At 47.0% G+C, this 55,341-nt stretch overlaps 1 protein-coding gene across 1 annotated transcript; it reads left to right on the top strand.

Moving 5' to 3' along the window:
• Positions 1-7,185: 7,185 nt before the first annotated feature.
• Positions 7,186-42,931, top strand: ALKBH7 (alkB homolog 7). Its single transcript, XM_082256889.1, has 5 exons — positions 7,186-7,557; positions 30,223-30,396; positions 31,016-31,140; positions 37,891-38,042; positions 42,666-42,931. The coding sequence occupies exons 1-4, from the start codon at positions 7,255-7,257 to the stop codon at positions 38,012-38,014; spliced, it is 726 nt and encodes a 241-aa protein (XP_082113015.1). The 5' UTR covers positions 7,186-7,254; the 3' UTR covers positions 38,015-38,042; positions 42,666-42,931.
• The last annotated feature ends 12,410 nt before the right edge of the window (positions 42,932-55,341 follow it).

Genomic DNA, 55,341 nt, shown 5'->3' with positions numbered 1-55,341 from the left:
GGGTGCGTTTGGAGGACAGGAGACACAGATTCGGCGGATGTGCCCAGCTGGGGTACAAAGATCCGTCACATTGGTGGCAGTGGTGGGATGTCTCCTGAAGTCCAGGACATCCAAACCACCACCAGGATTCAAGATCTGGGCAGCTGCCGAGGAGTGATACGGGGACCAGCCAGCATGAGAGCGGAGTTCGGGAGGAGGCTGCAAGGCATGCGGAAGCAACATCGGGGACCAGCGACAGAGCACACTAGGCTCGGCTGGGAGGATGTGATCCGCCGGCAACTCTGGCATGAGGCGCTAAGCCACGAGCGGCACCATCAGGGGAAGATCCTTCCCTCCTCCACAGAGATGTACCGGAAGCAGTACCGTGCGCGAGAGGTGTTCCTGAGGGAACGACCGCGAGATGAAGGGAAGACGGAGCTCGGAAGATTGGTCCAGGGGGAAATGAGGCTGGACGCCAGCTACAGAGCCCTCCGGTGGTTCGCGGCTCAACTGTGGCCAGGTACAGCAGATGGCAGCCCAACAGAAGGCGTTGGCTATGGCGGCGTGGGGCTGCTCCATCAAAAAATGTACGGAGACCCAGACTTTGGGAGCGATGAGGAGTGGCGGCTGGAACACATTCTGGATTTCCGAGATGAGGTGCTGGACCTCCCCGACGAGGCGTGTGACCTGGAGGAATTGGAGTTCCTGGTTGAGCAGGAATGGGAGCTCGAGATTGCCTACAAGCGGCTGTTTGACGGTGATCAGCAGCCTGGCATGGCTCCCGTTGCCTGGGACTGTCCGAGAGAAATAGCAGACAGTCACGAAGATGAGAAGCAAATGGGGCCAGGGGTGACCCTGCGTTTTCCCGTACTAACTGCAATGGAAGAAGCAGCGATGATACAGAGGGCACTGCGAGCGCTAGAATGCCGGAACGCACCGGAGGTCCACCAGGCAGCGAGACAAGCTAATAGCATGAAGGTCTCAGAAGGGGGAGTTGAGACAGGCGCTGGAAGGCTGGGAAATGGTGATCAGCAGCAAGTCCAGAGTATCTCATCTGGTGCCCCAGCAGAAGCATTGGCTACAGGGCAGAGTGCCCCTGGCATCTGCCCAGCATCAGAAAAAGAGTTGGATCCGGAGAGTCTGAGAGAGGATCTGCGTGAGCTGTTTTCCCAACAGCAGATACCCCCACCGGGAGTAGAGGAAGCAATTCTCCCTCCCCAACAATTGGACACTACCCCAGTGTTTATCGCCCCAGCAGAAGTGCTGGCTACAGGGCAGAGTGCTCCTGGCATCTGCCCAGCATCAGAAAAAGAGTTGGATCCGGAGAGTCTGAGAGAGGATCTGCGTGAGCTGTTTTCCCAACAGCAGATATCCCCACCGGGAGTAGAGGAAGCAATTCTCCCTCCCCAGCAATTGGACACTACCCCAATGTTCATCCCCCCAGCAGAAGCGCTGGCTACAGGACAGAGCGCTGATGGTCTCTGCCCAGCATCAGAACCAGAGATGAAGAATCCGGAAGACAGTCCCTGCAAGATACCTTCTCAGCGGCTCGTAACTACACCAGGAGAAAAGCAAGTACCTTTTTCTCCCCAAATGCATAGCCCTACCAGCCTACATTCCCTACCAGCGGAAGCACTGGCATCAGGGCAGAGAATTATTCAGCTCCCCCCAATATCTGCAACCCTGCCCTGGATCAGAGGAGTGCAGACAGCTGTTCCCACTCTGCAGCGGCTGTTTTTATTCATGGGAGACCCTATGTGCGGTGTTGCTCCCCAGCGCCAGAGTCGTTCTTTTACTTTTCCTGGTTGCCTGGGGTGGAAGTTTGTGACTAACGCAGGTCCAGACCAGTTGAGGGTCAGGAACCTCGTTAGCCTGTTTTTAAAAGGGGAGAAATGTGACAGAACCCACTGTCACTGTGTGTTTTGGAGGGGACTGTGCGCAAGCCTCCTACCGACAGACTATGGGCCAGAAGCTACTGGAGTTTGGCGCTGCAGCCTTTTGACTTTACCATCCACTACTGCCCTGGGAAGCAACGCCGACGAATTATCCAGGCAAACAGATATTGACTCTTTTTGGGATTTGTTACCCGACTAATTCAGGCACAGACCAGTTGGAGGTCTAGTACCTGGATTAGTCTACCTTTGGGGGGGGAAGAGATGTGACGGTACTAGCCGTCACTATGGGTGACGGATCACCCTGTCCCTGGATTGTAAACCCCTTTGTGTCATTTTCTTATGAGTTTGGGACATTGCATTTTATTTTCCCTTTATTCATCCTCTGAACAACTGACTCATGGCATTGAGTTAATGTAATGTAATGTTACAACCCATCCCCCCCCCCCTCCTGTTTCTGTGTCTAAGTGTGTGGATTCATGGCAGACAATGGTCTGAGTTGGAGACATCTCTCCGCAGGGGGTGTGTATTAAGACTGCATGTTTCAAATGTACAAATGTTCAGTTCTCATTGGTTGGTTCCCTTCCCCCCCTTCTGTGGAAAGGCTAAGGGGAGTTTCCCTAACTGTATGTAAAACTGTTGTCTTGGAATGTAATAAACAGTTTAAGCTCTGCATGTTTAACCCTCAACACCTGTGTGGATTGTCTCGTGATTGAGGGGTTAAGGGCTGGATATGGCTTCTCCGCAGGCTGTGGGTGCGTTTGGAGGACAGGAGACACAGATTCGGCGGATGTGCCCAGCTGGGGTACAAAGATCCGTCACAACGCTTATTGCGATTTTTTTACCAAACATATGTAGCAGAAAACAAATTGGCCTAAAATGTTAAAAAATTTTGATTTTTACATTTTTTTTGGGGAATTTCATATAAAAAAATTTGAAAAATATTGTTATTTTTTTCAAAATTGACGCTATTTTTTTTTGTTTATAGCGCAAAAAATAAAAATCGCACAGGTGATCAAATACCACCAAAAGAAAGCTCTGTTTGTGGGAAAAAAAGGACGTCAATTTTATTTGTGTACAGTGTTGCACGACCGCGCAATTGTGAGTTAAAGTCACGCAATGCTGAATCGCAAAATAGGCCCTGGTCTTTGAGCAGCCAAATCCTCCGGGGCTTAAGTGGTTAAATGTGTTTCTAACTGTATGGGGCGGGGCTTATGGAATGACCATAGAGACCTGTGATCCTACATAGAAGGATCACAGGAGCTCTGTGATCATTCCAGAGAGAAGAATGGTCAGCTGTGTTTACAACAGTTGGCCGTTTTTCTCTCTCAGTGGGGAGCGATCGCGGGTGGCAGGCAGCAATCGGAGCTGCCTGCCCCGTGCATCAGAGTCCCCGCTGCCGAGTGGGGGCGGGAGCGCTCGTCCCCTAGCTGCAGGCGCGTGCCCGACGTAGGTCTACGTCGGTTCGTGCAGGAGGGCCAGCCTGCCGCAGTAAATCGGTGGCGGGCGGTCCGGAAGTAGTTAAGAAAATGCAAAGTGTTCTCTGAATGCACCTATGCCGAGCAAGCAACTCCCCCTGTGGCTAGCATGCTGGGCATGGGATCCAGAAGGCACTGGTTGCACAGGAACGCAAATCTCATCAGATCCCCTGCTGATCACGACGGAGTCATCCCCGTGTGGGAGGGGCCTAAGAACAAAACCTTTATTTTTTCGTTTTGGATAAAGAGGGATTTGAACCCCTGTCCGTTTTTTAATTCCTGTCTGTGCCCCCATTAGGGAAATTCACCCTCTCTATTTGTCCTGCTTATCCTTATCAATGAAAATAAAAGAAAATCCTACATTTTGGGTTGACGTCAGAACACTAATAGTGGGGAAAAGTCTTCCAATGGGGAAACTAATTCTGGTGACCGGGAGGACCCTAATGGATTCCCTTAAACATTCTACATCCAGAGGGTTACCCTTTTACATCTGAATCCACAGAGTTCCCCTTTACATCAGAGTACACAGAGTTTCCCCTTTTACATCTGAATCCACAGAGTTCCCCTTTGACAGCTGAATCCACAGAGTTCCCTTACGCTGTAAGGGGGGGACTCTGCAGACTCTGATGTAAGGGAGAACTCTGGGGACTCTGACTTAAGGGATGCTCTGGGAACCCTGAATTAAGGGGGAACACTAAAAACCCTGATGTATGGAGAGGACTCTGATGTAAGGGGGAACTCTGCAGCCTCTGGTGTAAAGGGGAACTCTGAGAGCCCTGATTTGCCTTAGTGTACTCACTCAGAGGCAGAAGAGAGAAGAGGGGAGGGGGGAGACTTCAGTCACAGAAAGGGATGGATGGTGAGCTCACTCATCCCTTGGCAGTAAGCACTTCTCATCCAGATGTATCTGCTTCTGCCGGGCTTGAAATTTCCCACCCCCATTTCCCTTTTCTTAATGCAGAGTGCCGGAGATTGGACTGTGGGCAGACTGTCTGTGTGTGTTGGGGGGGGGGGGGGGACTGTTAGTGCTGGCTTTGGGCAATGTTAAACAGAGTGTAGTCCATAGTCTGAATAATGTGTCCAGGTTTCTGGTGATCTGACACCAGGGCGCATTATTTAAAACCCAAACTGTCCGGGTGAATCCCGGACAGGTGACAACCCTAAGTGGAAGTGCTAACCACTTAGCCACTGTGACACTAGTTGGGAAAAGGTTAACATCGATGGGCAATCAAGGGGTTAACTGTGTGGCCAACAATGTGTGTAATATGTGCTGCTTTTACTTATTAACCTGGCTGCTTTTTCTCCCTGCTTTTCGGGGAGAAGCAACAGACAGATCGCTGTTCCCTGTGCACAGGGCTCTGTGTGTTTGTAAACACAGAACACTGTGCGTGATTAGACAGAGCCGTGACTGTGTGACTGTGCCTGTACCTGCCGCCCCCCTCACTGTATATTTACTGTAAACGGTCACCAAGTGGTCAAATTGCAGGGATTTCCTCTCACTTCCTGTTTTAGATGGGACAGGAAGTGAGGGGAAATCTCCGCAATGGGATTGCAAAAAAGGCAGAGGTTATAACCCTCCCTTACTCTATCCAAAGTGACAAAAAAAAAAAAAAATGCCTTAAATTTTACTTTAGAGCCCTCAGCCGCATGTGTATGGCGGTAGTGTGGCAAACCACGACACGCATTGTACACATTATGGATTAGACTCTACTAGGCCCCAAGTTTCCCTAGTGAAAGCACAGTATTAAAAACCAGAGAGACTTCCTAACCGCTCATCTATTAACCACTTCATCTTCATTGCTGCGCTCTGGCAAAAAGACAGCTACAGTGCATCATTTTTATTCTGGGAGGAAGTCCATGGATCTCCTCCCAGAACCATGCACCCCCCCCCCCCCCCCACGCGCACCCTGCCCATCATTCGGACACAACTGATCACAGATCGTGGCAAAGGGACAAACACAGCGGCTCTTTACCATGTGATCAGTGTCCAATCACATGTTAACACACTTGCCGTTTATCGGCAAGGAAATTGGAGCAGGAAACCTGCAAGTGTGAAAGGGGACATGTACACAGTTAATCAGTGCCACTCCATCAGTGCCAATCAGTGCTGCCATCAGTGTCGCCTACCATTGCCCATTAGTGCCTCCTCATCAATGCCACCTATAAGTGCTTCCTATTAGTGCCTCCTCATCAGTGCAGCTTATCAGTGTCCATCTTTGTCGCCTATTAGGGTCCATCAGTGCCGCCTATCATTGCCCATCAGTGCTGCCTATTAGTGCTGATCAGTGCTGCCTATTAGTGCCATGCCGCCTATCATTGCCCATGAGTGTCTCCTCATCAGTGCCACCTATCAGTGCTACCTTTTAGTGATCAGTGCTGCCTATCAGTCCCCATAAGTGCCGTGCCGCCTATCAGTGCCATACTGCCTCTCAGTGCCTCATCATCAGTGCCTCATCATCAGTGCAACCTATCAGTGCCCATCAGTGCCACCTATTAGGGCCTATCAATGCTGCCTATCATTGCTCATCAGTGCCACCTATCAGTGCTAATCAGTGCTGCCTATCAGTGCCTCCTCATCAGTGCAGCCTATCAGTGCCTGTCAACAGAAAATATCAGTGCCACCTCATCAGTAAAGGAGAAAAATTATTTATTTGTAACATTTTATAACAAATTGTCATTCAAAGTCTGACAACGCTGAAAGGTGAAAATTGGCCTTTGCAGGAAGGGAATGAAAGTATTGAAGAGGTTAAACAAAAGAAACAGTTTTCACATTCTATACTCCGTAAACAGGGCGCCCCCTGTCCTTTGGACACAACTGATCACAGTGTCCAATCACAGGTTAACACACTTGCCGGTTGTAGGCAAGGAAAGTAGAGCAGGAAACCTGCAAGTGTGACAGGGGACATGGACATTGAAAAAATAGTGCCCTGATAATCAGTGCAGCCTCATCAGTGCCAATCAGTGCTGCCTAACTGTGCCCATCGGTGTCGCCTATCATTGCCCATCAGTGCCACCTATCAGTGCTGCCTATTAGTGTTGATCAGTGCTGCCTATCAGTGCTGTGCTGCCTATCATTGCCTCCTCATCAGTGCAGCTTATTAGTGCCCCCTATTAGCGCTGATCACTGCTGCCTATCAGTGCCCTGCTGCCGGCCATCAGTGCCACCTATCGCTGCCGCCTATTAGTGCTGATCAGTGCTACCTATCAGTGCCCATAAATGCCTGTGCCGCCTATCAGTGCCGTGCTGCCTATCAGTGCTTCCTCATCAGTGATTCTCTTAGGTCAGGCGAGTTTGCTGGCCAATCAAGCACAGTGATCCCATGATTATTAAACCAGGTATTGGTACTTTTGGCAGTGTGGGCGGTGCCAAGTCCTGCTGGAAAATGAAATCTATAGAATATTATAGTAACTGTAAGGTATAGAAGTGTCAGTATACAGGGACCGGTGTCCAGGGGGGACCTCTATAGAATATTATAGTAACTGTAAGGTATAGAAGTGTCAGTATACAGGGACCGGTGTCCAGGGGGATCTCTATAGAATATTATAGTAACTGTAAGGAATAGAAGTGTCAGTATACAGGGACCGGTGTCCAGGGGGACCTCTATAGAATATTATAGTAACTGTAAGGAATAGAAGTGTCAGTATACAGGGACCGGTGTCCAGGGGGATCTCTATAGAATATTATAGTAACTGTAAGGAATAGAAGTGTCAGTATACAGGGACAGCTGTATCCATGGAGGATCTCTAACGAGGCTGAAACTGGACGAATAAGAAACCAACTTCAGCCTCGTGGATCTCTGTAGATTTTTATAGTACAGCTTCCGCCCTGTGCACTGTGCAGTGAAGGTGACACACATCTCCCAGTTGTCATATTCTCCTCCCACAATGCACGGCGCGGAGACAAGATGGCGGCGCCCAGTGGAGCTCTCGGTTGCCTTGGTAACATGCGGTTTTGGCTCCGCTGTATGTCCAGGCCGCGGGGCCCCGGCTCTCCCCTCGCTCTGCTGATTGCTTCGAGCCGCTTCTGCCATGTGGGGGCGTTACCGGAAAGTCACGTGCTGCCCTCCTGCCAGGCCGCCCTGTCCCGGGTGAGCTCCGGCCTCCGCCTGCAGACTGACTTCATCACCGGGGAGGAGGAGGAGGAGCTGTGCCGGGAGCTGGAGCCAACCCTGAGGAAGAAGAGATACGAGAGCGGCCACTGGGACGATGTGAGGACCTGGGGGGCGGGGTGTGAGAGCACTGACTACTACAGAAAGGGGAGGGGCACCGACTACTACTACAGAAAGGGGAGGGGCACCGACTACTACTACTACAGAAAGGGGAGGAGCACTGACTACTACTACAGAAAGGGAAGGAGCACTGACTACTACTACAGAAAGGGGAGGAGCACTGACTACTATTACTACAGAAAGGGGAGGGGCACCGACTACTACTACAGAAAGGGGAGGAGCACTGACTACTACTACAGAAAGGGGAGGAGCACTGACTACTACTACTACAGAAAGGGGAGGAGCACTGACTACTACTACTACAGAAAGGGGAGGGGCACCGACTACTACTACAGAAAGGGGAGGAGCACTGACTACTACTACTACAGAAAGGGGAGGGGCACCGACTACTACTACAGAAAGGGGAGGAGCACTGACTACTACTACTACAGAAAGGGGAGGAGCACTGACTACTACTACTACAGAAAGGGGAGGAGCACTGACTACTACTACTACAGAAAGGGGAGGGGCACCGACTACTACTACAGAAAGGGGAGGAGCACTGACTACTACTACAGAGAGGGGAGTGGCTCAACTAATACCACAGAGAGGGGAGGGACAATGACTACCACTACAGAGAGGGGAGGAGCACGACTAATACTACACTAATACTACAGAGAGGGGAGGAGTACGACTAATACTACACTAATACTACAGAGAGGGGAGGAGCACGGCTAATACTACACTAATACTACAGAGAGGGGGGAGCACGGCTAATACTACACTAATACTACAGAGAGGGGGGGGCACGGCTAATACTACAGAGAGGGGGGGAGCACGACTAATACTACACTAATACTACAGAGAGGGGAGGAGTACGACTAATACTACACTAATACTACAGAGAGGGGAGGAGTACGACTAATACTACACTAATACTACAGAGAGGGGAGGAGTACGACTAATACTACACTAATACTACAGAGAGGGGGGAGCACGGCTAATACTACACTAATACTACAGAGAGGGGGGGAGCACGGCTAATACTACACTATAACTACAGAGAGGGGAGGAGCACGGCTAATACTACACTAATACTACAGAGAGGGGGGGGAGCACGACTAATACTACACTATTACTACAGAGAGGGGAGGAGCACGGCTAATACTACACTAATACTACAGAGAGGGGGGGAGCACGACTAATACTACACTAATACTACAGAGAGGGGGGGAGCATGGCTAATACTACACTAATACTACAGAGAGGGGAGGAGCACGGCTAATACTACACTAATACTACAGAGAGGGGGGGGAGCACGACTAATACTACACTATTACTACAGAGAGGGGAGGAGCACGGCTAATACTACACTAATACTACAGAGAGGGGGGGGAGCACGACTAATACTACACTAATACTACAGAGAGGGGGGGGAGCATGGCTAATACTACACTAATACTACAGAGAGGGGAGGAGCACGGCTAATACTACACTAATACTACAGAGAGGGGAGGAGCACGGCTAATACTACACTAATACTACAGAGAGGGGGGAGCACGGCTAATACTAAACTAATACTACAGAGAGGGGAGGAGCACGGCTAATACTACACTAATACTACAGAGAGGGGAGGAGCACGGCTAATACTACACTAATACTACAGAGAGGGGAGGAGCACGGCTAATACTACACTAATACTACAGAGAGGGGGGAGCACGGCTAATACTACACTAATACTACAGAGAGGGGGGGAGCATGGCTAATACTACACTAATACTACAGAGAGGGGGGGAGCACGACTAATACTACAGAGAGGGGGGGGAGCATGACTAATACTACACTAATACTACAGAGAGGGGAGGAGCACGGCTAATACTACACTAATACTACAGAGAGGGGAGGAGCACGGCTAATACTACACTAATACTACAGAGAGGGGAGGAGCACGGCTAATACTACACTAATACTACAGAGAGGGGGGAGCACGGCTAATACTACACTAATACTACAGAGAGGGGGGGAGCATGGCTAATACTACACTAATACTACAGAGAGGGGGGAGCACGACTAATACTACAGAGAGGGGGGGGAGCACGACTAATACTACACTAATACTACAGAGAGGGGAGGAGCACGGCTAATACTACACTAATACTACAGAGAGGGGAGGAGCACGACTAATACTACAGAGAGGGGGGGGAGCACGACTAATACTACACTAATACTACAGAGAGGGGGGGAGCACGACTAATACTACACTAATACTACAGAGAGGGGAGGAGCACAGCTAATACTACACTATTACTACAGAGAGGGGAGGAGCACGACTAATACTACACTAATACTACAGAGAGGGGAGGAGCACGACTAATACTACACTAATACTACAGAGAGGGGAGGAGCATGGCTAATACTACACTAATACTACAGAGAGGGGGGAGCACGGCTAATACTACACTAATACTACAGAGAGGGGGGGAGCACGACTAATACTACACTAATACTACAGAGAGGGGGGAGCACGGCTAATACTACAGAGAGGGGAGGAGCACGGCTAATACTACACTAATACTACAGAGAGGGGAGGAGCACGGCTAATACTACACTAATACTACAGAGAGGGGGGAGCATGGCTAATACTACACTAATACTACAGAGAGGGGAGGAGCACGGCTAATACTACACTAATACTACAGAGAGGGGAGGAGCACGGCTAATACTACACTAATACTACAGAGAGGGGAGGAGCACGACTAATACTACACTAATACTACAGAGAGGGGAGGAGCACGGCTAATACTACACTAATACTACAGAGAGGGGAGGAGCACGACTAATACTACACTAATACTACAGAGAGGGGAGGAGCACGGCTAATACTACACTAATACTACAGAGAGGGGGGAGCACGGCTAATACTACACTAATACTACAGAGAGGGGGGGAGCATGGCTAATACTACACTAATACTACAGAGAGGGGGGGAGCACGACTAATACTACAGAGAGGGGGGGGAGCACGACTAATACTACACTAATACTACAGAGAGGGGAGGAGCACGGCTAATACTACACTAATACTACAGAGAGGGGAGGAGCACGACTAATACTACAGAGAGGGGGGGGAGCACGACTAATACTACACTAATACTACAGAGAGGGGGGGAGCACGACTAATACTACACTAATACTACAGAGAGGGGAGGAGCACAGCTAATACTACACTATTACTACAGAGAGGGGAGGAGCACGACTAATACTACACTAATACTACAGAGAGGGGAGGAGCACGAGCATGGCTAATTACTACACTAATACTACAGAGAGGGGGGGAGCGACGGCTAATACTACACTAATACTACAGAGAGGGGGGGGAGCACGACTAATACTACACTAATACTACAGAGAGGGGGGAGCACGGCTAATACTACAGAGAGGGGAGGGAGCACGGCTAATACTACACTAATACTACAGAGAGGGGAGGAGCACGGCTAATACTACACTAATACTACAGAGAGGGGGGAGCATGGCTAATACTACACTAATACTACAGAGAGGGAGGAGCATGGCTAATACTACACTAATACTACAGAGAGGGGAGGAGCACGGCTAATACTACACTAATACTACAGAGAGGGGAGGAGCACGGAACTAATACTACACTAATACTACAGAGAGGGGAGGAGCACGGCTAATACTACACTAATACTACAGAGAGGGGAGGAGCACGGACTAATACTACACTAATACTACAGAGAGGGGAGGAGCACGGCTAATACTACACTAATACTACAGAGAGGGGAGGAGCACGGCTAATACTACACTAATACTACAGAGAGGGGAGGAGCACGGCTATACATACACTATACTACAGAGAGGGGAGGGAGCACGACTAATACTACACTAATACTACAGAGAGGGGAGGAGCACGGCTAATACTACACTAATACTACAGAGAGGGGAGGAGCAAGGCCATTACGACCTAATACTACAGAGAGGGGAGGAGTACGGACTAATACTACACTAATACTACAGAGAGGGGAGGAGTACGACTAATACTACACTAATACTACAGAGAGGGGGGAGCACGGCTAATACTACACTAATACTACAGAGAGGGGGGGAGCACGGCTAATACTACACTATTACTACAGAGAGGGGGGGGAGCACGACTAATACTACACTATTACTACAGAGAGGGGAGGAGCACGGCTAATACTACACTAATACTACAGAGAGGGGGGGGAGCAGGGGAGTACGACTAATACTACACTAATACTACAGAGAGGGGGGAGCATGGCTAATACTACACTAATACTACAGAGAGGGGAGGAGCACGGCTAATACTACACTAATACTACAGAGAGGGGGGGAGCACGACTAATACTACACTATTACTACAGAGAGGGGAGGAGCACGGCTAATACTACACTAATACTACAGAGAGGGGGGGGAGCACGACTAATACTACACTAATACTACAGAGAGGGGGGGAGCATGGCTAATACTACACTAATACTACAGAGAGGAGAGGAGCACGGCTAATACTACACTAATACTACAGAGAGGGGAGGAGCACGGCTAATACTACACTAATACTACAGAGAGGGGGAGCACGGCTAATACTACACTAATACTACAGAGAGGGGAGGAGCACGACTAATACTACACTAATACTACAGAGAGGGGAGGAGCACGGCTAATACTACACTAATACTACAGAGAGGGGAGGAGCACGGCTAATACTACACTAATACTACAGAGAGGGGGGAGCACGGCTAATACTACACTAATACTACAGAGAGGGGGGAGCATGGCTAATACTACACTAATACTACAGAGAGGGGAGGGAGCACGACTAATACTACAGAGAGGGGGGGAGCATGACTAATACTACACTAATACTACAGAGAGGGGAGGAGCACGGCTAATACTACACTAATACTACAGAGAGGGGAGGAGCACGGCTAATACTACACTAATACTACAGAGAGGGGAGGAGCACGGCTAATACTACACTAATACTACAGAGAGGGGGGAGCACGGCTAATACTACACTAATACTACAGAGAGGGGGGAGCATGGCTAATACTACACTAATACTACAGAGAGGGGGGGAGCACGACTAATACTACAGAGAGGGGGGGGAGCACGACTAATACTACACTAATACTACAGAGAGGGGAGGAGCACGGCTAATACTACACTAATACTACAGAGAGGGGAGGAGCACGACTAATACTACAGAGAGGGGGGGGAGCACGACTAATACTACACTAATACTACAGAGAGGGGGGGAGCACGACTAATACTACACTAATACTACAGAGAGGGGAGGAGCACAGCTAATACTACACTATTACTACAGAGAGGGGAGGAGCACGACTAATACTACACTAATACTACAGAGAGGGGAGGAGCACGACTAATACTACACTAATACTACAGAGAGGGGAGGAGCATGGCTAATACTACACTAATACTACAGAGAGGGGGGAGCACGGCTAATACTACACTAATACTACAGAGAGGGGGGGAGCACGACTAATACTACACTAATACTACAGAGAGGGGGGAGCACGGCTAATACTACAGAGAGGGGAGGAGCACGGCTAATACTACACTAATACTACAGAGAGGGGAGGAGCACGGCTAATACTACACTAATACTACAGAGAGGGGGGAGCATGGCTAATACTACACTAATACTACAGAGAGGGGAGGAGCACGGCTAATACTACACTAATACTACAGAGAGGGGAGGAGCACGGCTAATACTACACTAATACTACAGAGAGGGGGAGCACGGCTAATACTACACTAATACTACAGAGAGGGGAGGAGCACGGCTAATACTACACTAATACTACAGAGAGGGGAGGAGCACGGCTAATACTACACTAATACTACAGAGAGGGGAGGAGCACGGCTAATACTACACTAATACTACAGAGAGGGGAGGAGCACGGCTAATACTACACTAATACTACAGAGAGGGGGGGAGCACGGCTAATACTACACTAATACTACAGAGAGGGGAGGAGCACGGCTAATACTACACTATTACTACAGAGAGGGGAGGAGGACGGTTAATACTACACTAATACTACAGAGAGGGGGGGAGCACGGCTAATACTACAGAGAGGGGAGGAGCACGGCTAATACTACACTAATGCTACAGAGAGGGGGGGGGAGCACGGCTAATACTACACTAATACAACAGAGAGGGGAGGAGCACGGCTAATACTACACTATTACTACAGAGAGGGGAGGAGCACGGCTAATACTACACTAATACTACAGAGAGGGGGGGAGCACGGCTAATACTACACTAATAATACAGAGAGGGGGGGGGGGAGCACGACTAATACTACACTAATACTACAGAGAGGGGAGGAGCACGGCTAATACTACACTAATACTACAGAGAGGGGAGGAGCACGGCTACTACTACACTAATACTACAGAGAGGGGAGGAGCACGGCTAATACTACACTAATACTACAGAGAGGGGAGGAGCACGGCTAATACTACACTAATACTACAGAGAGGGGAGGAGCACGGCTAATACTACACTAATACTACAGAGAGGGGGGAGCACGGCTAATACTACACTAATACTACAGAGAGGGGAGGAGCACGGCTAATACTACACTAATACTACAGAGAGGGGAGGAGCACGGCTAATACTACAGAGAGGGGAGGAGCACGGCTAATACTACACTAATACTACAGAGAGGGGGGAGCACGGCTAATACTACACTAATACTACAGAGAGGGGGGGAGCATGGCTAATACTACACTAATACTACAGAGAGGGGGGGAGCACGACTAATACTACAGAGAGGGGGGGGAGCATGACTAATACTACACTAATACTACAGAGAGGGGAGGAGCACGGCTAATACTACACTAATACTACAGAGAGGGGAGGAGCACGGCTAATACTACACTAATACTACAGAGAGGGGAGGAGCACGGCTAATACTACACTAATACTACAGAGAGGGGGGAGCACGGCTAATACTACACTAATACTACAGAGAGGGGGGGAGCATGGCTAATACTACACTAATACTACAGAGAGGGGGGGAGCACGACTAATACTACAGAGAGGGGGGGGAGCACGACTAATACTACACTAATACTACAGAGAGGGGAGGAGCACGACTAATACTACAGAGAGGGGGGGGAGCACGACTAATACTACACTAATACTACAGAGAGGGGGGAGCACGACTAATACTACACTAATACTACAGAGAGGGGAGGAGCACAGCTAATACTACACTATTACTACAGAGAGGGGAGGAGCACGACTAATACTACACTAATACTACAGAGAGGGGAGGAGCACGACTAATACTACACTAATACTACAGAGAGGGGAGGAGCATGGCTAATACTACACTAATACTACAGAGAGGGGGGAGCACGGCTAATACTACACTAATACTACAGAGAGGGGGGGGAGCACGACTAATACTACACTAATACTACAGAGAGGGGGGAGCACGGCTAATACTACAGAGAGGGGAGGAGCACGGCTAATACTACACTAATACTACAGAGAGGGGAGGAGCACGGCTAATACTACACTAATACTACAGAGAGGGGGGAGCATGGCTAATACTACACTAATACTACAGAGAGGGGAGGAGCACGGCTAATACTACACTAATACTACAGAGAGGGGAGGAGCACGGCTAATACTACACTAATACTACAGAGAGGGGAGGAGCACGACTAATACTACACTAATACTACAGAGAGGGGAGGAGCACGGCTAATACTACACTAATACTACAGAGAGGGGAGGAGCACGACTAATACTACACTAATACTACAGAGAGGGGAGGAGCACGGCTAATACTACACTAATACTACAGAGAGGGGGGAGCACGGCTAATACTACACTAATACTACAGAGAGGGGGGGGGCACGGCTAATACTACAGAGAGGGGGGGAGCACGACTAATACTACACTAATACTACAGAGAGGGGAGGAGTACGACTAATACTACACTAATACTACAGAGAGGGGAGGAGTACGACTAATACTACACTAATACTACAGAGAGGGGAGGAGTACGACTAATACTACACTAATACTACAGAGAGGGGAGGAGTACGACTAATACTACACTAATACTACAGAGAGGGGGGAGCACGGCTAATACTACACTAATACTACAGAGAGGGGGGGAGCACGGCTAATACTACACTATTACTACAGAGAGGGGGGGGAGCACGACTAATACTACACTATTACTACAGAGAGGGGAGGAGCACGGCTAATACTACACTAATACTACAGAGAGGGGGGGGAGCACGACTAATACTACACTAATACTACAGAGAGGGGGGGAGCATGGCTAATACTACACTAATACTACAGAGAGGGGAGGAGCACGGCTAATACTACACTAATACTACAGAGAGGGGGGGGAGCACGACTAATACTACACTATTACTACAGAGAGGGGAGGAGCACGGCTAATACTACACTAATACTACAGAGAGGGGGGGGAGCACGACTAATACTACACTAATACTACAGAGAGGGGGGAGCATGGCTAATACTACACTAATACTACAGAGAGGGGAGGAGCACGGCTAATACTACACTAATACTACAGAGAGGGGAGGAGCACGGCTAATACTACACTAATACTACAGAGAGGGGGGAGCACGGCTAATACTAAACTAATACTACAGAGAGGGGAGGAGCACGGCTAATACTACACTAATACTACAGAGAGGGGAGGAGCACGGCTAATACTACACTAATACTACAGAGAGGGGAGGAGCACGGCTAATACTACACTAATACTACAGAGAGGGGGGAGCACGGCTAATACTACACTAATACTACAGAGAGGGGGGGAGCATGGCTAATACTACACTAATACTACAGAGAGGGGGGGAGCACGACTAATACTACAGAGAGGGGGGGAGCATGACTAATACTACACTAATACTACAGAGAGGGGAGGAGCACGGCTAATACTACACTAATACTACAGAGAGGGGAGGAGCACGGCTAATACTACACTAATACTACAGAGAGGGGAGGAGCACGGCTAATACTACACTAATACTACAGAGAGGGGGGAGCACGGCTAATACTACACTAATACTACAGAGAGGGGGGGAGCATGGCTAATACTACACTAATACTACAGAGAGGGGGGGAGCACGACTAATACTACAGAGAGGGGGGGGAGCACGACTAATACTACACTAATACTACAGAGAGGGGAGGAGCACGGCTAATACTACACTAATACTACAGAGAGGGGAGGAGCACGACTAATACTACAGAGAGGGGGGGGAGCACGACTAATACTACACTAATACTACAGAGAGGGGGGGAGCACGACTAATACTACACTAATACTACAGAGAGGGGAGGAGCACAGCTAATACTACACTATTACTACAGAGAGGGGAGGAGCACGACTAATACTACACTAATACTACAGAGAGGGGAGGAGCACGACTAATACTACACTAATACTACAGAGAGGGGAGGAGCATGGCTAATACTACACTAATACTACAGAGAGGGGGGAGCACGGCTAATACTACACTAATACTACAGAGAGGGGGGGAGCACGACTAATACTACACTAATACTACAGAGAGGGGGGAGCACGGCTAATACTACAGAGAGGGGAGGAGCACGGCTAATACTACACTAATACTACAGAGAGGGGAGGAGCACGGCTAATACTACACTAATACTACAGAGAGGGGGGAGCATGGCTAATACTACACTAATACTACAGAGAGGGGAGGAGCACGGCTAATACTACACTAATACTACAGAGAGGGGAGGAGCACGGCTAATACTACACTAATACTACAGAGAGGGGGAGCACGGCTAATACTACACTAATACTACAGAGAGGGGAGGAGCACGGCTAATACTACACTAATACTACAGAGAGGGGAGGAGCACGGCTAATACTACACTAATACTACAGAGAGGGGAGGAGCACGGCTAATACTACACTAATACTACAGAGAGGGGAGGAGCACGGCTAATACTACACTAATACTACAGAGAGGGGGGGAGCACGGCTAATACTACACTAATACTACAGAGAGGGGAGGAGCACGGCTAATACTACACTATTACTACAGAGAGGGGAGGAGGACGGTTAATACTACACTAATACTACAGAGAGGGGGGGAGCACGGCTAATACTACAGAGAGGGGAGGAGCACGGCTAATACTACACTAATGCTACAGAGAGGGGGGGGAGCACGGCTAATACTACACTAATACAACAGAGAGGGGAGGAGCACGGCTAATACTACACTATTACTACAGAGAGGGGAGGAGCACGGCTAATACTACACTAATACTACAGAGAGGGGGGGAGCACGGCTAATACTACACTAATAATACAGAGAGGGGGGGGGGAGCACGACTAATACTACACTAATACTACAGAGAGGGGAGGAGCACGGCTAATACTACACTAATACTACAGAGAGGGGAGGAGCACGGCTAATACTACACTAATACTACAGAGAGGGGAGGAGCACGGCTAATACTACACTAATACTACAGAGAGGGGAGGAGCACGGCTAATACTACACTAATACTACAGAGAGGGGAGGAGCACGGCTAATACTACACTAATACTACAGAGAGGGGGGAGCACGGCTAATACTACACTAATACTACAGAGAGGGGAGGAGCACGGCTAATACTACACTAATACTACAGAGAGGGGAGGAGCACGGCTAATACTACAGAGAGGGGAGGAGCACGGCTAATACTACACTAATACTACAGAGAGGGGGGAGCACGGCTAATACTACACTAATACTACAGAGAGGGGAGGAGCACGGCTAATACTACACTAATACTACAGAGAGGGGAGGAGCACGGCTAATACTACACTAATACTACAGAGAGGGGAGGAGCACGGCTAATACACTAATACTACAGAGAGGGGAGGAGCACGGCTAATACTACACTAATACTACAGAGAGGGGGGAGCACGGCTAATACTACACTAATACTACAGAGAGGGGAGGAGCACGGCTAATACTACACTATTACTACAGAGAGGGGAGGAGCACGGTTAATACTACACTAATACTACAGAGAGGGGGGAGCACGGCTAATACTACAGAGAGGGGAGGAGCACGGCTAATACTACACTAATACTACAGAGAGGGGGGGAGCACGGCTAATACTACACTAATACTACATAGAGGGGAGGAGCACGGCTAATACTACACTAATACTACAGAGAGGGGAGGAGCACAGCTAATACTACACTAATACTACAGAGAGGGGGGAGCACGGCTAATACTACACTAATACTACAGAGTGGGGGGGAGCACGGCTAATACTACACTAATACTACAGAGAGGGGAGGAGCACGGCTAATACTACACTAATACTACAGAGAGGGGAGGAGCACGGCTAATACTACACTAATACTACAGAGAGGGGAGGAGCACGACTAATACTACACTATTACTACAGAGAGGGGAGGAGCACGGCTAATACTACACTATTACTACAGAGAGGGGAGGAGCACGGCTAATACTACACTAATACTACAGAGAGGGGAGGAGCATGACTAATACTACACTATTACTACAGAGAGGGGAGGAGCAAGGCTAATACTACACTATTACTACAGAGAGGGGAGGAGCACGGCTAATACTACACTAATACTACAGAGAGGGGAGGATTACGGCTAATACTACACAAATACTACAGAGAGGGGGGGAGCACGGCTAATACTACAGAGAGGGGAGGAGCACGACTAATACTACACTAATACTACAGAGAGGGGAGGAGCACGGCTAATACTACACTATTACTACAGAGAGGGGAGGAGCACGGCTAATACTACACTAATACTACAGAGAGGGGAGGAGCATGACTAATACTACACTATTACTACAGAGAGGGGAGGACCACGGCTAATACTACACTATTACTACAGAGAGGGGAGGAGCACTGCTAATACTACACTAATACTACAGAGAGGGGAGGAGTACGGCTAATACTGCACTAATACTACAGAGAGGGGAGGAGCACGGCTAATACCTCAGAAAGGGGAGGAGCACGGCTAATACACTATTACTACAGAAAGGGGAGGAGCACGGCCAATACTACAGAGAGGGGAGGAGCACGGCTAATACTACACTATTACTACAGAGAGGGGAGGAGCACGGCTAATACTACAGAGATGGGAGGAGAATGGCTAATACTACAGAGAGGGGAGGAGTACGGCTAATACTGCACTAATACTACAGAGAGGGGAGGAGCATGGCTAATACTACACTAATACTACAGAGAGGGGAGGAGCATGGCTAATTCTACAGAGAGGGGAGGGGCACGACTAATACTACAGAGAGGGGAGGAGCATGGCTAATACTACAGAGAGGGGAGGGGCACGACTAATACTACAGAGAGGGGAGGAGCATGGCTAATACTACAGAGAGGGGAGGAGCATGGCTAATACTACAGAGAGGGGAGGAGCATGGCTAATACTACACTAATGCTACAGAGAGGGGAGGAGCACGGCTAATACTACAGAGAGGGGAGGAGCATGGCTAATACTACACTAATACTACAGAGAGGGGAGGAGCATGACTAATACTACACTAAAACTACAGAGAGGGGAGGAGCATGGCTAATACTACACTATTACTTGAGAAAGGGGAGGAGCATGGCTAATACTACACTATTACTTGAGAAAGGGGAGGAGCACGGCTAATACTACAGAGAGGGGAGGGGCACAACCAATACTACAGAGAGGGGAGGAGCACGGCTAATACTACAGAGAGGGGAGGAGCACGGCTAATACTACACTAATACTTCAGAGAGGGGAGGAGCACGGCTAATACTACACTAATACTACAGATAGGGAAGGAGCACGGCTAATACTACACTAATACTACAGAGAGGGGAGGAGCACGACTAATACTACACTAATACTACAGAGAGGGGGGAGCACGGCTAATACTACACTAATACTACAGAGAGGGGAGGAGCATGACTAATACTACACTATAACTACAGAGAGGGGAGGAGCATGGCTAATACTACACTATTACTTCAGAGAGGGGAGGAGCACGGCTAATACTACAGAGAGGGGAGGGGCACAACCAATACTACAGAGAGGGGAGGAGCACGGCTAATACTACAGAGAGGGGAGGAGCACGGCTAATACACTAATACTACAGAGAGGGGAGGAGCACGGCTAATACTACACTAATACTACAGAGAGGGGAGGAGCACGACTAATACTACACTAATACTACAGAGAGGGGGGAGCACGGCTAATACTACACTAATACTACAGAGAGGGGAGGAGCATGACTAATACTACACTATAACTACAGAGAGGGGAGGAGCATGGCTAATACTACACTATTACTTCAGAGAGGGGAGGAGCACGGCTAATACTACAGAGAGGGGAGGGGCACAACCAATACTACAGAGAGGGGAGGAGCACGGCTAATACTACAGAGAGGGGAGGGGCACAACCAATACTACAGAGAGGGGAGGAGCACGGCTAATACTACAGAGAGGGGAGGAGCACGGCTAATACTACACTAATACTACAGAGAGGGGAGGAGCACGGCTAATACTACAGAGAGGGGAGGGGCACAACCAATACTACAGAGAGGGGAGGAGCACGGCTAATACTACAGAGAGGGGAGGAGCACGGCTAATACTACACTAATACTACAGAGAGGGGAGGGGCACAACCAATACTACAGAGAGGGGAGGAGCACGGCTAATACTACAGAGAGGGGAGGAGCACGGCTAATACTACACTAATACTACAGAGAGGGGAGGAGCACGGCTAATACTACACTAATACTACAGATAGGGGAGGAGCACGGCTAATACTACACTAATACTACAGAGAGGGGAGGAGCACGACTAATACTACACTAATACTACAGAGAGGGGGGGAGCTCGGCTAATACTACACTATTACTGCAGAGAGGGGGGAGCATGGCTAATACTACACTAATACTACAGAGAGGGGAGGAGCACGGCTAATACTACAGAGAGGGGAGGAGTGTACTGCAGATAGGGGAGGGGCACCGCCACCTACTACTACCAAAGAGAGGGGAGGGACACAGACTACTACTACTACTGCAGAGAGGGGAAGGGCAAAGACTTCTATACAGAGGGGCACTAACTACTACTATAAAGAGGGGAGTGTCATTGACTACTACTACAGAAAGGGGAAGAGTAATGACTACTACTACTATTGTGAGGGGCACTGATTACTACTACAGGGAGGGGAGGGGCACTGACTACTATTACAATTGAGAGGGGAGGGGTACTGTCTACTACTACAGAAAGGGGAAGAGTAACGACTGCTATTGAGAGCAGAGGGGCATTGACTACTATTACTATTTAGAGGGGAGGGGAACTGACTACTACTACTACTAGAGAGGGGCACTGTCTACTATTACTACAGAGAGGGGAAGAGCACTGTCCACTATTACAGAGTGGGGAGGGGCACTGACTACTACTACAAAAAGGGGAAGAGTAATGACTACTTCTAATATTGAGAGGGGAGGGGCACCAACTACTACTACTACTGAAGAGGGGAGGGGCATTGACTTTTACTCCACAGTTTTTTTTGGGATAGAGTGTTGATGTGTTTGAAACAAAAGAAAACATTGCATTTTTGATTGGAGAGATCTACACCCCTGATCTGTCATGGTGGCATGTGTTACCAGGACAGAAAATGGAGGGAAATCCAACATGTTCCCCTTGTCACTGGAAGAGAAATAGATGGCACATCTTGTGAGGGGACATCTGACAATGGTGGTAATCCCTCACTCCTTGGGATGATTTCCAGTCTCTCTCTGACTTGTTTGTAGCGCAGGAAATGAAGAGTGAATTCTCCCTATTTACAACACAGCAATAAAAACACGGCAGGGGCTCTAACCGTACTTTATCCAAATAAAAAAATACATTTTTCTGGAGCTCTTAGAGACAGTATAATAATTTGTGAAGCAAGAAGCCCCTAATTACATAACAGATATCATTTTATAGTCTTCATTTCATCAAACTATCTTAGTAAAGACACAGTAAAGGGTGGTTGTGATCAATAGATTTCTATGTAATCTACACTCACCGGCCACTTTATTAGGTGCACCTTGCTAGTAACGGGTTGGACTCCTTTTTGCCTTTAGAACTGCCTTCATTCTTCCTGGCATAGATTCAACAAGGTGTTGAGGTCATCAGAGATTTTGGTCCATAGTGACATGATGGCATCACGCAGTTGCTGCAGATTTGTCGGCTGCACATCCATGATGCGAATCTCCTGTTTCACCACATTACAAAGGTTCTCTATTGGATGAGATGTGGTGACTGTGGAGGCCATTGGAGTACAGTGACCTCATTGTAATGGTGAAGAAAGCAGTGGTGAGATGATTGGAGCTTTGTGACATGGTGCATTATCCTGCTGGAAGGAGCCATTAGAAGATGGGGACACTGTAGTCATAAAGGGATGGACATGGTCAGCAACAATACTCAGCTAGGCCATGGGGTTTAAACAATGCTCATTTGGTACTAAGGGGCCCAAAGTGTGCCAAGAAAATGTATCTTTTGTTCATTGACTGACACAGCTCTCCATTATTCAGAACCACAGGGTTATATTGCCCCCTACAGGAGTAGGACTCAAGGCAGGAAAAGATTTGGCTACACCTATGGGCGTAGTCCTAGGTGGTATACTTCCCACTCTATACTATAGGCCTTCAGTTTTTTTCTGCTTAAAGCGGAGTTCCGGCCTCGGGGGTCAATGTTAGCTAAAAATACCCCTGGGACAGTCAGGGCTAGTACATTCCACAATGGATAGCCTCTGAACTGTCCCAGGTCGCACTTACCTGTAAGAAGAAATACTTACCTTGAAAAGTTCTTCTCCAGCGCTGCCATCTCAGGTGTGGGCAGCTGAAGCCGCAGCGTCCCTCTTCATGTCCTCTTCCGTGACTTTGGAGTCCCACAATGCACTGCACCGGCCCTGCTCATCACTCCCGGTGTAGGCGTGTCATCCCTGCACAGCTTCTGGGCATGCCCAGAAGCTCTTTGGCAGGGAATGCCGCGTGCTTGCACCGGAGGTGACGAGCGGGGCCGGTGCAGGCGCATTGACTCCTGGGAGCGATGGCGTTCGGCTCCCAGGAGTCGTCGCAAACCCGAAGTGACTGCGCGGGCCACGGCCGCAGAGGGAGGAAGTGGAAGGAAGGTGAGTATATTTTCTTCTATAATAAGGTAAGTGACCAGAAAAAAAATTGCCAGTATCTATTTCTTTTGCAGGTTGCACTCAGCAAGCGGATGGCCCAAAATCGATTTTGAGGCCGGAAATCTCATTTAATCAGGAGTAAGGACCTAGTTCCCTGCCGGGATCTCTGGTCCTGGCAATTTTTTCCTTTTTAAATGGCTTTTTTCTCCTGAATTTTTTCTTGTGAGATAAACAATCAACTACCGGACTGGGCTATGGGCTGGATAACTAGATCCAGTGGTCCCCTCAGTCTGGTCAGTCAGTTAAATGCCTAGCGAGGTTGCATACAACCAGGTCTTGGCCGGAGTCACAGTGCTCCTCCTGGCCGACAGCCCCCCCATGTCGAGTTTCTGTGTTAAATGGTGTCTGCCTGGTATGGTGAGTAGCTGTCCCCCCCCCCTCTCCCCCTGGATGGGTTTGAGGGGGACACGCCTCCCTTGGACTCACCTCCCTCAGACCTCTGGGGCTCCCCTCGGGCCCCCCCCCTTGGTTGTTTTGTGGTCCCCTTGGGTCATCTTTGTACCTCCCCATCTGGGGTAGCGTGGCGGGTTGGGATAGTGACCGGGGATGGTGTGCTGCACTGTACCGTGTGGGGCTTCAGGGCTGAAGGGGGGGGGGTGGTCCCTCCTCTCCATGCTGGATAGTATCGGGGCTCCAGGGATCCAGCCTCCGGTGGTCCTGGAGTCCTTTTTTGGCCCTGGTGGAGGAGGCCTATGGGCAGATCGCAGCACTCCCCCCTCCTCTACCTTATTTACAAAGGACGGGAAGCTGGACAATGGGTGGAACTTTTCAAGTTAAGAAGCGAGTGATCGATTACTAGACAGCAGGGTGGTCCCAGCAATCAATAACCTGCCTTTTACATGAAAAGTCCCGCCCTTTGTCCAGACCTGTCATGCTTCCTGTCTTTTGTAAATAAGGTATGGGAGGGGAAGTCCTGCGATCTTATGGGGGGGATCTGTGATGGGGGGATCTGTGATGGAGAGGAGTCTGTGATGGAGAGGAGTCTGTGATGGGGGGGGGGATCTGTGATGGAGAGGAGTCTGTGATGGGGGGAGTCTGTGATACGGGGTTTGTGGTTTATAACATAATGGAATGTCATATAATTTTGCATATAGACAATGTGCTGTTGCATGTAAATCTGACTTCCTGATACATTTAATTTCAGTTTTCTTTATCATAATATAAAATAATGGATGTGGGGGGCCTTTTGGTATGATTTTTATTTTTTAGGGGGGGCAGCATTTCATTCTTGGACCCAGGCAGCACAATGGGGTGGGGGGACCTCTTCGCTGGTTTCCGGGCCTGTGGACCTCCTTGATAAACGACAAACGGGTTCACAAAGTGATACAGTCCGGTTACAAGATAGAGTTTCATTCCCACCCTCCAGAAAGGTTCTTCCCTTCCAATGTGCTTCTGTCCCCGGACCGACTGCATGATGATCTCTTTTGGGCGGTGCAAGACCTGTTGCTTCAGGGTGTGATTGTCCCAGTTGCGGTATCGGAACGGTATGAGGGTTTTTATTCAAACCTGTTCACGGACCAAAAGAAAGAGGGTACAGTTCCTCCGATTCTGGACCTCAAGGCCTTGAACTGCTTTGTGCAGGTACAGAACTTTAGAATGTCCATTCGCACGGCGTTGGCATCACTTCATCAGGGGGACTTTCTTGCTTCTATCAACATCAAGGATGCTTACCTGCACATTCCAAAATAGCCTCACACCAGCGCTTCCTCCGTTTTTGCTGTGAGAGAGGAGCATTATCGGTTTGTGGCGTTACTCTTTGGTCTCGCCTCCACTCCTTGGGTCTTCACAAAGAGTTGGCCCCCCACCCCTTCAACATTTGCAGCAATGCTGGCAGCACTCATACGTCTATTTCCCTAAGACAACCTCTGGATATGAAGCTGAGAACGTGCACTCAACTTCTTTGGTTGACCATGGCGAGGTCTGTTCTCAGTTGAACCTGTCCTGTTAAACCGCTCTATAGTCTTGGTCACCGTGCAGCTCAGTTTCAGGGTCTTGGCAAACTTCTTATAGCCTAGGCCGTCTTTATGTAGAGCAACAATTCTTTTTTTCAGATCCTCAAAGAGTTCTTTGCCATGAGGTGCCATTTTGAACTTGAGAGAGTGAGAGCTATAACACCAAATTTAACACACCTGTTGTCCATTCACACCTCAGACCTTGTAACACTAACAAATTACATGACACCGGGGAGGGAAAATAACTAATTGGGCCCAATTTGGACATTTTCACTTAGGGGTGTACTCACTTTTGTTGCCAGTGGTTTAGACATTAATGGCTGTCTGTTATGTTATTTTGAGGGGACAGAAAATTTACATTGTTATACAAGCTGTACACTCACTACTTTACATTGTAGCAAAGTGTAATTTCTTCAGTGTTGTCACATGCAAAGATATTATAAAATATTTACAAAAATGTGAGGGGTGTACTCACTTTTGTGAGATACTGTACCTTTGAGGCGATTCCGTTTGCACAGTTCGATACGAGGTCCCTTCAAAAGGAGATCCTGATGAAATGGGGCAAGTGTCTGAGGTCTCTGGACAATCAGATTCAGCTGAGCTGGTAAACCAGGGGATCCCTCGTCTTTTGACTTTGCTCTCTGGCAGGGCAAATCCTTTCTCCCCTAGTATTGGAAAGTGGTCACCACCGATGCCAGTCTGTCCGGGTGGGGAGGTGTCCTGGGCATGAGTTCCGCTCAGGGTTGTTGGACACTGGAAGAGTCCAGACTACCGATCAATGTTTTGGAACTTTGGGTGATCAGGCTGTGCCTGGATCACTGGACCGATCTAATCCGGGGTCTCCCGGTACGGATCAGTCAGACAATGCTATGGCGGTGGCCTATGTCAATCACCAGGTTAGAACAAATAATGTGTTGCCAGCCCTGGTGGTAGCCGGCATCCTCCGGTGGGCAGAATGCTTTGTTCGGGCCCTTTCAGCCGTACACAATCCAGGAGTGGAAAACTGGCAGGTGGACTATTTCAGTTGGCAGGCATTGGACCAAGGGGAGTGGTACCTTCACCCGGATGTGTTTCATCAGATATGTCTCCGGTGGGGCATCCCCGAGGTGAATCTGTTGGTGTCCCGGCTCAACAGAAACGTACCGAGGTTTGTGGCAAGCTCACGGGATCCTCTTGCAGACGCCACAGATGCTCTGGTGGCTCCATGGGGCCAGTATCGTCTGATCTGTGCCTTTTCTCCATTTAAGCTTCTGCTGTGTTTTTTGCGCAGGATCTAGGCTGAAGGATTTCCGGTCATTTTGGTGGCCCTGCACTGGCCTCGCCTCCGGACCTGGTGCAACTGGTCGCCGACGTCCCTTGGAGACTGCCTCATAGGGAGGATCTATTGTCCCAAGGACCAATCTTCCATTCTGCTTTACAATTGCTGGCTTTGAAGTCCTGGCTGTTTAAAGCGAGGTGCTTAAGGATAGAGGTTTGCCTGGGTTGGTTATTCCGACACTGCTGAAGGCTAGGAGGTCTACATCTAGGAAGATCTACCATCATACGTAGAATCCGTACATTTCATGGTGTGAGTCGATTGGTGTTCACCATCGTTCTTTTATGGTGGCTTGGATTTTGACCTTCCTTCAAGGAGGTGTTGAGCAGAAATTGGCCTTGAGTACCACCAAGGGCCAGATGTCGGCCTTGGCGGTCTTCTTCACCAGTACCCTGGTAGTACTTTTATTCAAGGGGTTCACCATCTGACTCCACCAGTGCAGTCTCCTCCACCTCCGTGCTTGGTGCTTTCGGTTCTCCAGAAGCCTCCCTTTGAAAATTTTTAGGAGATTCCCCTACTTGGGCTGACCCAGAAGGTGGCCTTTTCACCTCTGCTCGCAGGGTTGTCGGAGCTGGCAATGTTATCTTGTCGTGCCCCCTACTTGGTGGTCCACAAAGATAAGGTGGTTTTTCGCCAATGTCCATCGTTCCTGCCTAAGGTAGTCTCTGATTTCCAATTGAATGAAGACATTATGTTGCCTTCCCTGAGTCCCAAGCCCAAACATCCTAAGGAATTTGCTTTGCATGCCTTGCATGTGGTTCGGGCGATTCGGTGTATTTGGCAGCCACGCAATCTTTTCGGAGGTCAGACTCCCTGTTTGTGATCACGGACGGGCCAAGAAACAGGCTTTCCACCTTTTCTGCTACCATTTCCAGATGGATCAGACAGACAGTGACTCAGGCCTATTCTATCAAGGGTCAGGTTCCTTCTTTTCATGTAACTGTGCACTCTACTCAGGCGCTTAGTGCTTCTTGGGCCTTCCATCATCAGGCATGAGTGGCGCAGGTTTTCAAGGTGGCCACTTGGTCGTCGATGCACACTTTTACTAAATTATACAAAGCGGGTTCTTCTTTTGGTCATAAAGATTTGCAGGCTGCTGTTTAGAGGGTCGTTTTCTTCTTTGGGAGTGTATTGTTCATGTTGGGTTCCAGTTGTTATCTGTTGATCTCCTGTTTACCACCTGGTTGGCTTTTTGTGTTTAGCCTTGGGATTTTTTGTTGTCCCACCCCTCATGTTTGGCACTGCTTGGTGAGGTCCCTGTGGTTCTGAAAAATGGAGAGCTGTGTCCATCATTGAAGGAAAGAGAAAATAGGATTTTTGTACTTACCGTAAAATACATTTCTCTGATACGTTTCATTGATGAACATAGCACCCACCCCTCTATGGAGTTTTAATACTTCCAATACTGCTTGTTACTAAACTGAAGGTCTATAGCAGAGAGGGGAGCGTATACCACCTAGGACTGCCCATAGGCAAAGCCAAGTCTTTTTTTCTGCCTAGTGTCCTACTCCTGAGTGGGGGGGGGGCAATATATCCCTGTGGTTCTGAATAATGGAGGGCTGTGTCCATCAATGAGCTCAGAGCAATGGATTTTAATGGTAAGTACAAAAATCCTATTATTCCCCACACCATTACACCACCACCACCAGCCAGAACTGTTGATACAAGGCAGGATGGATCCATGCTTTCATTTTGTTTACGCCAAACCATCTGAAAGTCGCAGCTGAATTTGAAACTCATCAGATCAGGCACCATTTTTCCAATCTTCTGTTGCCCAATTTTGGTGAGCCTATGCGAATTGTAGCCTCAGTTTCCTGTTCTTAGCTGACAGGACTGGCACCCGGTGGGGTCTTCTGCTGCTTCAAGGTTCGATGCATTGTGTGTACAGAGATGGTATTCTGCATACCTCAGTTGTAACGAGTGGTTATTTGAGTTACTGTTTGCTTTCTATCATCTCGAACCAGTTTTCCCATTCTCCTCTGACATCAACAAGGCATTTCCGTCCACACAACTGCTGCTCACTAGATATTTTCTCTTTTTCGGACCATTCTATGTAAACCCTAGAGATGGTGGTGTGTGAAAATCCCAGTAGATCAGCAGTTTTTGAAATACTCAGACCAGCCGTTCTGGCATCAATAACCATGCTGCGTTCCAAGGAACCTAAATTCCCTTTCCCCCTTATTCTGATGGTTAGTTTGAACTTCAGCAAGTTGTTTTCACTACTAAATACATTGAGTTGCTACCATGTGATTGGCTGATTAGCAATTTGTGTTACCAAGCAATTGAACAGGTTTACCTAATAAAGTGGCCAGTGAGTGTATAGCTCCAGCCTCTCTTTGTAGAGATTTTTCTGGACTTCCTAAGACCCCAAACCAGCTATTCCCAACTTTGGTGCCTCCTAGAGCTGGAGCTGATTGACCTCCTACATGGCGATGCCTGGACCGTTCCAGGGTCAGTACCATTTGCAACCTGATGATCTTTTTTAGCTCACTGAATGGGTGGCATTCTGAGCACCACTGGGGGCATTCTTCCTACTGACCTCCTGTGTAAAGGGGTAATATACCTGCTATCCCCTGATGAATTGATCTTAACAAGGGTTTCCTCCTACCTGAAATGTATTTCAGGAGTTCCCTTGGAGTGGAAGGTTGGGAAAGGCTGCTGCAAAGGGGGCTAAGCTGTATATAAGCCATCATTAGGGATCAGTGTACACTAGAGAGTATGCTCCATCCTGGCAAGACAGGGTGGAGCATACATTCTAACTCCATTCAGCACAAAGCTTACACTGAGTTATGTTGACAGCCAGACCATGTTCAGATTTTCCTCCATTATGGGCATTGCCAAATGTGCATCAGTGAAAGCTAATAAGGAGTGCTTATCATAAGTTTGATGTGTCCTGGAGTGCCCATATACAGTACTGTATAGAGACTTTTATTTGTACTATAGGAGGTCATCATTGGCAGCCCAACTTAACAGTCAAAGGTTGACTTGTACATTCTGTTTGTGACACCACGACAGAGTTGTCATACTGTACACGAACATGTAGTAGTGCTTTACTTTATTTTTTTGTTTCTTCCTCTCTGCAGGCAATTCATGGGTTCCGGGAGATAGAGCGCCTGCACTGGTCCTCGGGCTGCTCAGCAGTGCTGCAGAGGGTAAGAGAGAAAGCTTTCCCCCCTGGAGAGGCACAACTGTCCCTCGTCCATGTTCTGGACCTCCAGAAAGAGGGCTACATCAAACCTCATGTGGACAGTGTCAAGGTAACGATGACTGACGACTTGCAAGATTTCAGGCCTTGCTTATGCTTAAAGTAGAAGTTCACCTAACCTTACATGTTACATGTTACGCCCTTATCTAAGGTGTAACATGTTACTGATGCAGCAACCCCTGCACCCCTGTCGTGACAGTGGGCTGGGAATCTTCTCCCCGCACCCGCTATCAAAATTTAAAAAAAATGCGGACAGGGCTCCATCCACCTGGCCGCGTCATTCATTCACAGAGTCCTGTGAAGGGGGGCTCCAGGTAGCTTATTGAGTCATTCTGTCATTCAGTGACTGCCTGCCCGTATGAACTATGGGCAGGCAGCTACACTAACAGTCTGCAGGAGCCTGAGATTGCACCCGTGATCTGCTGATCCTTGGTGCAATGCTTTACAGGCTCATAATAAAAAAAATAATAAATTCACATTTTTTTTTTACTTGCAAAAAGATGTGAATTTATTACTTTTTCTTACAAAGATGAACTTATCCTTTAGAACCTTTGTAATATACATTTGTTCAGTCCAGACTAGCCAGTGAATTTTATTTTGTGAGCTGTTTAGAATTATAGACTGTGTCATAAATTCTTCTAGCGGTGATAATTACCTTTCTTTCTCCTTAGTTTTGTGGCAGTACCATCGCTGGGATATGCTTACTCTCCAGCAGTATCATGAGACTGGTGTGTGTCAATAATCCAGAGGAACGGGTGGACCTGTTGCTGCCCAGGCGCTGCTTGTATATAATTAGGTGAGTTGAGAATTGGGTTTGCCTGACTAGCTATATACTGTATACAGTATATACAGTGGGGAAAATAATTATTTGATCCTCTGCAGATTTTTTAAGTTTTCCCACTAACAAAGAAATGAAGGGTCTATATTTTTTATCATAGGTGTATTTTAAATGATAGAGACAGAATATCAACCAAAAATCCAGAAAAAAACACATGATACAAATGTTATAAACTGAGTTTCAGTTCAGTAAGTAAAATAAGTATTTGATCCCCTACCAACAAACAATAATTCTGTCTCCTACAGACTGGCTACAGTTGTGGTACACAGATTAGTCCTGTAGGTACTCCTAATGACAACTCGTTATGTGTATAAAAGACACCTGTCCACAGAAACTCTTTCTTGCATTCAAATCTTACCATCATGGGCAAGACTAAAGACTATATATATATATATATATATATATATATATATATATATATATATATATATATATTCACCTGCCACATAATTATGTACACCTGTTCAATTGCTTGGTAACACAAATTGCTAATCAGCCAATCACATGGCAGCAACTCCATGCATGCCATTACATTTAGGCATCTAGACGCGGTGAAGTCGACTTGCTTAACCACTTAAGCCCCGGAAGATTTTACCCCCTTCCTGACCAGGGTTTTTTTTTTGCGATTTTTTTTTTTTTACTGCGTGACTTTAACGGACAATTGCGCGTTCGTGCGACGCTGTACCTAAACGAATTTGACATCCTTTTTTTCCCACAAACAGAGCTTTCTTTTGGTGGTATTTGATCACCTGTGCGATTTTTTGATCATGTGCTATAAACAATTTTGCAAAAATAACAATATTTTTCACATTTTTTTATATGAAATTCCCAAAAAAAATGTAAAAATCAAAAATTTTTAAAATTTTCGGCCAATTTGTTTTATGCTACATATGTTCGGTAAAAAAAATCACAAAAAGCGTATTTTGATTGGTTTGCGCAAAAGTTATCGCGTTTACTATACTAACAAAGGGAAAGATTTTTGTCATTTTTGGTGTTTTTTTTTTTAACGAGTAATGGCGGCGATCTGCGATTTTTTTTTTGCGGGACTGCGACATTGCGGCGGACAGATCGGACCCTTGACTGACATTTTTGACACTTTTGGGGTTACCAGTGACATTACTGCAGTAATCAGTGCTATACATATGCACTGTTACTGTAAAAATGACACTGGCAGGGAAGGGGTTAACTGTATTGGAGAGGGAGGGGTTAAGTGTGTCCTAGGGGCGTGATTCTAACTGTGATGGGACATGGCTACTAGTGTAAAAACAGAGATCAACGGTCCTACATAGTAGTACCATCTGATCTCCAGTTTTACACAGGGGAGAATGACAGGCGGCTTGTTTACATTAGCCGCCGGCCTTTCTCCCGCTCTACCGACGATCGCCGAGTGACCGGCGGACATCGGGTCCGCCGCTCACACGCACTGACTGCTTAGTGAACGAGCCGGGGCAGGCACGCGCTCGCCCGCTATTGGCTCACAAGCCGGTCACAGGCTAGTGACGTATATATACGTCACTTTGCCTGGCCGGGGCTGACCGCCGCAGTATATGTACTTGCGGCGGTCGGCAAGCGGTTAAGTTCAAACCAAACTCCCTCAGAATGGGGAAGAAAGAGGATTTAAGTGACTTTAAATGTGGCATGTTTGTTGGTGCCAGACGGGCTAGTCTAATGCCCCATACACACTATAAGATTTTCTGAAGGCTTTTTCCTTTAGATTTACCAAAACCATATAATATGAGGTCAAACCTAAACACTTTCAATTTGTATGCAATCCGGCAGGCCCTTGCACTACATAGAAAAGGTAAGTCTGCAGACAAAAGTCTGCAGATAATCTACACGTGTGTATGGGGCATTAGTATTAAAAAAAAAATGCTGATCTACAGCGATTTTCACGCACAACCATCTTTAGGGTTTACAGAGAATGGTCCAAAAAAAGAGAAAATCTCCAGTGAGCGGCAGTTGTGTGGATGAAAATGCCTTGTTAATGTAAGAGGAGAATGGGCAAACTGGTTGAAGATGATAGAAAGGCAATAGTAATTCAAATAACCACTCGTTACAACCAATGTATGCAGAATACCATCTCTGAACACACAACACTTCGAACTTTGAAGCAGATGGGTTACAGCAGCAAAAGACCACACTGGGTGTCACTCCTGTCAGCTAAGAACAGGAAACCGAGGCTATAATTCACAAAGGCTCACCAAAATGGACAATAGAAGATTGGAAAAAAAGTTACCTGGTCCTATGAGTCCCGAATGAGTCCCCATTCAGATGGTAGGGTCAGAACTTGGTGTAAACAACTTGAAAGTATGGATCCATTCTGCCTTGTATCAACGGTTCAGGCTGGTGGTGTAATGGTGTCGGGGATATTTTCTTGGCACACTTTGGGCCCCTTAGTACCATCTGAGTATCATTTAAACACCATGACCTACCTGAGTATTGTTGCTGACCATGTCCATCCCTTTATGACTACAGTGTACCCATCTTCTGATGGCTCCTTCCAGCAGGATAATGCACCATGTCACAAAGCTCCAATCATCTCACCACTGGTTTCTTCAACATGAGAATGAGGTCACTGTACTCCAATGGCCTCCATAGGCACCAGATCTCAATCCAATAGAGCACCTTTTGGGATGTGGTGGAATGGGAGATTCCCATCATGGATGTGCAGCTGACAAATCAACAGCAACTGTGTATTGCTACCATGTCACTATGGACCCAAATCTCTGAGAAAAGTTTCCAACACTTTGTTGAATCTATGCCACTAAGAATGAAGGCAAAAGGGGTTCCAACCCGGTATTAGCAAGGTGTACCTAATAAAGTGGCCAGTGAGTATGTGTACAGTGCCTTGAAAAAGTATTCATACCCCTTGACATTTTCCACATTTGTCATGTTACAACCAAAACGCAAATGTATTTTATTAGGATTTCATGTGATAGACCAACACAAAGTGGCACATAATTGTGAAGTTGAAGGAAAATGATAAATAGTTTTCAACATTTTTTACCAATAAATATGTGAAAAGTGTGTCGTAGATTTGTATTCAGCCCTCCTGAATCAATACTTTGTAGAACCGCCTTTCACTGCAATTACAGCTGCAAGTCTTTTTGGAGATGTCTCTACCAGCTTTGCACATCTAGAAAGTGACATTTCTGCCCAATCTTCTTTGAAAAATAGCTTTAAGGAGTTGTAAAGTCTCATGGTTTTTCACCCTAATGCATTCTATGCATAAAGGTAAAAAAACCTTTTCTGCTTCAGCTGCCCCCCAGACCCCCCTTTTTCTTACCTGAACCCGATCGTTCCAGCGACAAGCATGAGCCCAGCGGCTCCAGCCACTGTCTCGGGCCCTCTGGCTCCTACTGCTGTCAACCAAATCCAGTGACTCAGGAGTTGGGGATGGGGCTGAGTCCCATTGTCTTTGTCAATGGACGCAGCAGCAGGATTAGTGCACGGTTGCCCCCATGGAAAGCAGCTCTCCGTGGGGGCACCCAATGAAAAGGAGGAGCCAGGAGCAACACCAGGGCACCCCAGAATAGGAGGATCAGGGCTGCTCTGTGCAAAACCCTTGCACAGAGCAGGTAAGTATAACAGGTTGTTTATTTAAAAAAAAAAAAACCTTTACAATTACTTTAACCACTTGCCTACTGGGCACTTTCACCCCCTCCCTGCCCAGGCCAATTTTCAGCTTTCAGCGCTGTCACGCTTTGAATGACAATTGCGCGGTTATGCTACACTGTACCCATATGAAATTTTTAGCATTTTTTTCACATAAATAGAGCTTTCTTTTGGTGGTATTTAATCACCTCTGGGTTTTTTATTTCTTACAAAAAAAAAAAGAAAAAAGACAGAAAATTTTGAAAAAAAAAAAAGTTTTTCTTATTTTCTGTGAGTAAATTTTGAAAATAAATACATTTTTCCCCTTCACTGATGTGCGCTGATGAGGCGGCAGTGATGGGCACTGATGAGGTGGCACTTATGGGCACTGATGAGGTGGCACTTATGGGCACTGATGAGGTGGCACTGATGGGCACTGAGAGGTGGCACTGCTGGGAACTGAGAGGCGGCACTGATGGGCACTGAGAGGCGGCACTGATGGGTGACACTGGGTGGCACTGATGGATACTGACGGGTGGCACTGATCAGCACTGATGGGCAGCACCATCAGTGTCCATAGTGCTGCTAGTCAGTGTCCATCAGTGCCTAGATGAGCAGGCACTGATGGGCACTGACTGGCAGCACTATGGGCACTGACTGTGGGCACTGATGGCGGGCACTCTGGGCAGTTGTGGCATTTTTTTCCCCTCTTCTGTAATCAGGGCACTGGTGATCAGTTCCCTAATTACATTCCTTTGTGTCCCCTTACCGGTGATCGGCTCTCCTCTTCCTCACACTGCAGTCTTCATGTGAGGAAGGAGAGCTGGCGATGAGAGATGATCTCATATGTTTACATATGAGATCATCTCTCATTGCACGGTCCGATCACGTGGTAAATGGCCGCTGTGATTGGCCATTTACCACGATCTGTGATTGGCTGTGTCCAAGGGACACGGCCCACACAGATTTTCCCCGATGCGCGCTCGCGGGAGCGTGCGGGGAGCCTGTTACTGGGAGGCCGTTTAAAGACGGCCTACCGGAAATTCGAGTCCGCGCTGTAGCCGTACTTCGGCTATAGCGCGGACCGGAAGTGGTTAAGCTTGGATGTCAGATTGGATGGGGAGTGTCAGTGAACAGCAATTTTCATGTCTTGCCACAGGTTCCCAATTGGATTTAGGTTTGGACTGGACTGGGCCATTCTAACACATGAATATGCTTTTATCTTAACCATTCCATTGTAGCTCTGGCTGTATGTTTAGGGTCGTTGTCCTGCTGGAAGGGGAACCTCCACCCCAGTCTCAAGTGTTTTGCAGACTCTAACAGGTTTTCTTCTAGGATTGCCCTGCATTTGGCTCCATCCATCTTCCCATCAAATCTGACCAGCTTCCCTGTCACTGCTGAAGAAAAGCATCCCCACAACATGATGCGGCCACCACCATGTTTCACAGTGGGGATGGTGCATTCAGGGTGATGTGCAGTGTTAGTTTTCTGCTACACATAGGTTTTTGCTTTTAGGCCAAAAAGTAAAATTTTGGTTTCATCTGACCAGAGCACCCTTCTTCCACATGTTTGCTGTGTCCCCCACATGGCTTCTTGGCAGCCCGAGCGGAAGTGGGAGCGGGTACTTGTCAAATCTAGGTACCCGCTCCCCCCAAAAAAATGACATGCCAAATGTGGAATCTCAGGGGGTCAGAAGGCCTTAAAGTGGAAGTTCCACTTTTGGGTGGAACTCCGCTTTAAAGTGTAATCTGCATACTGCTTTCATTATGTGTTTGAGATTAAGTGTTCAACTAATGGCTTGACCCACTAATCTTATCTTGTGTTTAGAATTTGTTGTGCAATTTAGAGTCTTTATAACCAGACAGTTTATGGCGAGAAGAGACTAAAGGGATCAAAAGGCCCAAAAGTAAGAGGATTATTCCTCCATTTCACAGTTTAGTCTCTTCACCAGCATCATCTGTATGGATATACTGTCTTCTTGGGTCCCAAGCCCCCCTTCCCCATAGAAGCCATGATTTCCATGCTCATTGATCCGTGAGGAAGAAAAATGCACACTATAAGTCGAAACGCGTTGGGTCCTCCACCGTGGAGATATGAGTATTGGTCAAATTGTGTTTCTGAACTGCTTGGTATTTTATTAAGTGTATGGCTGTCCAATATTGAGCTTGTATATTTTTGTAATAAACTTTGATATCTTTTTTACAAATCGTTTCTACTATACCTCATTAATTGCCCTTCAAAATCCCATTTAGAGGGAACTGCTTTGCTTCTTCATGTTTTCCATACGGTACACTGATGAGGACTGAAAAGCCTCAATACATGGAATAAATGACCCTGTGATATTAAATTGTATTTGGTCTATAAACCAGCGGTTCTGGAAGTGCATGTGGCTGATGGAGCTATTTGCATGGCTCTGCTTACTGTCCTAAAATGAGACATTTTTTGGGGGGGATATGTAATGGATATGTGACATATGGGATATGTAATGGAATGAGACAATGTGAATACCTTTTGTTCTAAGGCTTTACTGGGCTACATACTGATTCGATTTAAGGGCTTTTTTGATTCCTTCTCGCCTTGTACTGTATGGCTATACTGTTTTGTGACTTAGATAAATACTTCTCCAAGCTAAACACTACAGTATGTTCTAAAATGAGAGGAGGTTCCTCGGCTGCCGCACCACTTGTGCAGCCATGTTGTAGACAAGTAAAAGCAGCCTTGGCTCAGTCCATCGAAGCCTCGCCTCCAACGCATTGTGCCCTGCCCCAGGACTTAATCGTGGAGGTCATGACCTGGACATGACCGCCATGATTAGGCCTCAGGGGCAGGACGAAACACGTTGGTGGCGTGGCTGCGATGGATTGAGCAAAGGGTGCTTTTACTTGCCTACAACATGGCAAAGTGAGGGATGCTGCAGCCAGGAAACCTCCTCTTATTTTGACTGCATTCTGCAGTGGCATCCTTATTACAGGACATCAATAACCTGAGTGGGGACCTCTAAGCACAAACCTTGGGTCACTACAGTATGTGCTCCTAATGCATTAAAGGAAACGTAGGTCAATTTTGCTGACTGTGAATGTTTTTTTAATTACTTTTTGTCTCCTTTACTGTCAGTGGTACTGCCCGCTATGACTTTACTCATGAAATTCTACGCGATGAGGAATCTTTCTTTAATGGCAAATACGTGGAACGAGACCGGCGTATCTCTATCATCTGTAGAAATCTGCCCACCAGTTGATGACTCCGCATGGTGAGAGAAGGACTTTGTGCCAGACCATAACTGCCTTGCTTTACTTGTTACCTCTGCTAGCACGCAGCCCTACTGGATACCTTTCCCTGATCACTGCGTGGGAATTTAACAGACACATTTTCTATTTGTGAATTGTGAAGGATTCACTACTTTGATGAGCAGAAACTATCATTGTGATACTCCAATTTGTATCTATTGGTATTGTTCATATTTCATGTTTCTTTAATAAGGTCTGTGTGTTTTATCTTAAACTGCTAGAATTTTAAAGGATCCGTTCACTTTTCTAAAAAAAAAAAATATAAATGCACATTTTTCTTTGCACGTAAAAAAATTTGCATTTATTATTTTTATATTAAGAGTCTGCAGAGCGTTGCACCATTGCAGGTGCAATGCCAGGCTCCTGCAGACCATGAGTGTAGCTGTCTGCCCATACCTGGTACAGGCAGGCAGTTACTGAATGACAGGAAGCATCAATGAACTGCTAGAACGCTCACCAGTGCCCTGTTAGTACATTGTGAACTACAAGCTGTCACATGCAAGTGAATGAACGATGCGGCTGTGTGTGCAGAGCCCTGCATGGCCACGTACTTTTCAAATTGTGACAGCGGGTGCAGGGAGAAGATTCTCAGTCCACTGTCACAATTAGAAGGGGATCGGGGAGAGGCTGCGAAAGTGCGAACATGTTACATGTTTCACCCTAAAAACGGGTGGAACATGTTACATGTTCCACCTCAAAATGGGTGGAACATCGAACGTGTACCCAAAGGTGAACTTATCCTTTAAAGCCCAGCTGAAGTCGCCCACCTTTTTTTCTCTTCATAGTCCTGTGCAGCCATATATTAAGATTTTTAACTGATTTTTGCTTGGGGATGCATTATGGTGGACATCGTACTACATGCATGGTCTGCCATTTATCCCCTCTCCTTGAAATAAAAGGTAAAAACAAGAACTGTAATGAAATAAAAAAGTATGCGTCATTATCCTTCAACGAGGTCCAGGAGAATGCAGAGTGCCTCAAATCATGTAGCAGAACTGTGAGTATCATCTTCCCTTAAGATTTAGAGTAGTTTACATGTCCCAGATCTCACTAGTAGAACACGTAGAAGGATGGCATCACACTCACCTAGGCATGGTGGGCGGAAAGGTGAATATACTACCTAATTTTTGTTTCCTCTTTCAGTTTTTTTTTTTTTTAAATGTTTTTCAGCGTTTATGCAAGGCAGGAGGGATGTAATGGCAGACCTTGCGTTTTTTAGATTAAAATGTTTGTGGAAAGGTAATGTTAGTGGAAAGCTACTTTCTGCACTTCCACTTTAGCGCTGTATACGGGCAAAGCCTCAACTCTCATTACTAGCACCCTTCTTGTATTGCTGAAGAACTAGGGGTTTGTCTGACCAGTAAGGGGTCACCCTTCAGTACAAGCACCCTTATACGGACTTGTATTGCTGAAATAGAAAGGGATGTGTCTGACCAGAAAGGGGGTGTCTGACCAGGTCTGTTAAATTACTGAGTGCGCTGGGACACCTAATGAACCGCAGAGTCATATTTAGACACATTGCACGGTTACTGTATCAGGAAAACAGAGGTAAGGGTATGACAATGCAAGCTGATAGCACAATGTCTGTCTGACTTCATATCTATTTCTGTGACTTTATCTGGGCTTTAATAAATACATTTTAATCCTTAGTTTAAAAGGAATCTGTTAGGATACAAATTTGGGAGCAGTTGTTGCTGTTTTTGTTTTTTCATCCTTATCTTTATCTTTTTACATAGTGAGTTACTGACCTAGAACAAACATGTACATATGAAGTGTCTTAACACGTATGAACATGGTTATTACAGGTTGTTGAGGTGATGAAAAGTTGAGGAGTATAGCCATAGAGCACGCACCTTCAAAAATAAGTCAGCAACGACTTCTTATGTATTTCTTTCCTGACAGATCCCCATTCTATGGCAGTTTGTGATTTGCACATGAGTGACAGCCATTTTTACTACAAAATACAAGATCCCCCCAAAACGATTTTTTCCCGGATGGTTGAATCAGTACAAACCTTTTCGGATCCTTCTGTCACTACGTTAATCTGTTTTTAAGTTTTTAACTTCACCACCATAGCTGCAACCATGTAGAGCAGGGGTGTCAAACTCAGTTTCTTCTTGGGCCGCATCAGCATTATGATTGCCCTCAAAGGGCCGGTTGAATCTGTAAGATTTAGATGTCCCGAGCACCCCACCCCCTCTTACATCAGATGTCAAGAGCCCCCACCATCAGAAGTCAAGAGTTCCCCATCCTCCCTTACATCACAGTACACCCCTCTTACCGTGTGCTGCTGCTGGGAAGAAGCTGGGGCGTTGCTGGGAAGCAGAAAGTGCAGGGTCTAGAGGAGGACGAAAGAAGGGCTGCAGCTTCAGGGGAGGTGTGAGGGCCACATGAAATGGCCTGGAGGGCCAGATTTGGCCCTCTGGCCTTGTGTTTGACACGTGATGTAGAGCTTTTGCTTTCTCTGTTTTCTACTTGTATGCTTCCTAAGAGTGTAGGAGGAGGGAAAAAGAGACAAACAGAGACAGACTGAAATTCATCAGAGACTGCAGTGTGGCTATCTCTGCTCAACAGAAGTCTATCATTAGACCGGCAGCCACTGATCAGTGTATTCTGACAGCTCCGGGCCCCACTATTGGCACACAAGGGTAGATTTACTAAAACAGGTGGACTCAGATTCTGGTGCAGCTGTCCATGGTGGCCAATCAGCTTCACCTTGTTCAATTAAGCTTTGGCAATAATCCTCCGTTCACATCGTTTGCCAAATTGGAGCCTATTGCCCGGAACGGCACCGTCCGAATCGGTGCGACGATGATTCCCAAAATGAGTGTTTCTGCGCGACTTTGGGGGCGATCTCATTAGACATCTAAGCAGGAACCCGCACAGATGTCTGTCAAATTGCCTCCGAACTCGCACTGACATGCTGGTGTGAAATCACACAATTTCAAACCCGCCCTCAGTGTGAACGAGGCCTAAAACCTGGAAGCTGATTGGTTTGTATGCAGAGCTGCATGAGATTTTTCACGCTCCAGTTGTGGTAAATAACCCCCACGGTGTCTCTGCAGAAGAGATTCCTCCATCCACCTCATTTGTGTTGATGGAGGAATCTGTTCATTTGCTGATTATGGGTGCACAGCTTTGCAGGTTCCTTTTGGAAACAAAAAAAATTCACTTTTTTCCTGCATAAAATATGTGCATTTATAAAGGTGAACTTATCATTTAAGTTAATCAACCCCATTGTACAAACTGCAAGATGGCCACATGTTGCTGTTAGCAGCTAGTCAGGTTTGGCTAATGTAGAGCAGAAGATGGATTGAATAGGTGATACACATGTGCCTTTACTTTTCTTTGTACAGATCAAATAGTTTGAAAGTGGACAAGAAAACCTTACCTGCCTGTTACGCTCCTAAGACAGGCCGTAGATGGTGCGACTTTCTATCCTGCAAGCTTGATTCCCCCATCTGCACAGTCGGTGGTGATGGGAGAATCGCTCCCGCAGAGCTATTGTGTTCTCTCGGCAGGGGTGCGAAGAGCCGTCTCCTGGGAGAACACAGTGATTATTGCTAGCGTCTTCAGCTGCTGGCAATAATCGCATGCCGAAAATCTGACGTGCTGGTTGTACCCAAGTCGAATGAGGGATCGACTTGGGTATATTCAGCATGCCCATAGATGGTTCGAATCTCGGCGCCCCCTGCTGAACCAACTGAGATTTAAACCGTCTATGGCCGGCTTTAAGTGCCTTTTTTTATCAGTCTACTAAATACACTGTAAGGCCCCTTTCACACACTCCGTCCGTCAGACGGAGTCCATTTTTCTCAGCGGGGGGATCGATCCCCCGCTGAGCAGGAGGATGACAGCTGTGTCTCCGCGCTGTGTGCGGAGACACAGCTGTCAGTTCCCCATGCATCTCTATGGGTGAAATCGGATGGGAACGGACTGTCGGTCCTTTCTCATCCGATCCGATGCGCTGGACGGATGGAAAATAGGGTTTCCATCCGTCCAGATTTGACGGATCGAATGTCAGCGGACATGTCTCCGCTGACATCTGATGCCCCATAGGGATGCATGGGGGGACCGTTCAGATCCGCCAAAAAAACTGACAGGCGGATCTGAACGGTCCGCCTGTGTGAAAGAGCCCTAAATATGGCAGCTTAAAGGGACTTGTCATTTCATTAAAGAACAATGTGCAACTAACATAAATCTTAAATGACTTCAATTCAAACTTTGCACTTCAGCTCAACATTTTGGCATCCCAAAATACAATGCTTGTGCAGTTGAGCTGCCGGAATCTGGGGCGGTTGTGCATGGCACCCAATCAGCTTCACAAGACTCAACTGAACAAGCTGAAGATAGAAGCTGATTGGTTGCCAGACACAGCTGCTCCAGATTCTGTCTTCTCCAGTTCTGATAGATTCTCTCCATAGCCAGAATTGTGGACTTCTGAGGCTCCAGGTTGCCCAGGAGAATCAGTACTATGTACATCCACCTTGCGTTGTATTCCAGCTCCGGTCGGGGTGTATGGTGTTAGTCTCTTTTTTATTGTTTCTGAAAAGGTGAACTAAAACTTTAGGTATCTCCCCATTCCAACCAGCACTGATCAAGGCTACTCTTTACAAGTCCGTCTTCAACTTTCAGCTGCAAAGGAAAAGGTTCTGTTAAATGTTACCCTGGAGCAATTAGTCACCAGCATGGTGTATTGGGATTAAACCAATTAAAAAACAGAGAAATCCTCTTAATCAAAATCCTCTTTATTTGTCTGATTTTGCGACTGAATTAGAATTATAAACATATAAATACATGATGATTGTTGTAATTTGTTTTTTTTCTTGCAATAGAATAAATAAAATAAGTTATCTATTTATAAATAAGGTTTTCTTTTTTTTTTTTTTTTTTATTCCTGACTGTTATAAGCACTGATAGGTAATGGAAGCCGTTCTTCCTGCAGGTTACTGCTATGTACTGGTAACCAGGCTGCATCAGATGTACGGCATATGTGCGATACATGAGCAGTTTCCTGCAGGAACTCATTAGCCCAGACTTAGACAGCCTGCTTCTCGGAAGCCTGCGTGGGAGTACAAGTCACGGGACTTGGTGCAGCTGGCAATGTCACAGAGGCTTGAGAGGCACAGGTTGTGTAAACCCGTATTGTGATTATTATTATTTTTTAATCGTCCAGTATGTATACAATTCCAGCTATTTACATAGTGCTGTACAAGTAAAGTCATCCCTGGAGATGGTTAAGCTCACACTCAGAAGCTCAGCATAGACTTGCATAGTTAGTTACATAGTTGGTCAGGTTGAAAAAAGACACAAGTCCATCTGGCTCAACCAATACAATTTTGACTTAATTGGGTAGTGCCCTCCTTCTTGCACAGTTGGGGTAGATTGGTCAGGAGGACTGAGTACTGTTACTTGGTCTCCCACATGTAAATGGGGAGATCCATCTTATCATTACTATGCTAAGCTGTTGAGAGATAAGTCCCTTTCACACGGGCGTACCACCCGACGGAGTCCGTTCCGCTCAGTGGGGGATCACAAGATCTCCATCTTCTTCCCTGTCAGAACGGCAATCTGCCTTCTTTACATAGGCAGATCACCGTTCTGCCCCTCTGGGGAACGATCATGGGTGACCGGTGGACATTGGGTCCAGCAGACCCGTTGATTGACATCCCTGTTAGCCAATCACGGCGCAATCTTGCCTCATGTGGTGCGATGGCGCCATCTAGTGGCTACTGCACGAAATGACGTATAGGTATGTGATTTTGCACAATAGAGCCGACCTGCTGTAGTAAACATACGTTAGGCGGTGGGCAAGGTTCAACTGGAAAGTAAGTCATGTACTGACAGGTAAGCTCTGTGTGTCCCCCCTCTCATAGATGCTTCATTCCTGCCTGCGAGCACTTTTATTTTGTAGGTGTACATTGAGCCCTGCATTCAGTGCTTAATCTTGGTACAATTCTGTACCAGTGTAAAGTTACTCCCCAGCCCAGCCATTTGAGATGGCTGAAAACTCCAAACTGGAAAGAAGAACGGGTGAAAATGTAACCACTGGCCATGAATGGGAATGCTACATTGCAGCACTGGAAGGTATCACTTTGCTGGGTAAGTTTGCCATGATGTGCAAATATGTTATGTTTAGATTTGTTTCAGGTACTTACACAGCGGTGACAATTTATGCAGCGCTTTACATATATATTGTACATTCACATCTATCCCTGCCCTCAAGGAGCTTACAATCTAAGGTCCCTAACTCCACATTCATACATATTGGGGCCAATTTAGACAGGAGACAAATAACCTACCAGCATGTTTTTGTAATGTGGGAGGTAATCGAATTACCAGGAAAACCCATGCAAGCACAGGGACAACATTCAGGTAGGTAGTATCATAGTTGGGATTCGAACCAAGGCCCCAAGTGCTGCCAGGTGGAAGTGCTAACGACTTAGCCACTATGATGCAGTGACACATTATGGCAGAGAGCTCTTGGGGGCTCCGAATTTTTGCATTTTCTATGTAGGTATACGTACATTTCAAAACCAAACTATGCAAAAAGTTCTCTTTTAATGCCCCCCTCTCCAACAGTATATAATTGCATTTTTTTCACTCCCCTGCCACATGATTCAGAAGTAGGGTATGCAGGAACATGTGACCTATTTCCCTTCATGCTCAGTGCTGGTGCCTGGTGGTTGGCCCAGTTCTGTAAAATGAGGGCTGGGAGACAGTCCGCAGCCCTATTTAAGCTCCAGCTAGAGTAACTTGGAGCAGCTTAGGCCTTCATTTCTATCAGCTGGCGACTGAATAGTGCTTTGGGAGACTGTAATAAAGGTATGTACTACTATGGAGGGGGTCATTCTAGGGAACCTGTTCCTTTGCCCTGTGTAGGTAAAGAAAAGGTTACATTTGGCTGCATAAGTGTCTGGATGTAGGATTAGCCAGTGTAGTATGGGAGAATGAACATGTTTTTCCCTCAGACAGAACTTCTCCATACCTAAAGAGGAACTACAGTCTGCTCACATAATTTGTAATAAGAACATCATTGTCATTCTGAAGCTTCCCTCCAACCACTTTGCATATTATTTTATATGTACTGTGATTCTGTACTTGCCAAATATGCTCCAGAAATATCCCTTTACTAAGTCTGGCTGCAGCCATTTTAACTGTGGGCAGCTGAAGCTGCTGCCTGTTCACTTCCTGGATTTACACAGATGCACAGAGGCACACAGACACACATACACACACACACACATATACTGTGTATGTGTGTGTGTGTGTGTGTGTGTGTGTGTGTGTATATATATATATATATATACACATACACATACACACATACAGACGCACACGCATATATATACAGACAGACACACTCACACCACTGCTTGCCTGCACATTTCTCCTCTCTTGATGAATACACATGGATCCCTGCAGTCAGTCTCCTGTTGTCTCGCCCTCATCCAGCCCCCTCCAGCTCTGCAGCTCTCATTGGCCCTCCTATGACTCAACCCTCCTCTCTTGCTGACAAACTCTCACCAGAGTTAAGCCCTGTACACACGTAGCGATCGTCGGCCGAACGATCGGCCATCTTTTGTCCAGGGCTGTGGTGTCTGTTGAAAACTGCAAAAGACTGCACACAAATTTTGTCGGCCAACAACAGCCGACTGCAGAAGTGATGTCATGTGATGGTTAACTTTCCTTGTCTTTTTTCTTTTCTGAGCATGCCCAGTCTTGCTAATCTGCTGTCTGTCGGCCAAAATCTGTACTGACTGGCGAACAATCGGCCGTTCTGGTGACGGCCAACAAATATATTTTAAAGTCTGCACGACAGATTCTGTTCGGCCCAAAATGCGCTGTCGGCTGTCGGAAGCATCATACTAACAAGCCTACAATCGGCCGATCGGTCGGCGGCCGAATATTTACGACCGACAATCGGTACGTGTGTACGGGGCTTTAGTGCATGATGTCATTAGCCTAGGCCAGTGATGGCAAGCCTTGGCATCCCAAAACATTGGCATCCCAAAACAAGGTTTGCCATCACTGGCCTAGGCTAATTACCAGGCAAGAAAGAGGAAGGGGGGCTGTATAAGGTATTTACTGGCAGAAAAAAAAAGTTTTACTATCCAAAGTTAAAACAACAAGGGCAGAGGATTTTATTGATGGAAAGATGAAAAAGTGACTAAAGAGCCGCTTTAAGCTGGCCGGACATGGTTCCTTTTTTTTGTTTAGCTGGTGGACTGAATTAAAAAAACTAAACAGATTCTCCCATCCACACATTCAAGGTGAATAGAGGAACTCTCTCCGCTGCAAGATTGTATTCTAACAGCGGGAAGACTCCTCCACTGTCAGAATACACAGATCAGAGCTGCAGCCACTGATTGAACAGCTTTTATCTGACAGGGAGGTTGAACCGAAGTCAATTGGTAGATCAACTTCTGCTCAACTGCAATGGCCACACATGGATCAGAATTCAGCTGAGCCATGCTGAACTGTCTAAATTACGATCCATCTTTGGCCACCTTAAGGAACAATAAGGCTTTAGATTTGAAGGGACCCTTTGAAGATGAAAAATGTGTTAACTACCACACTGGGTTTTGTTTTAAATGTCTGTCATCCTGGTTTTGTCTGGTTGTGTGTTTGTTCTAGGCAAGTAACTCACTAGGCTAGGGTCAGGATAATGGCTCCAGAACCTTCCTATTCTTTCTATTCTCACAGATCCCCTTTAAATGACATGTACTGGAAGAAATACAGAAGCTGCCACTGTTGACCTCCTGAAAAAACCTACTTGCCTATAAAATCAATGCTTTCGGAGTCCCTGACCCAAAACTAATATGCATGTCAGAAAGCAGAACTTCTGATCTTCCTGCTTGCTTCAAATATTAAAGGTGGGGTCCCGATATATATTTTTTTCATGGTTTAATACTGTTGGCAGAGGGAGAACGCATGACTTGTAGCTCTTAGATCCATTAGAATGACTATTCTGATGGATCTTCAGTTATTGGGTTATTCAGTTATGTTCATGCCTAACCCATACACTGCCTACATACAGTAGGTCTGTTAATGCCTTTGGTTTCACTCCACCATCTTTGTTTAACCTTCAAACACTTGGTTGCCCACAGGGCCAGATTTCCTTCACGTCAGTCCTGCCATGCATAGTCTGAGAGGCAGCTATATAGATTACATTCATTATTATAGTTTCTGTACTGCTGTGCTCTACAGTATCTCTGTTATGGTCCGACACAGTCAACCAATACAGCCACATGCTGCAGCAGAGAGCTTCTCCACGGTATGCCACCGGTGGTTGTCATCCAGGAAGGCCACGTCCTCATAGTGCGTGGGTCGACAGCAGGGTCCGCCAAATATCTTCTCCTCTAGGAGGGAAGGGAAGTCGCTTTTCTGTAACAGGCGGGACAGGATTAGGTCGTGGTTGGTACGAGATCTCGGACACCCTCCACTGCAGTACTTGAATAGTACGGTCTCTTCTGAATCGTACCCAAGTCCCAGGTCACCCACTCGAAGAAGCAGTGTCTTCTGGCGGCATTCTCGATCCTCTAAACGTAGCCGACTTCCAGCCTGAGCCAGCCTCCTCCTGAAACGTGGACGTGGACCACTGCCAAACAATGATGAGAAACCACCAGCATCTGTGAGGAGACACAAGTAGTACAGAACTGCTAGAATTACAACTTCTGCAAATCATCATGCAAACAGAAGTAAGCTATATTCAGCAATCTGATTTCAAACTCTGTTTACAGAGTTAGTAGTGTATTTTTTATTCTATTGGACATCATAAAAAGCAATGCAATAACATACAATAATGGACACTGTATGTCTGCTGAAAACTTTCAGTTTACGAAATTGAGATAGTATCATCTCTGTCCTCGCCCATACCATGCATCTCCCTTCTGGCTGCATGTCAGCATCTGTTGCATATTTCAGAAGTTTCTGCTCTGTGAAATTTGCCAATTTTAGGCCTTGATCATCCACACTTTGTTCTAAACACTACATCTTCAAGCAGCTTTCTTAAAGCCCAAATAATCCTCAGTTTAAATCTGCTAAAAACATTCTAAGTGCAATAAATAAAAGGTGTGCAAAGTGTTTCAGGTCATTTTCTTTCTAAGCCAGCCATAGCCTGAGCAGAAAAGAAATGGGACTTTTGCTCTCTGTGTGGAATCAGTGGTCTCATTGCAGAGGTCTGGCATGCCCTCTACTTAGTCAGATCTATTGCTCTGCAATAAACAAAGTTTATTCTCCCCACTGATTGGAGAGCTCTGACTCAACAGGGGAACATGTTAGACCACTGCAAAGAGATTGCTTATTATCCCACAGACAGCAAGGGTACTTTTCTTCATACTCAGGCTGTGGTTAATAAAAAAAAACAGGCTGTAAGGCCCCTTTCACACCAGTAGACCAATCAGGTCCACCTGTCCATTTTTCAGGCGAACCCGATCAGACCTCCAATTGTTCTCTATGGGGCAGGGGAATGCCAGCTGACATGTGTCCGCTGTCACCTGCCGGCATCCAATTAGATGCTGTTTGCTAAAAACAAATGGGTGAGGATACATTCGCCATCCATCTGGTTGGATCGAATGGAAACGGACATGCAGTCCGTTTCCATCCAACCACCTCATAGAGAGCAGTGGGCTGTGTCCGTGTCCGCTCTGCGCAGCAAAGTGCACATGAAACGGTCATCTGCCTGCTCAGCGGGAATAGATACCCCCTCTGAGCAGGCAATCTGCTTGGACAGATTCCGCTCCATGTGAAAGGAGCCTAAGACATTGCATTGCAATTTGCTTTGGTGCACCTGGAATCTATTTAGCTAATTTAAACTGAAAAGTCAAGTGGTCTGTAAAAGCACCCTTTCGGTCAGTGGTTCTCAACTCCTGTGCTCAGGCACCACTAACAGGCCAGATTCTAAGTATTACCTTCGGGAGATGCAAGTAGAATACTGCAATCACTGAACAGCAAATGATATCACCTGTGTTGTATTTCAGTTATCTTGCAGACGACCTGTTAGTGGGTCCTGAGGATAGGAGTTGAGAACCACTGCTTTAGGTCCAGCCAGGGAGTGTGAAATGCAGATCTTAATGAGAGTGTTGGCTGTAACTTTGGTCAGGCTTTCAGATAGCTTAAAGAACTATAGGCAAAACCTTTTTTCTCTTTCGTTCATTAACGGACGCAGCTCCTGATCTTCATGACCATTGGGTTATACTGCCCCCTACAGGAGTAGGAAACTATGCAGAAAAAGAATCTGGCTATGCCTATGGGCAGTCCCAGGGGGTATACTCCCTCTCTCTGCTATAATTACTTTTTTTCTGCCTAGTCAGGAGTGAGGACCTAGTTCCTTGCTGAGATCTCTGGTCCTCCTGGCAATTTTTTCTTTTTAGATATACATTTTTCTCCTGTTTTTTTCCTGTGAGATCTGCAATCAACTGTCGGACTGGGCGATGGGCTGGATAATCTAGATCCAGTGGTCACCCCAGTCTGGTCAGCGAGCACGCACAGACCTCAGCTCCGCGCTAGGTCAGCCGCGACATAGCCCCACCGGACGGAGGCTGGCCTGCGAGTTAAACGCCTCCTGGCAGCGTTCCTCCTGGGCACCCCCCCACCCTCATTTCGATGGAGAGGAGGTCCTGTCTGGAGCAGTGCCGGCCTGTTTCATGGTATGGTGAGTAGCTGTCCCCCCCTCTCTCCCTGGAGGGTTTTGGGGTGGATGTGGGCCCCTCCTTGGGACAGTCGGACCCCAGGGGTTCCCCCCCCCTTCCGGTCAGGCACTCACCTTCATCTGGGCCACCATCCTACCCCCCTCCACTTATGCTGGGGCTGTGTGGGTGGAAGGGGCAGGGTGCTTTGCTGGCGATGGGGGTGGGGGGTACCTGGTGGAGGCTCCTTCCAGGACCCCATGTCCTGCCTGGCCCGGTCCCTGGGACCTGGGGATCCCACCTGGGTCTCTGGGAGCCTCATGGTGCCTCGCAGGGCCGCCATTTTGCTGTAGCCTGTGTGCTTCTATGCATGGCGGCCATGTTTGTGTTGTCCGGTGGCCATTTTGCGGTGGTTTTCCATTCAAAATAGCAGCAGCCATGACAGTGGAGCCCTGTGGGTGGCGATTTCGGTAGTGGGAGTCCCTCCCCTGTTGCTGACTTCTGGATCTTTTCACTTCCTGTTCCCTGCACGTGGAGTGCAGATTTTCCTGGTGGCTGCAGGTGCCTGCTTCTTCTGGGTGGTGAGTCTGGTGGGTTCTCTCGCTCTCTGCTGAGGATCGCTTAGTGTTTTGTGCTTGGCGACCAGGTGGTGCTGCCAGCACAGTGGGGGTTGTTCCTTTGCAGTGTTTTACACTTTTTGTGGGGTTCCCCTGGTGACTCATGGAGTCTTTGGAGCACATCTCCCCAACTGATCCCCTCTCTGAGGCTGCGGGGCCCTCCGCTTCCCAACCATCCATCGATGCACTGTTGGTGGTCCTGGAGTCCTTTGTATGGGTGGACATGGCTTTCAGGCGACGGGCTAGCAAAATCAACCCCCCCCCCCCCGCCTTCCCCTGCCTCATCTGTCTCATCAGATCCTGAATCTGATTCGACTGCTGCAGACGTGGGTCACCCTGCTGGGTCTGCGACCACGCGTCCAGGGTCCTCTGATAGTGAGGTTGATTCCTCCACATCTGCAACCACGCACGAAAATGCGCTGGTGGAAGCACTAATTGTATCTGTGCGTGAGACCTTAAAGATGGAGGATACAGCTGCGACGGAGGCGCAGGTTCCTTTTAGCACTCACAAGCCATCTAGAGCAGCAAAGGTGTTTCCTTTCCCTGTTTTTTTTTTTTACAGAATTGTCACTAAAGAGTGGGGGCGACCAAAGCATCCCCTTGGGGTCCCTAAGTGATTTACTAGGCGTTACCCCTATGAGGAGTCCCTTATTAAGAAGTGGACTGTTCCACCGGTGGTTGGACCCTCTGGATTCCAGATTGAAAAAGGCAACCATGATTCCGGTTGAAGAATTATCAGTTTGTGGCGTTGCCATTGGTCTCTCCTGTGCTCCTTGGGTCTTCACAAAAGTGTTAGTCCCTGTGTTAGCATTGTTACACCAACGGGTGGATCGCGGTACTGGGCTATTTGGACGACCACCTTCTGCGAACTGAGTCTCCTACTGCTCTGGTGGAAAACCTGGAAATCCCTATACGAACTCTGAGGAAGTTCAGCTGGATTCTGAATTTTCAGAAGTTTGGTTCCGTCCACAAAGCTGGACTATCTGGGTCTTAGCCAGAGTGCTCCTTCCTCTGGAAAAACTCCAGAAATTGCAGCCTGCAGTTCGTCTCCTGCTGTTCAGCAGATGGTCATCCCTCCTGGGCCTGATGGTGTCTACCTTCGAGGCGGTTCCGTTTGCACAGTTCCATACGAGGTCTCTGCAAAGGGAAATTCTGGCCAAAGACTCAGCAGTCTCTGGACAATCAGATCTGGCTGAGCTGGGGAATGAAGGAGTCCCTGATTTGGTGGCTTTGCTCTTCGGCTGGGCAAATCCTTCCTCCCCTTGTATTTGACAGTGGTCACCGCGGATGCCAGCCTGTCCTACTGGGGAGACATCTTCTGAAAAAATTCTGCTCAGGGGATCTGGACACTGAAAGAGTCCAGATTACCAATGAATGTCTTGGAACTCCGAGCGATCAGACTGTGCCTGGACCATTTGACGGATCGTCTTCCGGGATGTCCAGTGCGCATTCAATCGGACAATACCACGGCCGTGGCTTATGTCAATCACCAAGGGGGCACTAAAAGTGTTCTGGCGGCTCTGGAGGTAGCCGGCATTCTAAGGTGGGCAGAACGGTTAATACAGCCCCCTCTGCCATACACATTCCCGGGGTGGAAAACTGGCAAGCGGATTATCTCAGTCAGCAGGCCTTGGACCAAGGGGAGAGATCCCTTCATCCAGAGGTGTTTCATCAGTTGTGTCTCAGGTGGGGCATCCCCGAGGTGGATCTGTTGGCATCTCGACTCAACAGAAAGGTGCAGATTTTTGTGGCTCCGCCACGGGATCCTCTGGCGGACGCTGCAGATTCGCTGGTGGTCCCGTGGGGTCAGTATCATCTGATTTACGCCTTACCTCCTCTTTAAGTTTCTGCCCAAACTTCTACGCAGGATCGAGGCAGAAGGGATTCCGGTCATCTTAGTGGCTCCAGACTGGCCTCGCTGGGCTCGGTATGCTGATCTCGTGCGGCTGGTCGCTGACGTTCCTTGGAAGCTTCCTCCCAGGGAGGATCTGCTGTCCCAAGAATCCAGGCCTTTTTAAAACAATCTAGTGAGCTATGAAAAATTTATAAAGGGTGCGCTGATATGGTGAATAAAGCTGCAAAGATCCAAATAGTGGTTTGGAAATAATTGAAATAAATAGTCTGGTGCGCTAAATAATGTTGGTATCACTCTAAAGTGACAAATAGAATTAATGGTGCACTGTAGCAAGTGAAGCCTTATAGTTTCCACAAATAAAATGGTAAATCGTGAAATCCCTCTCTGGGGTGTGATATATAAACACAAATAAACAATTAACAATTGCTCGGGTGTCTCAATTCAAACAAAGAAATAAATGTGCAATAATCCCAAAGGGATGTGCAAAAAGTCCTGTATATAGTGTTTCAAATATAAAGTCCGAAAACTCCAAATGTTGAGAAACAAACATGAATAAATCCAGGTGATAGGATGAAGATAAGATGAAATGAGTGCTCAAAACAAAAACAACGTGTCTAATGCTTATATATTGTGTCCTACCACCTTTAGGGTTTGCTTCTTACCAGCAGGTAGAAGTATAGGGCAGAAAAAAAGCCACCTCAAGAATATTGACTCCTTGTGTTGTGAGAGAGATGATGCGCTATTCCCACGCCTCTTACCGGATGGATAAAGATCCGAGGCGTGTGTCTGTACCCTTTAAGGGACTCTCTCCTTATATATTGGAATATGCACTGTTGGTTGCCCTTCTGTTCCAATATATGTGAGGATATTTGGTGACCAGGAAGGAATATAAAGGCTACAGGAGATCTTCTGCATTTCACCCAACAAGACTGACCCATTGTGACGGGTTTTTTTGACACTTTAGAGTGATACCAACATTATTTAGCGCACCACACTATTTATTTCAATCTAGTGAGCTAGCCAGAACCACCTCTGGAGGGAGTCTAGTCCACATTTTCACAGCTCTTATGGTGAAGAAACCTTTCCGTATTTGGTGACAAAATCTGGTTTCCTCTAGACGTAAAGAGTGCCCCCTTGTCCTCTGTGTTGACCTTAAAGTTAATAACTCAACACCAAGCTATATGGACCCCTTATGTATTTATACATGTTGATCATATGCCCCCTTAATCTTCTCTTCTCAAGAGAGAAAAAAATCAGTTCCTCTAATCTTTCCTCATAGCTGAACTCCACCATTCCTCTTTTCAGTTTGGTTGCCCTTCTCTGCACTTTCTCCAGTTCCCTGATATCCTTTTTAAGAACTGGTGCCCAAAACTGAACTGCATATTCCAGATGAGGTCTTACTAATGATTTGTACAGAGGCAAAATTATATCTCTCTCTCTGGAGTCTATGCCTCTGTTAATACAAGAAAGGACTTTGCTTTCTTTGGAAACCGCAGTTTGGCATTGTATGCTATTATTAAGCTTATGATCTACCAGAACACCCAGATCCTTCTCCGCTATGGATTCCCCCAGTTCTACTCCCCCCTAGTATGTATTATGCATGCATATTCTTAGCCCCCAAGTGCATAATTTTACATTTATCAATATTAAACCTCATTTGCCACATAGTTGACCAATAAAACAGTGCATTGAGGTAAGCTTGTAAGTTGGAGACATCCTGTAAGGAAGTTTTTCCACTGCAAAGACTGAAATGGTACTTTTAATCCCAGACCCTATATCATTTATAAAGATATTAAAAAGTAAGAGTCCCAACACTGAACCTTGGGGTACGCCACTGATAACTTTAGACCATTCAGAGTAAGAATCATTAACCACTACTCTCTGAATTCTATCTTTTAGCCAATTTTCTATCCATTTACAACCTGATATTTCCAAGCCTGTAGACTCTACCCTACACATTAATCATGTGTGGGGAACTGAGTCAAACACTTTTGGAAAATCCAAGTATACTACATCCACAGCCACCCCTTTGTCCAAGGTTTTTCTTACCTCCTCATAAAAAGAAATCAGGATTGTTTGACAACTTTTGTCATTCATGAATCCATGCTGTCTGTTGCTTAAAATATTTTTTTCCAGCAAGAACTCTCCAGTATCTTCCTGACTATAGAAGTTAAACTAACAGGTCTATAGTTACTAGGCAAAGACTTTGATCCCTTTTTAAATATAGGCACCACATTGGCCCTACGCCAATCCAGTGGTACTGTTCCAGTCCTTAACGAGTTCCTAAAAATTAGAAACAAAGGCTTTGAAACTATAGCGCTCAATTCTTTTAGGATGCGTGGGTGGATGCCATCTGGTCCAGGCGCTTTATCCACCCTTATTCTGTCTAAATATTTCTGGATCATATCACTTTTGAGCCATTGTGGTTCGTTTGGGGCTGTGTCAATACCATTCTCATTATGGTCATGAACCCCCCCATGCTCCTTTGTATACACAATAGAGTTGAAGAAAGTATTTAATCAATTTGCCTTCTCTTTGTCCCCAGTCACTCACTCCAGATTATTTTGTAAAGGGCCTACATGCTCTGACCTGACCTTTATACTATTAATATATTCAATGAGTGACATGGATGAAAAACCTCTACATATGAACGAGATGTGTTTATTTGGCGTTATGGTCGACGCTTTTCGCTTCATGCTTCCTCAAGACCAGCCACAAATATGCCACATATATCACATAAATCCAATATGGTCACGTACACCTGGGGGGCGAACACGGAACAGATGGCAGCATAGGACTCAGCTGATATACTATATTGCTTTAAGAGCTTATATTGGCAAGAGTAGAAGCATTCATATAACTTCCTGGGGATAAATTCATGAATAAAGGGGATGCTTGTGTAGTACTGACATGAACTTCCTCTATCCCATTTTGTAAGTGTTTAAAGAAAAAAAATCTTCCCTTGGATCCCTTGAAAATCTCCCTTGGATTATAGGTAAATGTCCAGAGCAGACATGCCCCACATCACTGGCATCCCTGTATATGCTGTTCTTAAAGATCTGCCCGGTTCGCAGCCTGAGTAACTATAACAGAGAGCGTAGCCAGATTCTTTTTCTGCCTAGTGTTCTACTCCCGTAGGGGGCAGTATAACCCAATGGTCATGAAGATCAGGAGCT

The sequence above is a fragment of the Pelophylax lessonae genome (assembly GCF_965119305.1).
Source record: "Pelophylax lessonae genome assembly, chromosome: 4".
In the NCBI taxonomy this organism is placed as follows: domain Eukaryota; kingdom Metazoa; phylum Chordata; class Amphibia; order Anura; family Ranidae; genus Pelophylax; species Pelophylax lessonae.
The sequence above is the reverse complement of the archived record's forward strand: the minus strand, read 5'-3'. Positions and strand labels throughout refer to the sequence as shown.

Bases quoted from the DNA above. Each gene is read 5' to 3' on its own strand.
- ALKBH7 (XM_082256889.1), top strand. From the start codon at position 7,255: ATGGCGGCGCCCAGTGGAGCTCTCGGTTGCCTTGGTAACATGCGGTTT. The intron at 7,558-30,222 runs GTGAGGACCTGG...TCCTCTCTGCAG, and splicing joins AGAGCGGCCACTGGGACGAT to GCAATTCATGGGTTCCGGGA. The intron at 31,141-37,890 runs GTGAGTTGAGAA...CTTTACTGTCAG, and splicing joins CGCTGCTTGTATATAATTAG to TGGTACTGCCCGCTATGACT.